At 40.8% G+C, this 72,089-nt stretch overlaps 1 protein-coding gene across 1 annotated transcript; it reads left to right on the top strand.

Moving 5' to 3' along the window:
• The first annotated feature begins 40,702 nt into the window (after window positions 1-40,702).
• Window positions 40,703-42,843, top strand: LOC132828488 (relaxin-3-like). The gene is made up of 2 exons (XM_060845650.1): window positions 40,703-40,988; window positions 42,466-42,843. The coding sequence occupies exons 1-2, from the start codon at window positions 40,838-40,840 to the stop codon at window positions 42,810-42,812; spliced, it is 498 nt and encodes a 165-aa protein (XP_060701633.1). The 5' UTR covers window positions 40,703-40,837; the 3' UTR covers window positions 42,813-42,843.
• The last annotated feature ends 29,246 nt before the right edge of the window (window positions 42,844-72,089 follow it).

Here is a 72,089-nt window from a genome sequence, read left to right as displayed (position 1 = left end):
GACTAGAGCTGTACATTTGTTAAATGTCCTCTGTGGGTGCTATTAAAATGAATTGAGTTGTGTTGATGTCAAAGATTTGTAGTAACATAACACTGGTAAAAATTTTAAAAACATCAATGGATTTGTATTGGTTCATTTCATGAAGTCATACTTACAAAATGTCTCTTTCATGAAAAATGACATATCACATTCAGTTTTTCTTTCAACAGTGTGTATTTTCACCATTTAGTGAACCATCTCAGGAGAAATTAATTCAAAATTCAGATCATTTTCTTTTGACTTAGCTGCCATCTTGCCTTCAACATGGCATCTGGTCTGATTTTCGTGGTTCAAGTTCCGGATGCCATTTTGATCAAGTGAACAGGAAATATTCACCAGAAATATGCAGGTCATAATGTTAATGGATACAGCAGCATTAGAGCAGGAGATGACCATTCAGCCCATTGCTCCTTATTCATCTTGCAGTGTAATCATGGCTAATCATCCAATTCAATAGCTTTATCCACATTATGACTTCAAAATCCCAACAATTTATCTTTATTTCTGTCTTTAATTGCTTCTTCCTTCTTATGAAATTATATCCTCCGAGTTGTAATCTCCCCAACTTGAGGAAACATCTTACTGACATTTATCTTGCGATCGCTTTCAGTATTTTGTAGGTTTCGTCGAGGTAACTTCTCAATATTTGGAACATCAGAGAATACATAGCCTATTTTCTCAATCTCTCCTCATTGGACTCTTCCACCATCCTCAGCAGGGATCTGGTGAATATTTGTCTCCCCCAGTGACAGTAACATTGAGCTGGGGTAAAGGGATCAAAACTGCACAAAGTTCAACCATAGTTATGTACAACTGAGCATGACTTTGCCGCTCTTCTACTCAATTCCTCTAGCAACAAAATTAAATACAATGACGTTTCCTAATACCACTAGCCTTCCACACCTTCATGTTAGTCTTCAGTGATTTATTGCAAAGTAGATTCAGGTCCCTTCGTACATCTACATTGTCTAATGTCTGAGTATTTTTGAAATACTCGACACATCTTTACCTTTTGCCAAATTAGATTAACTAAATTTGTGCTTATTTTTTTTTATTTTCCATGTTCCCACTCCTCAGCCTGTGCAAATCCATTGAAGCTGCTTTGAATTTTCTCACACCCAACATCTCACCAAGTTGTTTGTCTTCCTCAAATTTGAAAAAATTACATTTGGTGTCCATCGTGGAATCATTGATACATGTTGTTAACAACTGGGGCACATTGTTAACCCCAATGGTATCCCATTAATCACAGCTTGCCAATGTGACTCATTTATTCTAACACTTTATTTTCAGCATGTTAGTCATTAATCTATGCCAGCATTTTAATTTTGTCACATGTGCTTGGTAATTAACCTCCTGCAGTAGACTTTTCCAAAGGTCTGATGGATATCCCAATCATACAGCATCCACTGATGTCCCTTTATCAGAAAAGAGTACTTTCTTTCATCCTGGAACTCCCTATTGAGCACATTAATACGAAAATGCCACATGTTCCCACATATGTCCTTGAATTGTATCTTCGTCTTCTGACATCACCCCCTGAGTCTCAACTTACAGCTCTGTGATAGATATCTTACTGAACTGTCCCTGCGATAACCTCAGGGTGGATGTGACCGTAGATGAACCTGTCCCACAATATCCCATGTCCTCTATTGCGCTTTCATCTCATCCCTGTAAAAGGGGAGTTTCCACCCCTTCACAATTGTTATACCTTATACATTCAAGCATCCTGCTCCCTATTCTGCGATTTCCCAGCGCAGCTGTGGCCCTGATAATCCCCTTGGCATTCAATGATCTAACCCCTAGGAGTAACCATGGTCACACTATCACCCTTTTCCTCTACGCCTTCACAAAGTGCTGGGTGGAGAATTCTGACTGATGCGTGTCAGGGTCCCTTGCTTGATTTCTGTGCAGGTCCATGATCAATCCTCTGCAAATCCCCGGACTCGTTACTCTACAACTGCAGGCCTATTCACTGGAATGGGCAAATTATACAGACCACGTGACTGCCCTAAGCACTAAATGATTGACCATGTTTTAGAAGTGTAGAAACATAAAAACTGAGATCCTGCTCTACCATTCAACATGATCATGGCTGATCCTTTATCTCAATGCCAGCCTCAAGTCCCTTCGCTGTGCTGCCACTGCAGAACCCTGTCGCCATTTTCGGAGTCATCTTGTCTCGACGCCACTGACATGAAACTCTGCTGGGCTGATCTTAGCAACGCAAGCCCCACTGAAGCTGCTAAGTCCTGCTGTGGGCAATGGGCCAAAACCTGCCTCCTTCCACACCATTAGAAACACAACTTCACCTCCTTCTGCTGCCAGGAACAAACCTTGTCTCCGACATGCTGGATGCTATGATGCCATCCGAGCTGGGTGTTGATATATCGATTCCCACAGTGCAGCATTTCGAAGGTGGAATCCTGAAAAGTGGGGGCTAGTGAGCAAAACCAAAACCACTTGAAAGCTGGCAGTGCATCAAGTGACTCAGAATATTGAGAAAGACCAGAGATTCTTCAGTTTTCCCAAGTACTGAAGAGCTTGTTCTTTGTATCAGTCTAAAATCCCATTGCTGTACTCTATCCATGCCCTTGACATAACTGCGAAAGTATAGTGTGGAAAACTGAACACAATGTTTCAGTCCAGGACTAACCAATGATCTATACAGTTTTCACAGTCGTTCCCCAACATGCCCCCCCACCCATCCCACACACACACACACTCACAATTTGGATGACTAACATCTTCTTTGCTCGTTACTTTTTTGTGCCTTTTATCTTCAGCAAACTCTGTCATACTGACTTTTGGATTCAAGCTCAGTTTTCATGTAAGCCAAAAAGAGTAGAGTGGAGTAAGGCAAATTTGAATGATAAGTGACCTGAAATTTCAAAAGTTGACTGTTCCCAGGCAAAAGGGTGTCTGACAAGTGGGAGGCTTTCCAAAGTATGATGAAAAGAAATCAGAGTCATTATGTTCCTGTTAGAGTGAAGAGTAATACTGTCAAGATTATGGTACAATGGATGAGTAAAGATATTAAGTTTCTACTCAAGACTAAAAAGAGAATCTTACTTTAGAGATAGACAACTTGGTTTAATTGAATATCTTAATAAATATAAAGAACGTATGTGCATTCTTAAGAGAAAAATCAGGAAGGCAAAGAGGTATTATAAGATAGCATTGTCATATAAGTTTATGGAGAATCCAAAGAGATTCTACAAGTACATTAAGAGTAAGAGGATGTCTGGAGAGAGGGTTGGGACCCTTAAAGATCAAGGAGGTCGTTTTTGTCTTGAACCTCAAGCAATGGAGAAATCCAAAATGCATATTTTGCATCAGTTTTTAGTGTGGAGAAAGAAATGGATATGCATGAATGCAGAGAAATAAATTTTGATGTTTTAAAAACAGATTGGATGAGTTTCTGGAGGTCATGGAGCATATAAAGATAAATAAATCTCTGCAACCTGATCTCATGTATTCAAGAATATTGTGGGAAATAAAGGAGGAAATTGCAGAAATATCTGCACCATCTACAACTTTGTGTGAGGTGCCTGATGACTGGAGGCTGGATAATGTTGTACCTTTGTTTAAGAAAGGTTGTAAGGCGAAATTGGGTAACAACAGACCTGCATGTCTCACTTCAGTTGTGGGTAAATTGTTGGAGGTGATTTTTAAAGGTTGGATTCATGGACATTTAGAGAGGCAAAAATTGGTTAAGTATAGTCAGCATGGTCTTGTGTGAGAAAAATTATGTCTCAAACTTAATTGAGTTTTTTGAGAAAGTCACCAAAAGGCTTGATGAAGGCAGAGCAGTAGATGTTGTTTACTTCAATTTTAGTAAAGCTTTTAATAGGGGTTCACATCATAAATCAATTAGTAAAGTAAGGTCACATGGAATACAGGGTGAGCTTGCCAATTGGATATATAATTGGCTTGACAGCAGGAGACAGAGAGTGATGGTAGAAGGTTGTTTTTCAGACTGGAGGACGGTAACCAACGATATTTCACAGGAATCGGTTCCGGGTTCCCTTTGTTTGACATTTATGTTAATGATTTCGATGAGAGTATAGAAGGCATGGTTAGTAAGTTTGCGGATGATCCCAAAATTGGTGGCCTAGTAGACAGAGAAGAAGCTTTTCTAAGTTAACAAAGGGGTCTTGCTCATATAGATCAATGCACTGAAAAATGGCAGATGGAGTTCAAACTGGATAAAAGCAAGGCATTGCATTTTGGTCGAACAAATAGGGATAGGACTTATACAAGAAAGAAAGAGCCTTGATTAGTGCTGTAGAACGGAGGGACCTAGGGTTCATAATTCTCTGAAGTTTGCATCGCATTTGGACAATGTGGTTAATAACTGGAGAATAGGACATTGAGAGGTGACCCTAGAGAAGTTTATAAAATCATGACGGGTATTGTTAGCTAGGCTGCTGCACAGAGAGAAACAGGAGGACAAGTTGGCGACTACTTCTGAAAATAAGATGTTAGCCAGGAGCCTGCAGGGACACAGAAGTACCATCCACTGACAGGGACTTGGAATGCTCAGTATACCAAAAACTGTTCACACACAAGGGAGAACAGCTGGTGAACTGAGAAGGTTCAGAGTCCAGGTACTGCTTGGTACCAACCATATTCTTCAGAAAGAAGTAAGAAAGATGAGGGAATGCAGAGGCCTTATTTGGGTGAGGGGCAATGAGGTCATGCTACCTCACTCCTTGTTCTGGAGCCAATAAGGTAATGACATGCAATTAACAGATGAATGTGAACCAACAGGAAACAGACACCACAACTCGAGAAAGATAAGGAAAGAGAATAAAAGTAGACCCTTGTGGTACACAGGCAGCGATAACTCTGGAGACTCACCATTACAAATCAGACCCTATGTCAGGCACGTGGAGACGTGGGGAGAGACACAGAAAGAGACAGCAGCATGTGACCAACATCAGCCCTCCTTAGCAGAGCAGAACAGTTATCCAGATCCTTCTGTGACTACGCAGGGAGTGTCAGGGGACTGGAGTGGGTGAAAATAGGTTTTTAATTCAGTTTGTGGGAAAATGCATAAGCTCTTGTTTGTAAGAGAATGCATAAGAGATAAGTGTATCATTTAATGTATTAATAAAGTAACTTGTGAAGTTATAAGAACTGCCTCTTCTCGTCTCTGCACACACCAGCAGCTGAAGTCGGCACCTGCTGGATTCAGACAGCAGCTGGCTGTGGCCAGACTCAAACAGGCATCAACCGTATCAATAGGGTTAATGGTGGTGCCTTTTCTCTACGATGGGAGATTTCAAGACTAGGGAGGTACAATTTTAAGGTGAGAGGAGAGAGATTTAAAAAAGAATTAAGGGACATATTTTCTACCATGATTGTAGTTCGTGTGTGGAATGAACGTCCTGAGGAAGTGGTGGACATGGGGACAATTACAATGTTTAAAAATATTTGTATTGATCCATGAATAGGAAATGCTTGGAGGGATATGGGCCAGGGGCAAGCAGTTGGGTCTAGTTTAGCTTGGGGTTATGTTTGGCATGAACTGATTGGACTGACAGGACTGTTTCCTTTCTGTATGATTCTATGATTCTTTGAACTCCATGTTGAATACAATAACGTTTCATGATATTAAAAGTAAAATACTGCAGATGCTGGAAATCTGAAGCAAACACAGAAAATGTTGGAGATACTCTGCAGGTCTGTCATCTGTGGAGAGAAAAATAGAGTTAATGTTTTCACTCCAGCATGACATTTCTTTGGAAACTGGCTAAAATGACTCTTTATCCCTGAGTCAAATATGTTCTCAAGTCTCTTTTTCTTCTAAATTTTGTTAAAAAGTAGCTTGTGTACCATGATGGTTTTCGATTGCTCAGCGTTAATACTGTCTGAAATAAAAGAAGGGGAGGGACACATGATCTCTTTTTATCTACTATTCTGCTCTGATTAGGTCCAGGAGGAAGTCCAGCAAGATCGCAGAATCGATACGTTCAATGTCACTGACTAAAGTATTCTATATACACGCCGTACTTTGTCCTGATGTTATTGTGGGGCGTTTGGGTAAATGTGGCACCCACCACAGGAAAACACACTTAGGTTCCGAACCAGATTGACTTTCATACTTTCCTCGATTTTAAAAGTAACTGCTTTCCTTTTGTATATTTCATTTAGTTCCACCTACCACAGCCTTGCCCGCCACTGTGGGTGGAAGTACATCTATTCGTTGCAGATGCCTATTGTGAATACCTGTTGCCACGTGGTAAAACAATATCCCCCAATAGTCACGGATGCAATAGCTGTTGGCTCTTTTGTTGCCACTTTGCTGTCATTATATGATTTGTGGGACACTAAATCTGCATCTTGCTTCTTCTCTGACATATAGCAGAAAATGGACATATGACTTCGATCTGATCTCCCTCCAAGTTGCTGCAAGCTCGGGTATCCTCTATCCCCACAATATACCCTGTATATGATGATATTTTATATAATGATTTCCTCTAACTACTTCCATATTTTCAACTGATATGACAGGTACCAACAAGTCAATCCCTACTGTCATATAATTATCTACAATACATTCAGCAAGAATTCTATACACACTTGATACATCCCTAAGCTGGGAATCAGTTAGATCAGGGTTTTGTCATTAAAGTTTAAAGAGGTGTGCATTTGTTATCCATTGAGGAACCATACGCTTATAAATTTGTCTCAAATTTTCCTGTATTTGTTTCAGTATCCATGATCCATAGGTATAGCAAACACTATCCTTCTTTGCTCTCCTGCATTGTGCTTACACAATTTAGTCAATTACACCAATTAGCAGATTAAGGTTGAGGATGAAAGGTCACTATGACAAGATGAGATAACACAGTTAGTAAAGTTAGCCTCACCTGCTAAGTCTCATTATGGCAGGATTGGGACTATAAATATTTGGGGCATGATATTAAATATCTAATCAATACTTAGTAGAGTAAGCCTGCTTGACACTATTGACAATAAATATCTAATCATGACATTAGGAAAATATGAAGTCGTGTCTGGAATGAAAGACCATTGTTGCAAAAGCTGACACTAAATATCTAATCGTAACATTAGAATAACATTATGTAGCATGTAGGAAAAGCTATAGTGGGACAACTAAAGAGATAATGAGAACTAACATCAGTGGTCTATTATGTAGCTGGAGTGAGGTACTTTGATTAATACAGTTGGACATGATGATAAGCTAACAGAAACATGACAAAAAAAACTATAAAAAACCACGGACCCTGAGGTTCAGGGACATTTTAGGATTGGTATTCTTAGTGTCGAGGTTTTTTATTTGCAAATAAAAGACCTACTTCTTGAAGATCTCTCTGCATCTCCTGGTGATTCTCTACATTTTCTCCATGACAACCCACATGACTCTATGATGCAATAGTCAGGCTCCAAATTACTCATGACATTCCTCGATCTGTGATTAATTAGGGACCTTGAATCCCTTGCCCCTTTCTTCAAACTTAGCTGTGACCCTTGGGTTCAGACCTTTGGGTACATATTGGCTAAATAAATGGAATTAACTATTGATATATCCATATTGAAAAATTCTCATTTCATCATTGTATCAGGCCATGCTTTGGACTGTCCCCTCTCTGAGTCAATGTCTGTGTTCTGTTATTCTGCTGAGCTGTTTCCACCACTAACTGACCCACTAAGGTTGTACAGAGTGCAAGTAGGAGTCATACACCTTCAGCACAATGGTAGATCAGACAGGTTTATGACAAAGGTATAAGCTCGCGATATACATTTTCAAAGAAAATCTTAACATCATTGATTAACCCAAGTCAATTTTCCAGTAATTTAAAATGTACACTAGATTAATTAAGTTTGGGAGCTAAACAGATCACTCAATCTCATCAAAGGATCTTGATAAATCATCCATATTTGTCAAATCTTTGATTACTTGCTTTCATCCTGTTTTGTTCCGATTCAATGTTGAGTGTTCAACTCCACATTGCTATTGGTTTTGTATAGTCCAACACATGGTGTGGGTATGTATTGGGTGGCTCTCCATGTCCCTCCTTCTGCGTACACCGATTCTATATGTATTGGCGTGAAAAATAATATTCTGTGAATTACACAAGTAACTATTCTGGTTGTCACCAGTCAATTAGATTGGTTCAAAATGATCAATTAATTTGTAAAATGCTTCAACAGTGACCAGTGCTTCCAGTGCCCTTTTCCTTTATATCTATGTAAGCACACGTATCACTGGCCATAGTTACCACATACAATCCCAACCACCCAGCTGCAAACCCTTTCTCCCACACTGGGAATCTTAAACTATTCTGCTTCACCTCTGCCTCAATATCACAGAGAGATGTCTGATCTCTAACTTCCTTTTACAGCTCTTCACAAACATATAATTTCTTTCTTTCTCTCCACCTCATTCTCTTACACACACACACACAAACACACACACACACATATACACACACACACACACAAACACACACACACACACACACAACTTCCGCACTCTAATTGATAAACTAAATGCATCAGTGTGACCACACACAGATGGCAGTGATCAGTGTGCTGATGTATTTGTGAGTGCATGACGGAGAGATTCCACACAAGTGACCTCTCACTCCTTGGAAGGTACCAGTCACATCGAGATTCCAGGTGCTGTCAGTTTTGCAGCCACTGGGAGAGGATAACCTCCCTCTCCAGCAGACCTCAGGTCCCATTCCTGCATCCAGCAGAGTTCCTTCTCAACATCCTAGGACATACAGAGCATGTGTCAGCACTGTTTTCACACACACCCAGAAAATGACATCAGGGCCAGTAAACACTGGGCCTCCTGTGCAACCCACAGAGTCTGCCTAAGATGGATACTTCTGGTCCTTCATGTCGGCCTGTTGCTGCTCCTGGGCTTGCCATCATCCCTGAAATTCTTGTGTCCATTTTCACTTTTTTTGGAAGGCAATCAAAGTGTCCTGATTCCCACCAGCAGCTGGGCACAACACTCTTGCTGGAAATGACCTCTGTTAGGAACATAAAGAGCAGAAATGTTCTTTGTTCTCAGAAGAGTCAGTGATGGCACACACTGTGAAAGAGGGCTGCACACTCTCCTCCACAAAGTGAACCATGCAGCAGATCCTCCAGACTTTGAGACAGCTTCCATTCGCACCCTCCTGAAAAATCAGCAGCTGAACTGTTCTGTTCAGCTGGAACAGAGCAGGACTGCTTTTGCCTGGTGTCCAGAACAAACTTGCGAAGCAGAACATAGATATGACTGATCTGACCTTGACTGCAGTCTTTGTGAGACCCCAGATAACAAAACACGATTCCCCTGACTGCTTGTTCTGGAGCTATAGCACTGGCTGTTGTCCACTCTCCGACTTTGGTTGGATATATCTCCTGACCGTAAGAGATCCAAGTGGATAGTGAGATTGGCCAAACCCTTCAACTGTGTGTGGCCATTTCTCCATAACTGCCAGTATTGGAACCCCCTGACAGATAAATGTTGCGGTCTCGGTGTGCAATTCATAAAGAGACCTTGGAGTGCAGATTCATAGTTCCTTGAAAATGGAGTCACAGGTAGACAGGATAATGAAGAAGGCACTTGGTATGTTTGCCTATATTAGTCAGTGCATTGAGTATAGGAATTGGAAAGTCACGTTGTAGCTGTACAGGACATTGCTAAGGCCACTTTTGGGATACTGCATTCAATTCTGGTCTCCCTTCTATAGGAGAGATGGTGTGAAACTTGAAAAGGTCCAGAAAAGATTCACAAGGATTTTGCCAGGGTTGGAGGTTTCAGCTGTAGGAAGAGGTTGAATAGGCTCGGGTTATTTTCCCTGGAGCATCAAAGGCTGAGATGTGATCTACTAGAAGTTTATAAAATCTTGAGTTGGAATGGATAAGGTAAACAGCCAAAGTCCTTTCCTCAGGTAGTGGAGTCCAAAACAAGAGGGTATAGGTTTAGGTTGAGAGGGGAAAGATTTAAAAGGAACCTAAGTGGCAACTTTTCACACAGAGAGTGGAGTGCACAAATGGAACAAGTTGCCCAAGGAAGTGTTGGAGGCTGATAAAATTGCAACATTTAAAAGGCATCTGGATGGTTACATGAACCAAAAGTATTTGAAGGAATATGGGCCTAACACTGAGAAATGGGACTGGATTAATTTAGAATATCTGGTTTGACATTGATAAGTTGAACTGAAGGGTCTGTTTCCATACAGTACAACTCTATCATTCTATGACTTTATGTCACCTCCTCACTACCCCACCTCCTGGATTAATCTTTAATGATAAGGTGTGTCCTTTGTCTTTGCAAAAAAAACATGATGGCTTCAGGCCCTGACTGGAGTGCCAACATGCAAACAGACTGGCACAGCAAGGCATAGCAAGGATGCTGTGAATATTGGGTAGATGCTAAGTGACTATGAAGAGAGCAAGTGAGTAGCGCTGAGATGCAGCCTTTTCCAACCTGTGAGCTGGGTGCCTGTTAGTGAGCACAAAGTATCCGCACTGCAACCTTTCAATGCTAGTTGCAAATGCACCCTGTAGTGCAAGTCTGGATTCCACAGCACCCTGCCAGTGTATCAGAGAAGTGCCATGATGGTCATGGTGGGTTGGCAAATGTCAGATGCCAATATCTGTGGATGTGAGGTGTGTGCAGCTGGTGTCCATGGATTGTGCCAACATGGAAACTCCTCACAGTTTGCAAAGGTCACCAGGAATCCAATCTAATTTCCATGTTGAGATTAATTGATGTCGAGCTTATTTGGCACATTCGGTAAGGTAGGAAGCTAAATGTTAACAAGGGGATTTTTAGTGTTAGTAAGCTGGAATCATGCTTCATTGGCAACTCACCACTGCCTAGTAAGAAACTTTACCACCCCCTAATGGAGGGTGGTAAAGTGAGTTGTGAGTTGTTCCTGATGTTATGATAGTCCTTACGAGATTTCCTGATTTTTTTAATACAAATCCAAAACATAGCACACTTTGCCTAGGGACTTAGAAGATTCTATTCCAGATGTTGTTTGTATTCATCTCACTGAAATTCTAACAGGTATTGTGGTAGAATTTGAACTTGCCCTCAGGACATTAGTCTGGAGCCTCTAAATTTCTCATCCATTGGCTGTAGCATGATACCACCAGAGAACAAAGAAAGGTACAGCACTGGAACAGGTCCTTCGGCTCACCAAAATTGTGCAGACACATGATGCATTTCTGAACTATAAGACCTTTCCTCTTTATGGTCCATATCCCTCAATTCCCACCCAGTGCATATGTATGTCAAGATGTCTCGTCGACTTTGCTATTTTATACAGCTCCACCACTACCTCTGGCAGCACATTTGAGGCACTTACCACCCTCTGTGTTAAACTCATTCCTCTCACAACTCCTTTAAACTCGTTCCCCTTTAACCTTAACCTATGTACCCAGTCATTGATATTTCTACTCTCAGAAAAAAGGCTCTGAGTATCCATGCCTCATAATTGGTAAGACTTCAATCAGTTCATTACTCATCCTTGGGTATTCACATTAAATCAAATCACAGTTTTTTTCCAATCTCTCCTCACAGCTAATGCCCTCCATACAAGGTAACATTTGCCAAACCGTTTCTGTAACTTCTCCAAAGTCTCCACGTCCTTCTTGTCGTGTGGCGACCAGAACTGTGCACAATATTCCAAACATGCCTGAACTAAAGTTCGTTAGAGCTGCAAAACGACTTCCAATTTTTACTGTCTGCCCCAGTCAATGAAGGGAAGCAAACTATAGACTTTCTCGACCATTGTACCCAATTGTGTTGCCACTTTCAGGGAACAGTGGACCAGTACGCTTAGATCTCTCTGTACATTGATTCCTCTGAGAGTTCTGCCATTTACTGCATACTTCCATCCTGCATTAGATCTTCCAAAACGCATCACGATACATTTGTCCAGATTTAACTCCATCTCCTATTTCTCCACGCAAGTCTCCAGCCAAACTATATCCCACTGTATCCTCTGGCAATCTTTCTCACTTTCTTATTCCACAAACTTTGTGTCATTCATACCATCTCCCTAAAAAAAGATAAACAATGGATTGTCAACTAATTTTGCCTGGCTCAAGTTGTATTTAGAGTTATATAGTCATGGAGTTTTAAACTATAGAAATAGACACTTTGGTCCAACTTGTCCAGATATCCTAAATTAATCTAGTCCCATTTGCCAGCATTTGGGCCATATCTCTCAACCCATTCCATTCATATACCTATCCTGATGTCTTTTAAATTTTGTAATTCTATCAGACCCCACCACTTCCTCTGGCAGCTCATTCCATACAAGCACCACCCTCTGCATGAAGAAGTTGTCTGTAAGTTCTCTTTTAAACCATTCTGCCCCTCACCTTAAAGCTAAACCTTTTAGTTTTGAATGCCCTAAACGTGGGGAAAAGGCTTTGGCTTTTCACTCTAGCTGTGCACCTTATTATTTTAAAATCTTCTATATGGTTACCCATGAGCCTCCAATGCTCCAGAGAAAATAGCTCCAGCCAATTCAGCCTCTCCCTATAGCTCAAACCCTTCAACCTTGGCAACAACCTTGCAAATCTTTTCTGAAGCTTTTCAAGTTTCACAAGGTTCATCCTATAGCAGGGAGACCAGAACTGAATGCAGTGTTCCAAAAGTGGCCTAACCAATGTCCTGTACAGCCACACATGACTTCCAACTATGTACTCAATGCACTAATCAATAAAGGCAAGCATACTTCTTTGCTGATTTCAACTGATTGTTCAATTCAAGAGACTTACATCGTTTCTGATTACTTCATTTTGGTTTCCATTTCTCAGCAGTGGCAGTAGAACATATTAGAGCAATATCCAGTAATCTGGACCTTTCAATATGACCAATCATTGAGGTATAGGGTTAACTGTACCAATAGTCCAGAAAAAATATCTACTGAGCATGTGCACAAGGTGCTGGGCCATGACGCTTCACCCAGAGGTTGATTGGTATCTGAAACACACTGTCAAAATGGTTGATGGAGGCAGGAAGCCTTCAAATATTGACATGAACACTTAAAATGCCATAAAATACAGGGTCAAGAGCTAAGTCGGAAAACTGGATTGGAATAGATGGCTGACATGGACATAACAGGACAAAGGCCCTTTCTTCCATTTGTGAAAACTCTACGGTGCACTATTTCTATGTTCACATGGTTCTGAAGCCTGGGTGGAAGGAGGGACCAGTGAAATCTTGCTTTCTCCATTTGTAGGCAAGCAACTTAGGCATGTGAGAAAGTTTCTATATTTTTAGCATCCCATAAAGGATTGAAACTGACCACAAACCACTAACAATTTTATTCAATGCCTTTACTGTCTGGTCAAATTTTATCTGAACTCCATGGACAAGTTCGCTGATGGAGTCACCCTTATGGACTGCATATTAAACAATGATGAAACAAAATACAGGAAAGAGATAGAGTGCTTGGTGGCATGGTATTAAGATAACAATTTCTACCTCAATGTCAGCAAAACTGAAGATCCAATCATCGACTTCAGAAAGCAAGGAGGAGGGCACGCTCCTCAATGGAGCTGAGGTGGAGATGGTCGACAGCATCAAGTTCCAAGGATTTACAATCACCAACAATCTATCCTGGACTACACACATTGATTCCATAACCAAGAAGGCATAGCGGCATAATGAAATTCACATGTCCATGCCTTTCATTAAGTTTTACAGATACACCACAGAAAACACTCCATCTGGGTGCATCATGGCTTGGAATGGCAACAGCTCTATCCAGAACCATCAGAAACTCCAGAGAATTGTGAATAAAGCCCAGTCCATCATGCAAGCCAACCGTTCAATCTTTGAATGCATTTACACTTCCCAATGCCTTGAAAGACAACCAACATCATCAAAGTACCCCATTTATAATCTCTTTTGAACTCATTCATCAGGCACAAGATACAAAACCTTAAACAGGCTTACCAACTGATTCAAGAACAGCTTCTTTCCTACTGTTATCACACTTCTGAATGGACTTCTCAAATTTCAAAGCTAATGTCAATCTTGCTTTTTGTGTACCTTCTTTCCAGCCATAGCTTTGTATTCCTCACCCTGTTCAATCACTCCATGGTATTTATATGTGCTGAACCGTCTGTATTTCATGCAGGCGTTTTCACTACACGCAGGGACATGTGGCAATGATAAATCAAATGAAATCAAACTATTTACTATGTCAATTCAAATAAATAGCTCAACACCTCTGTTTGAAAACTCTCTTCAAAAACAAACCAGAACAAAATACACCTCACAAAGCCACAGTATCATCATTCCTGCTCTGTTAAAAAAAGAACCATCAATGCACAAAGATTTTGTTTCATTTTTATAAACCTCTGATAGGACACCACATACATATACAATATGTTGACTCTAAGCATGCAAACATTCACCACTACAGTTTAGTTCAGTCCAGGTTTTCCCCATCTCCATCTTCCTTCATCAAAGCTGTGACATCAGCAAATACACTCACTCATCCTGCCACGTGTATAAATTTCAAATTGAATGGCTGCAATAATAAGGTCTCTGCAAACAGTCTGGAATTTGTTTCCTTAAATATCTCCAAAAACATTAAAGGGTTATGATCAGTATATACAATTGTTTCAACCATATTACTTGAATTATAAATGTTGAATTCTTGCAACGCCAACACCAAGCTCAAAGTCTCTTTCTCAATCATGAAATATTTCTGTTGTGGTTCTGTTCGCCGAGCTGGATGTTTTTGTTGCAAACGTTTCGTCCCCTGGCTAGGAGACATCATCAGTGCTCTGGAGCCTCCTGCGAAGCGCTTCTTTGATGTTTCTTCCGGTATTTATAGTGGAATATCCACTATAAATACCAGAAGAAACATCAAAGAAGCGCTTTGCAGGAGGCTCCAGAGCACTGATGATGTCTCCTAGCCCGAGGACGAAACGTTTGCAACAAAAACATCCAGCTCGGCGAACAGAACCACAACAACGAGCACCCGAGCTACAAATCTTCGCACAAACCTTGAATGAAATATTTCTGTAATTTTCTGAAAAAAACCAGCCAATAGATCTTTCTACCTTCTTATCATTTTTTTTTGAAGAGTACAACACTGGCACCCACATCACTCACATCTATAACAATCTGAAGTGGCTTTGCATAATTAGGTGTTGCTAACACAGCTTTCAGTCAAATGTCTTCTGACACTCTGTCATCTATTCATGTTTTCTGCACTTCTTCAACAAGTCAGTCAGTGGAGCAACGATATTGCTACAATTTGATATAAACTTCCCATAAAAACCACTCACTCTCAAGAATCATAGTATTTCCCTATTTATCGATGCCATGCAACACTCCCCAATAAGACTTGTTTTCATATCCTCTGGGGCCATGTGTCCACGTTCAATAACATGGCCATGAACCTGACTTGGACTTTTGTGAACTCATTTTACCCATTGAATAATTCTGACAGATGGTCTAAAAGTACTTTCCGTGTGTGACTAAAACTCATCAGGTTGCCAATATACACCACAAAATTGGGGAATTCTGAAATTACTTCATCGGTTCGTCTTTGAAATGGGACTGATGCAATTTTCATACCAAATGACTGGGCTTTCAACTGGTACAATCCAGCAGGTGTCAGGAAAGCTGAAATTTCCTTCGCTCTTTCGGATAAATGTACCTGCCAGTATCCTCTGAGTAAGTCCAATGCTGAAATGTGAATTACTTTTCCCACCTTCTCAATGCATTCTTACACATACGGAGTAGGATATGAATCAGATTTGGTAACTGCAAAGACTTTGCAATAGTCCACAAATAATCATCGGGTACTTCCTGGTTTTGGCAGCATTGCTCTGGAGGAGTTTCATTCGCTGCAACTCACTTTGATTGTATTGTCTTTGAGCAGGCATTCAATCTCTTTTTGAACCTATGACAACTTTGAAAGGTGAGGTCTGTGAGGGTGATACCGAATTGAAACCACATTTCCTACGTCTACACCATGCGTAATTAGATTAGTACTTCCCAGCTTATTCCCACATATCTCCCCACACGATTGCAAGAACTCATTCAGGTCATTTTGATTTTCCTTTAGAAGGTAACTCAATAATTTATCCCAATTTATAAGAACCTCCTTATTGTCCAATTTAATTTGAGGAAAGTCCAATTCAGAATCCTCTTAACTTAGTTCTTCACTCAGTGTCGTTAACAGTAACACACTCCCCTTTTACTTTCCTTCCTTATCAAAGTACCTTTTGAGCATGAGTTGCTGGAAAAACACAGCAGGTCAGGCAGCATCCGAGTCAGCCTGGCTCTCAGCTTCATTCCTGATGAAGGGTTCTGGCTGTACACTTTGATTTTCCTGCTCCTCGGATATTGCCTGACCTGCTGTGTTTTTCCCACAACACACTCTCAACTCTGACCTCCAACATTTGCAGACCTCACTGTTTCCTAGTAACTTTTCTGCATATTCATGTGACACATTGTGTGAAATATATTTCTGTCTGATAATCTCATTAAATAGCTCAACTCATTCAATTTCTTTTTGATTGGACAAGGCCCATAATCCTGGGTTTTCATGGTTCACCTTCTACTAAAAGTGATACTGAGAGTTAATCTGTACGTGTTAAGCGAATATGTACATTTTTGGTTTGTTTGCTTCCTGTTTCATCATTAGATGTGCTACTTTTAAATGCTGTCTCACCAACTCATCCGCTCTATTTAATCTTGCCCTAAACTTTGACACAAATTCTAAAAGTGTGGGCTCTCAATCTGACTCACCAATTTCTCCTGAATTGGTTTCAATGGTTCTCTCACCTCATGTTCGAAAACTAATTCAAATGGACTGTATTTTGTTGATTCATTAGGTGTACCTAAGGCTGTTTCTTGGACATTAAACTCACCTTCCAAGTGTCTGCACATCGTACTATCTGCTCCATTCATTGGCTCTGCTTAATCAATTATGGCTCCATCAGACAGCTCTGATGACACAGAGGTAATGTGCCTACTTCTGAACTTAGAGGACAGGGTTGAAATTGCACCTTCTCCTGAGGTATGTAATGATACCTCTGAACAGGTTGATTAGAAAACATTAACACTGATTTATTTCCTAATTACTCATGTCTATCTTCTACTTAACATGTGGAAACTGTCATTTGGATTCCAAAGAATATATACTGGATGAAAAAGAGATTTAAAGCAATTCTGGATGTCAAAGTCAATCAAGCTGGAATCAAATTGCTCGGCCTGAAGATGACAGAAGATTATTCACCAATTACAACATTAAACCTCCAATACCAATGCACAGTCACCGAAGCATATACCACCAGCATGCTCCAAAAAACACAGCCAATATCATGTGGAAGAACAAGGGGAACCTGGAAAGAACCATCACCTGCAAGTTGCCTTTCATTCTGCAGAGCATCCTGACTGGGAACCATATCATGCTTCCATCATGTATTTATCAAAATTCTGAAACGTGCGTACCAACAATATTCTGAATGATTATGTAAGTTGCAGTGACTCATGAAGGTGGTTCTGCACCCTCAACTCAAAGGTAATTAAGGATGGTCAGAAATGCATCATCAATAAAGAAAAGGCTGAAGTCAGTGCGAAATTGAACTCAATATGCAATTGACCTCAAGAACCTTGGAAAAATGATTCCTCTTAAAGAGTCACATTTTTCCAGGTCTGAGAAATCAAAAGTCACTGAAATAAAACAAAACATTACACAGACTGAAAGTTAAAACCTGGAGAAACTCAGCAAGTTCAGCTGCATTTTTGGATAGACAGCCGAGTTGACTTTTCTTCAGCACAAGGATCACATCGACTTGAAACATTTACTGTTTTCCATCCACAGATGCTGCCAGAACTGCTGAGTTTCTTCAGCAATTTCTGTTTTTGTGTAAACTAAAAGACACCCTTCCTAAACTGGAAAAGGTGGACTTAATCACAACTTTCCATACAGCGGGCAGGGCTACTCCCTTGGTATTAAAACCTGCCCAATGTTTCACTTTTCCATGTTGCATAGAATTACTCACAAAATACAGCACAGAAACAGGCTCTGGGGACAATGGGGAAGGATAACGTTGATCTTGAGTGCCCCACTACCTGCACTGGGAGAGTTTAATAAAACTCACAATGCTATCAAGAGTAGGATTGTCCCAACAGCAGGGGAAGAGGGACAGAGACTGATGTCTTCACAGCAGGGTGAGTGAGGAACATGAGAGGGAGATAAGGTCAGTACAAGCTCCTCTTCTCCATTGTCTTCAAAGGACAGTCCTGGGAAATTGTAGGAATTGGGTGGATGCAGAGATTCTGATCATATGCTCATTTGAGACATGCACAAGCTCACATTCAACAGGATTCACTGGACAATATCTTGGAGCAGAAACTTATTAATTTACCCTCATTTTGACAAGGTTCCTTAGGCCAATTGTGGATCAATTTCAACTTAGCTCTTGTTTTCTTTCATTCAAAGATGTATGTTTGACAGGGTGAGTGTGTGGAGAGGGAATGTGGGCTGTAACTGCCCCAATCATTATATAATTCTGTTTAAGCAGTAATGGGAAGCGTCTGTTGCCTGAAATGTCCCTTGAGAACCGATTTACTTCAGTGATGTCTGCAGTGTGTCTGACACAAATAGCAAGTTTTAATTTAAAATATATCAGGGCATTACAAAATGAACAGCCATTAACTGGAAGCTATGACTGGGCACGAGTTCTGAGTCAGCTCTACGAGGTCGGAATTCTCCATCTCCTCAAGTGTGCTTGCCCGTTGGGGCGCAGGATTGGTTCATTCATCCTGCAGGTTAGAAAAACAGAAACTCTCAGATGTTTTATAAACTATATTGGTGATTGGCTGAAGCTGGGTAAAAGGCTTTAGCAGTTGTAAAAATGGGCAAACTCTCTGGATGCATTTAGAAGTGGTTGGAGTGCATTATTTTCTCCAACAACGTCATTTTGATTTAACACTCTCCCTTTCCCTCTACCATTTCCTTTTGACATTTTTGATTTGCCTCTGGTGTGTAGTGCTTGTTAAATGTCTGATTTGTGACGTGGATGATTTGATCGATGTTGATACGAATGTTCCAGTCTCACATAATGACATTAAATTGAAACTGCAAATATCTGACTGAGACAGTTATGTGCGGCTTGCAATGGAAGACAGGTTATTGGTTTCTTAACTCAACGCATTCAAATGGTTTACTGGAGATGTGAAGTGTTCTGTCTGAGCAGCTGCATGTTTAGTGTTAGGATCACAACACCCTATTTTCTGATATAGGGAGCGAGAGAGTGCAGCTCTGACAGAGGGATAAAAGAACATGGTCAACCTCAACCATACTCAGTGTCCACAGGTCGAGTTGTATCTCTGTTTAAGATCTTACATGATCAGGCAATGAATATGACTACATCAGCAAGATGGATATGGGAAGGCTCAAAGAACATTGGAGAACTTTGGGATTCAGCGGTTTTAGTTGGATCACAAACAAGAACCTATTGACAATGGCTCCAGCCACTATGATCAATTAGCTGATGCTTTTAACGAGTTTGTCTCTGAGACTGAGAATAACGACACAAAGCCATTTTCTCTTCTAAGTGGTTTAATTCTCAAAATTCGAAGAGGGTCTCCACTTGCTGTTGTTCCAGCAGCTGTGCTGCAGCAGAGATGTTTTCAAAATGTCAATAATAAAATTATGTAGATTACATCTTTGAGCCGATATATTGTTCTACACACATGGAATGAGAGACTCTGATTTCAAGGCAAAAATGTAGATTTTATGATTTCAGACTCATGATAAGAACCTTCACCTTGAAGCAGCTAATTTTCAGAATCAGGACTGAGAGGTCAGCAGATCGCCTGGGATTTTCCAACTCATGATGACTGAGAATCTCTGCAGTTTATTCTTCTGGTTCTCAAATTGCTACAGTGAGCATTGATTCTGAGAACAACTTCTTAAACTGGTGACAATAGTAAATAATTTTTGTAGTGTCCATGTTGAGGGCATCTAAAAAGCAATGATAAAAGTAATTTAAAAACATCCTTTTACACAGAGGATGGTTTATGTGTGGAATGACCTTCCAGAGGAAGTGGTGTATGGGGGTACAGTTACAGAGTTTAAGAGAAATTTGGATAAGTACATGAAAAAGAAAAATTTGGAGGGACAAAGGACCAAGCACAGACAAGTGGGGTTAGTTTATTGTCGGGATTATGGTCGACAAGGGCTGGTGAAACAGATGAGTCTGCTTCTGTGCTGTATGTTTCTGTGACTCAAAAAAAGTCTCGGGAATTTAGATACATTTCTTTTTTCCTTATTTTAGTGATTTATGTATTGCCTTGTCTGCAAACTGGCTTGTGTGACTGATCTGCCCAACTCAAGATCTGGATGCATCTGGTGAGGTTGTCAGTGAACAGGAAATTTCCATCAGAAATATACAGATCATAACATCAAGGAATATTGCAAAATTAGCACAGGAATTCGTTATTCATTCCATTGGGTATGTATACTTCACTAATCAGTACAATCATAGACAATTTAACACCTTTCACTCATACTATCCTCAAACTCCATATAATTTCACCTAATCTCAATTTAAAACTGTTCCTTCCTTATTCAGTTTTGAATGTCAGCCTCTGTCAGATGGGGGTAGTATTGAAGGAACTGAGTTTAAAGAGTGTGGTAAGATTTTCCACTGTGTTTGCCCTGTGTTGTCCCTGAATTGTTTAATGGGGACAGTGTTGAGGGAACCTTACTTTACGTTCAAAAGAGATTTATTTTGTCCGTTCAGAGTGAACACATGAATAAAACTACCTCTCGATTTAGACTCAGGAAAGCTTGCTGCTGGTTATTTTCACATCTCTCCCATTCAGATACATAACAGAATTGCATTTGAGATCTTGAACAATTAGGCTGAAACAAGCTGAATCAGACCCGAGATGAATGAATTGGAAGCAAAAGGGGAGAGTTTGACAGCTGTAAATCTTTTTTTTAAATAAAGCAACTACATCGGCAGACTTTCCATATACTGAAATGAGAATATTGAATGGTCTGAAATAGTTAATGGAACAAGAACGATTTAACTCAGCATAACTTCAGGATGGTCTTCTGCTGAATCAGAGGGGTACCAATATCCTGGGGGGGAGGGGGGAGGTGGGGGGTGGAATTTGCTAATCCGCTTCAGGTGGGTTCAAACTAATTCAGTTGTGGGGGTGGGAACCTAAATTGTAGTTCCAGTGTCCAGGACATAAAGAGTAGTGAGGTCAGAAATAAGGTTTCATGGTCACAAGAGTGCACCAGCAAGCAGGAATTTGTTTTGAAGTGTGGTTACTTCAATGGCAGGAGCATCCGGAATAAAGTGGATGAACTTCCTGTACCTGGGATTTCAATGTTGTAGCTATTTCAGAGACGTGGGTAGAGCAGGGACAGGAATGGTTGCTGCAGGTTCGGGATTTAGATGTTTCAGTAAGAACAGAGAAGATGGTAAAAGGCTAGTGGAGGTGGGGGTGCGAGGGTGTTAGTCATGGACAGTATTACTGTTGCAGAAAGAATGTTTGAGGACTTGTTTACTGAGGCAGTATGGGCTATGGTTAGAAACAGGAAAGGAGAAGTCACCCTGTTGGGAGTTTTCTATAGGGCTCCAAGTAGTTCCAGAGATGTAGTGGAAACGATAGCAAAGTTGATTCTTGGTAGGAGCGAGCATGACAAGGTAGTTGTTATGGGGGACTTTAACTTCCCAAATATTGACTGGAAATACTATAACAGAAAGCATATCAAACGCCTTCTTCACTATCTTATCTACTTGCGACTCCACTTTCAATGAACTATGAACTTGCACTACAAAATCTCTGGTCAGCAATACTCCATAGGATCTTACCATTAAGTGTATAAGTCCTGCTAAGATTTGCTTTCCCAAAATGCAGTGCCTTGCATTTATCTAAATTAAACTCCATGTGCCACTTCTCAGCCCTTTGGCCCATCTGGTCAAGATCCTGTTGTAATCTGTGGTAATCCTCTTCGCCGTCCACTATACCTCCAATTTTGCTGTCATCTGCAAACTTACTAACTGTACCTCTTATGCTCGCATCCAAATCATTGATGTAAATGGCAAAACGTCGATGACCCAGCACCTATCCTTGTGTGGTCACAGACCTCCAGTCTGAAAAACAACCCTCCACTACCACCCTCTATCTTCAACCTTTGAGCCAGTTCTATATCCGAATGGCTAGTATAGGAGAGAGGGGAAGTGGTAAATGAATATTTTTTGTCAGTTTTGACACTAGAAAAAGCAAGGTTGTCGAGGAGAATACTGAAATACAGGCTACCAGACTACATGGGATTGAGGTTCAAAAGGAGAAGGTGTTAGCAATTCTGGAAAGTGTGAAATAGGTAAATCCCCTGGGCCTGATGGGATTTATCCTGGGATTCTCTGGGAAGCCAGGAAGGAGATTGCTAGAGCCTTTGGCTTTGATCTTTATGTCCGCAGAATAGTGCCAGAAGACTGGAGGATAGCAAGTATTGTTCCCTTGTTCACAAAGGGGAGTAGAGACAACCCTGGTAATTATAGACCAGTGAGCCTTACTTCATTTGCAGGTAAAGTGTTGGAAAATATAAGAGATAAGATTTATTATCCTCTAGAAAAGTTGATTGGGGATAGTCAACGCAATTTTGTGAAAGGTGTGCCTCACAACTTTATTGAGTTCTTTGAAAAGGTAACCAACCAGGTGAATGAGAGTAAAGCGGTCAATGTGATGTATACGGATTTCAGTAAGGTGTTTGATTAGGTTCCCCATGGTAGGCTATTGCACAAAATATGGAGGCATGGGATTGAGGGTGATTTAGCGGTTTGCATCAGACATTGGCTAGCTGAAAGTAGACAGAAGGTAATGGTTGATGGGAGATGTTCATCCTGGAGCTCAGTTACTAGTTGTGTACCAGGAGGATCTGATTTGGATCCACTGTTGTTTGGCATTTTTATAAATGACTTGGATGAGTGTGTGGAAGGATGGTTCAGTAAATTTGTGGATGGCACGAAGGTCGGTAGAGTTGTCGGTAGTGACGAAGGATGTTGCAGGTTACAAAGGGACATAGATTAGCTGCAGAGCTGGACTGAGAGGTGGCAATAGAGGTTAATGTAGAAAAGTGTGAGGTGATTCACTTTAGAAGGAGTAACAGGAATGCAGAGTACTGGGCTCATGATAAGAATCTTGGTAGTGTAGATGAGCAGAGACATCTCAGTGTCCATGTACATAGATTCCTGAAAGTTGCATCCTAGGTTGATGGAATTTTTAAGAAGGCATACAGTGTGTTAGATTTTATTAGTGGAGGGTTTAAGTTTCAGAACCATGAGGACATGCTGCATCTGCATAAAACTCTGATGCGGCCACCTTTGGAGTATTGTGTACAGTTCTGGTCACCGCATTATAGGACAGATCTGGAAAGGTACAGAGGAGATTTATTAGGATGTTGCCTGGAATGGAAGGAAGGTCTTACAAGGAAAAGCTGAGGGACTTGAGGCTGTTTTTGTTAAAGAGAAGAAGGTTGAAATGTGACCTAATTGAGACATATAAGATAAACACTGGGTTAGGTAAGGTGGACAGTGAGAGCCTTTATTCCTCAGATGGTGACAGCTAGCATGAGGGGACACAGCTTTAAATTGAGGGGTGATAGATTTAGGACAGATGTCAGAGATAATTTCTTTACTCAGAGAGTAGTAGGGGAATGGAATGCACTGCCTGCAATCGTAGTAAACTTGCCAACTTTAAGGGCATTTAAATGGTTATTGGATAGACATATGGACAAAAATGGAATAGTGCAGGTTAGATGGGTTCAGATTGGTTCCATAGGTCTGCACAACATTGAGGACCGAAAGGCCTGCACTGCACTGTAATGTCCTATGTTCTATAAATTAGGAGCCTTAACCTTTGTATCACTCAAAGCAGTCGGATATCGAGTGAAATTTAACATGAAGTGAAACATCAGAAGATCTGAACTAATAAACCTGCAGCCCAAGCAATTATCCCTCACCCAAGAATTGGAAGAAGCAGAAGATGGCATAGTAATAACGTTACAGATCTAGTAATCCAAAGGCGGAAGCTATGGATTGAGAACACAGACTCAAATTCCACCATGGCAGCGGCTGGAATTTAAATGAATTACTAACGTCTCACATTGAAAGCAGTCTCTGCAATGGTAACTGTGAATGTATCCTTTATGGTTATGCAAACCCATCTGGTTGTCAAACATTCATTAGGGAAGGCAATCTGCTATCCTTACACAGCCTGGCCCCAGGTGACTTGAAACCCACAGAAATGTGCTTGACTCTTAACTCTCCAGCTACCCATTTCGTTTAAAGGCAATTGTACATGGACTACAAATGCTGGCCTTATCAGTGATCTCTACATCCCATAAAATAATAAATAAAGCTATGGGATGTGAAACAGACCAAGCAAGCCGAAGAAAAAGATACTTTGAAGACCAAAGATTACATTTTGAGTTTCAGGAAAGCGGGTAGAATTGGGAAAGGCAGTAAAATGAAAGAATCCCAAGAAAGAGAGAGCATTCAGTGTGTTAGATTTTATGAGGGATTGAGTTTCAGAACCATGAGGTCATGCTGCAATTGTACAAAATTCTGGTGCAGCCACATTTGGAGTATTGCGTACAGTTCTGGTCACCGCATTATAGGATGGATGTGGAAGGGTGCAGAGGAGATTTACTAGGATGTTGCCTGGTATGGAAGGAAGGTCTGACGAGGAAAAGCTACAGGAATAATAATTATGAGTGCAAACATTGAGTGAAATGAGAACACTTGAATTGACTGGAGTGTCAGACCCACTGGGGGAAGGTGCTGGAAATTACCCCCCCTATTCATGGAGACATTGCAAAAGTTAAAGATTGTAAAATAAGTACACAAAGATTACCCAATTTACCTGGTTTTCAGACGAGATTGATAGAAAGCACCGATTATGTTTTTGTAGATCACTGCTTCTTACAATCAGACTCCAACTACAAAGAAACAGTATTAATGTTTATGATCCTATAAATGAAAACTCTGATCCCCTTATAAACTCCCCCATATATATACATATATATGTGTATATATATATATATATATATATATATACACACACACACATACACGCACATATTCTCTCACACCCCCACACACACTTTCCCATTCATTCACACAAGGAAACACACACTCTCTCATGCGCATTCATACTCACACTCACATGCACATACTCACATGCATATACACTCTCTCTCATGCACACATACACACATATATGTCTATGGGGTGAATTTGTCTTTGCAGAATTATATTTGCAGATACATTCTATTTTGCTCAAAAATGTACAATCTGCAGGCAGTCAATCCATGTAATATTTTGTAAAATCCACTTTGGGAAGAGAATAGGCTGGCCCAAGACTGGGATACTCACAGACCTCACACACCTTGAATGCATTGTCTGAGCTGAGATGTCACCTTTTGTTATAAAACCTTAAGTTATATCAAGAAGGTGATTTAAAAGAAATTCTGGGATTTACATATTAATGAACTGAAACCTGCAACCCATTCTAACAGATGAAAGACATAACAACAATCCAGATGTGTTTGGTGTATCATTTCAGTTGCATGACACAGTAATGTTTTGCTGTAAATTCTGTGTCTTATGGTCTTCACAACAACCTGATGAAGGAGCGGCGCTACAAATGCTAGTGCTTCCAAATGAACCTGTTGGACTATAACCTGGTGTTGTGTGATTTTTAACTCTGTCCACCCCAGTCCAACACCAGCTCCTCCACATCAATGTTAAAAGATATTCAACAAGTACATACTATTTGGGGCAACTGTTGGTGTTCTGTAAACTATTCAGACCCGAGAGATGGTCGTTTAGGGCTGATTAATATTATAACCTTTCCATTGTTTCGGGTAGGTCATTGAGACATGACAGTGTGAAGGTATTGTTCAGAATAGGTTTGCAAACTTAGATACTTTTTCAGAAATAAATAGGCCTAAATATTGCTTGTAGCAAGGGCTGCTAAGAATTGAAGGTGTGAAAAAGCATGAATGGTTGAAAGAGTTATCTAAATTTGGCCTATATTATAATAGTAAATAGTAAAATAGCACAAAACGTGGTTTTATGAATGAATGAATGAAACCGTGTTATAGGAAACAAGGGGGTTAGTAAACAGTTATAAACGAATGAACGGGAACCCAGTATTACTGAATATAGAGAGCCTATAAACCAGTATCTCACACAATTCAATAATTTTTGTTGATAAGATCTGTGATGTGGGTTTTTGATGAGCAGAAGGTTTCTTCTCAGCTTTCGTTTTCTGAATACTTCCCTTGATTTGCAGGAGGGATAGTGGGTTGTTCACTTAGAAAATGTCTCTGACTGAAGAATTAAAAAGTCACAACTGACAGATATTGAGAAGGTATAACAATGGGCTTAACTAAACAATAGTCATTAAAGGGTTATAGTTATGTTTGATTCAGACATTATGCAAAATGACGTGTCAGTAAGGTTCAGAAGTTTCCAGAAAAAAGGACAGATGTTAATGCCTGATAATGATAAGTTACTGTAAGGGAGCAAAGTCACTATAACAAGGGAGAAGATGCAAGTTGGAACAAAGTGAGAGACTGAGAAGGTTTGGAAATCATTCTGCTGAAACAATACAGAGGCTGGTTTAATTTGATTTTACAACAGAAAAAGAAATTGAGATCTGCCATTGAATGCAGATTTGATTTGTGCAGTAGAATCATTCGAAATTGATCAGAGTATTTTGTTCTAGGTTCCTGGACAGAGTAGAAGAAGCTGAAGCTGATCACTTGTGAGCTGAGATGAAGTGTCTGGTGGTCATCATTGCAGTCGGACTGCTGCTACCCTCTATTGAGCCTGGCCTCTCTCCGTATGATCATGTGTTCAGAAATCTCTGTGGTCGTGACTTTGTCAGAGAGCTAATCGAAGTCTGCCGGGGTAGCTGTTACATCGATGAGTATTACATTACATGCTATTAGCCCAGATGCAGTAATAATTATTGAACTCGTAACATTGTCATATTCTACAAAACAAAAAAATGAATTTTTAAAATTTTCAGCCAAGCTGTTAGTTAAACTCAGTGAATTAGAGAGACACAATTGGCCTTTGCAAACTTCAATTGGAAAAGGAAGGGAAATAAATCAGTAGGTTTCTGTTCCTGACTGTTATTCAGTGACTCTAATTGATAGTGAGCCTGTGTGTGTCTCACATGAGGGCAGAATTTTCCTTTCACATTGAACACAATTTAGTCCATTTCCCATGGTTGTCTTGTGAAGACACTGAGGTCCACAATAAAGGAGTGGGCACTGAACATCTTTCCCTCAATGGAGCTGTTACTCAGCCTCCTGTGAAGAAGTTAGTCTCTGTCACCTCATCCCCCGCTGCATTGACAGGCCCACTGTGATGATATTGGGATTTTGCAACTATCCTCTTGCAGTTGAGGAAGGCGGCATGCTCAACTTAAACATTAGCCTCACCAACGGGCAGCTTTACTTACTGAACGTTTCTGTGCTGTACCTTCTGTACTTCTATGCAGCACAGAGAAGTGAAGCATTGTCTCGTATTTAATGCCATGATAGTGGTCCTGCCCACTGAATAGAATGCTGAGATTAAATCCAGCTCTGCTAAGTTGTGAAGGTTCGCTGTCTATTTAACTGGTCTGAAAAATGTAACTGCAATCAGGAGGAATCTGGTCTCATGCTCTGGGATTACAGAGAATGTGTGTTGGCTGTTACTCTCTAAGTTATTATAAATCAAATATTCTGTTCCAAAGGGACTAAAAACTCCACTATACAGCATTTTCTTCAAAGACGTTTTCACTCCCATGGTGTGCAGGGTGAATATTACACAATCAACAAGTTTTAAATTAAAGTACATTAGGTGAGTTGCCATGAGCAAGTGAGGGGTAAGTGCAGAGGTAATGCAGGATTAAAGGTGTTGAGGTGGGTGAGAGTGAGAGAGAGAAGATATTGCAAGCAATGGTGAAGATCATAGAACAAAAACTTTGATGAATGGTGTGTGCAGAGGCAGAGATAGAAAAATAGAGGTACAGTGAGAAGATTTGTATCTTAGCCTGGATGAGCAGAGAAAGTCATTGACCTTCTTCCTATACTGTCAGGCATAACTTGAGACAACTGAGTCAACATTGACATGGTGGGAAGGGGGCATCCTCAGACCAAATGGCAGGATCTGGTGTCATGGCCTTCACTGTCAAATTCGGAGAAGAGTATTACCTTCCTCTGCATCACCCCACCCACCAGGACCCCCAGTTTCCTGTCCTCAAAGCTAATTTTCCACCTCTTCCACTTCTGGGGCAAATATTAGTGACCATGCAGTGCAGCTCCAGGCTGATGGTTGCTGTTCAGATGTAAATGGCTTTTTAAGGATAACATTGGTGCCAGGGATGATGGTGCATTATGGCATATCCAAATAGTGGCAAGTAACTCTGGGTCCAGCAAGTGGTAGAATTGGCTTAATGTCAGGCAATGGGGTCACTACTGCGGGCAGAGTATATGATTAATGAATTACATTTTGGCCATATTTGACATTTATCCAAAGTAGGACAAGTTTCAGCTCAGAGAGTCAGTATTGGAAATAGTTGACAGATTTTTTGCACATTTTGTTGCTGTTTGCAGAAGATTGTGCCATAGTTTTCTGCATTGAATTGAACATTCAAATTGTTTTTTGGAGATGTGAAGTCTTATATCTGAACAGTCACAAGTATCACACAATATCCCATTATCGGGTATAAATAGTGCAGTAGTGATAGAGGGAGGAAAGAAACCACGATCAATCCCAATAATCCTCAGTGTACACAGATGGAGTTCTCTCTCTCTGCTTCAGGTTGGTTAATGGATTTCAAAGATGATATCCCATTCCTGGAGAAGTAGATAAAGAAGTCTCAAAGGATGTTGATGAATGCTGGAATGGACAGTTCTTCCTCAAATTCTCAACAGCATGAGCAGTTAGTTGATGGTACCAACCAGTTTGTCTCTGAGATTGAGAGAGACAACACAATGCCAGCTGGTCTTCCAATATCCAAGACAAAAAGACAACTCCTTTCTCAATGCTGTACAAGCAGCTGTACTGTGAGAGAAATATTTGATACTTACTGTTGATAAATAAAATGATGTTGACTGAATCGTTATGTTTGTAGAATATTCTCCACACATGGAATCAGATTCAATCTCTTTTTAAAGTAAAACATTACATTTTATGAATTTGGATTTCTGACTAGAACTTTCACCTTGCAGCAGATAATTTTGGGAATCAGGGCTCAGAGGTCAACAGACCGTTTGAGATTTTCCAATCCACAGGTAAATGAAAAATCCATCACAATTTAATGATCTTGTCCTCAAATTCCCACAATGGGTGCTGACTAGAGCTGTACATTTGTAAAATGTCCTCTGTTGATGCTATTAAAATGAATTGAGTAGTGTTGAAGTCAAAAACTTGTAGTAACATAGCAATGGTAAAAATAAAAAAGTCAAATGGATTTGTATTAGTTCATTTCATAAAGTCATACTTACAAAAAGTCTTTTTCATGAAAAATCACATATCACATTCAGTTTTTCGTTTAACAGTGTTTTGTGGCTTTGTTCGCCCAGCTGGGAATTTGTGTTTCATCCCTTGTCTAGGTGACATCCTCAGTGATTGGGAGCCGCCTGTGAAGCCCTTCTGTGATGTTTCCTCCGGCATTTATAGTGATTCGTATCTGCCATTTCCGGTTGTCAGTTCCAGCTGTCCGCTGCAGTGGCCAGTATATTGGGTTCAGGTCGATGTGCTTGTTGATTGAATCAATGGATGAGTGCCATGCCTCTAGAAATTCCCTGGCTGTTTTCTGTTTGGTCTGTCCTATAATAGTAGTGTTGTCCCAGTCGAACTCATGTTGCTTGTCATCTGAGTGTGTGGCTACTAAGGATAGCTGGTCCTGTCATTTCGTGGCTAGTTGGTGTTCATTGATGCGGATCGTTAGCTGTCATCCTGTTTGTCCTATGTAGTGTTTTGTGCAGTCCTTGCATGGGAGTTTGTACACTAAATTGGTTTTGCTCATGCTGGGTATTGGGTCCTTCGTCTTGGTGAGTTGTTGTCTGAGAGTGGCTGTTGGTTTGTGTGCTGTTATGAGTCCTAGTGGTCGCAGTAGTCTGGCTGTTAGTTCAGAAATGTTTTTGATGTATGGTAGTGTGGCTAGTCCTTTGGGTTGTGGCATGTCCTCATTCCGTTGGCTTTCCCTTAGGCATCTGTTGATGAAATTGCGGGGGTATCCGTTTTTGGAGAATTCGTTGTGTAGTGTTCATCTTCCTCTTTTTGCAGTTCTAGTGTGCTGCAGTGTGTTGTGGCCCTTTTGAACAGTGTCTTGATGCAACTTCTTTTGTGTGTGTTGGGGTGCTTGCTTTCAAAGTTTACGGCTTGCTCTGTGTGTGTGGATTTCCTGCATACCTTTGTGGTGAATTCTCCGTTCGGTGTTCTCTGTACCATCACGTCTAGGAATGGGAGTTGGTTGTCCTTTTCTTCCTCTCTAGTGAATCGGATTCCTATGAGTGTGGCGTTGATGATCCGGTGTATGTTAATCCTGTGTGGTTGCAAGATCCCAAGACGGAAGATGAGACGTTCTTCCTCTAGTCGTCGGGGTGGTTAGGGTTTGGTGATGGAGGAGGCCCAGAACGTGCATGTCCTTGGTGGAATGGGAGGGGGAAATTAAGTGTTCAGCCATTGGGTGGTGGGGTTGGTGTCCCAGAGATATGAGAGTCATAGAGTCATAGAGATGTACAGCATGGAAACAGACCCTTCAGTCCAACCTGTCCATGCTGACCAGATATCCCAACGCAATCTAGACCCACCTGCCAGCACCCAGCCCATATCCCTCCAAACCCTTCCTATTCATATACCCACCCAAATGCCTCTTAAATGTTGCAATTGTACCAGCCTCCACCACATCCTCTGGCAGATCATTCCATACATGTACCACCCTCTTTGTGAAAAAGTTGCCCCTTAGGTCTCTTTTATATCTTTTTCCTCTCACAATAAACCTATGCCCTCTCGTTCTGGACTCCCCGACCCCAAGACTTTGTCTATTTATCCTATCCATGCTCCTCATAAGTTTGTAAACCTCTATAAGGTCACCCCTCAGCCTCCGACACTCCAGGGAATACAGCCCCAGCCTGTTCAGCCTCTCCCTATAGTTCAAATCCTCCAACCCTCGCAACATCATTTCTGAACCCTTTCAAGTTTTACAACATTTTTCCAATAGGAAGGAGACCAGAATTGCACACAATATTCCAATAGTGCCCTTGTCAATGTCTTGTACAGTCACAACATGACCTCCCAACTCCTGACCAAAAAAGGAAAACATACCAAACGCCTTCTTCACTATCCTTTCTACTGCGACTCCACTTTCAAGGACCTATGAACCTGCACTCCAAGATCTCTTGTTCAGCAACACTCCCTAGGACCTTACCATGAAGTGTATAAGTCCTGCTAAGATTTGCTTTCCCAAAATGCAGCACCTCGCATTAATGTGCATTAACTCCATCTGCCACTCGGCCCATTGGCCAATTGGCCCAGCTGGTCCAGATTCTGTTGTAATCTGAGGTAACCGTCTTCGCTGTCCACCACACCTCCAATTTTGGTGTCATCTGCAAACTTACTAACTCTACCTCTTAAGCTCATATCCAAATCATTTATGTAAATGACAAAAAGTCGAGGACCCAGCACGGATCCTTGTGGCACTCCACTGGTTACAGGCTCCCAGTCTGAAAAACAACCCTCCACCACCACCATCTGTCTTCTACCTTTGAGCCAGTTCTGTATCTGAATGGATAGTTCTTCCTGTATTCCGTGAGATCTAACCTTGCTAATCAGTCTCCCATGGGGAACCTTGTCAAACGCCTTACTGAAGTCCATATAGATCACATCTACTGCTCTGCCCTCATCAATCTTCTTTGTTACTTCTTCAAAAAACTCAATCAAATTTGTGAAACATGATTTCTCACGCACAACGGCATGTTGACTATTCCTAATCAATCCTTGCCTTTCCAAATACATGTACATCCTGTCCCTCAGGATTCCCTCAAACAACTTGTCTTCCAGTGAGGTCAGGCTCACTGGTCTATAGTTCCCCTGCTTGTCTCTACCACCCTTAAACAGTGGCACCAAGTTTGCCAATCTCCAGTCTTCCGGCACCTCACCTGTGACTATCGATGATACAAATATCTCAGCAAGAGGCCCAGCAATCACTTCTCTAGCTTCCCACAGAGTTCTTCAGTACACCTGATCAAGTCCGAGGGATTTATCCACCTTTAACTGTTTCAAGACATCCAGCACTTCCTCCTCTGTAATCTGGACATTTTGCAAGATGCCACCATCTATTTCCCTACATTCTATATCTTCCATTTCCTTTTCCAAAGTAAATACTGATGCAAAATAATCATTTGGTATCTCCCCCATTTTCTGTGGCTCCACGCAAAGGCCGCCTTGCTGATCTTTGAGGGGCCATATTCTCTCCCTAGTTACCCTTTTATCCTTAATATATTTGCAAAAACCCTTTGGAATCTCGTTAATTTGATTTGCCAAAACTATCTCATGTCCCCTTTTTGCCCTCCTGATTTTCCTCTTAAATATACTTCTTCGTCCTTTGTACTCTTCTAAGGATTCACTCGATCTATCCTATCTATACCGGACATATACTTCCTTCTTTTTCTTAACCAAACCCTCAAATTCTTCAGTCATCCACCATTCCCTATACCTACCAGCCTTCCCTTTCACCCTGACAGGAATATACTTTCTCTAGATTCTTGTTATCTCATTTCTGAAGGCTTCCCATTTTCAAGCCATCCCTTTACCTGTGAACGTCTGCCTCCAATCAACTTTCAAAAGTTCTTGCCTAATACCACCAAAATTGATCTTTCTCCAAATTAGAATTTCAACTTTTAGATATGGTCTATCCTTTTCCATCACAATTTTAAAATGAATAGAATTATGGTCGCTGGCCACAAAGTGCACCTCCCCCCCACCCCCCCCCCCCCCCCTCACCCACTGACACCTCAGTCACCTGCCCTGCCTTATTTCCCAAGAGTAGTCAAGTTTTGCACCTTCTCTAGTAGGTACATCCACATACTGAATCAGAAAATTGTCTTGTACGCACTTCAGAAATTCCTTCCATCTAAACCCTTAACACAATGGCAGTCCCAGTTGATGTTTAGAAAGCTAAAATCCCCGACCATAACTATCCTATTATTCTCACAGATAGCTGAGATCTCCTTACAAGTTTGTTTCTCAATTTTCCTCTGACTATTGGGGGCTCTATAATATAATCCTAAATTGGTGATCATCGCTTTCTTATTTCTCAGTTCCACGCAAATATATTCCCTGGATGTATTTCCAGGAATATCCTCCCTCAGCACAGCTGTAATGCTATTCTTTATCAAGAATGCCACTCCCCGTCCTCTCTTACCTCCCTTTCTATTCTTCCGGTAGCATTTGTATCCTGGAACATTAAGCTGCCAGCCCTGCCCATCCTTGAGCCATGTTTCTGTAATTGCTTTGATATCCAAGTCTCATATTCCTAACAATGCCCTGAGTTCATCTGCCTTCCCTGTTAGGCCCCTTGCATTGAATTAAATGCAGTTTAATTTATCAGTTCTACCATGTTCTCTGCTTTGTCCCTGTCTGCCCTGACTGTTTGACTCACTTCTGTTCTCAACTGTATCAGTCTCAGATTGATCTCTTTCCTCACTATCTCTCTGGGGTCCCACCCTCCCACCAAACTAGTTTAAATCCTCCCAAGCAGTTCTGGCAAATTTCTCTGCCAGCATATTAGTCCCCTTCCAATTTAGGAGCAAACCGTCCTTCTTGTACAGGTCACTTCTACCCCAAAAGAGATTCCAATGATCCATACACCAGCTCCTCAGCCTTGCATTTATCTGCTCTATCCTCCTATTCCTTCCCTCACTAGCTCCTAGCACTGGGATTAATACTCTTGAGGACCTCGTTTTTAAACCCTGCATAACTTTCTGTAATCTCCCTTCAGAATCTCAACCTTTTCCCTTCCAATGTTGTTGGTTCCAATGTGGACAATGACCTCCTGCTGGCCCCTCTCCCCCATGAGAACATTCTGCACCCTCTCTGAGACATCCTTGATCCTGGTACCAGAGAAACAAGACAGCATTCTGCTTTTTCTCTGCTGGCCACAGAAACGTCTGTCTGTACCTTGGACTATAGAATCCCCTAACACAATTGATCTCTTGGGAGCCGACATACCCCTCGTTGCATTAGAGCCAGTCTCAATACCAGAAACTTGGCTGTTTGGGCTCCGTTCCCCTGAGAAACCATCACCCCCTACATTTTCCAAAACAGCATACCTGTTTGAAATGGGTATATCCACAAAAGACTCCTGCCCTATGTGCCTACCTCTCTTACCCTTCCTGGAGTTAACCCATCTATGTGACTTTATCTGAGACTTTCCCGCTTTCCTATAACTGCCATCCATCACGTACTGTTGCTGTTGCAAATTCCTAATCGCTTCTACCTGTCTCTCCAACTAATCCACTCGATTTGATAAGACTCGCATCCAACAGCATTTATGGCAGATATTACCTGCAGTAACCCTTAAACTCTCTTTAAACTCCCACATCTGACAAGAAGTACATATCACTGCAAAGGCCATTTTTGTACCTTCACAATCTACAGACCCAGAAAATAACACCGTCTTTTTTCCTCTACAAAACAGTGCGCCAGTTTAAGTTAATAGCTATGGCTTATACTTTCAGTTTAATCAAAAGACTTATCTACAAAAACATATAATCAAGAAAGAACTCACTGTACCCACTAATACAGCCTTTCTCTTGGACAGACTTAAAACAACAATTAACTTATCTGTTTCTGTGCTGTGAACTTCGCCCAAACCGGTTCCTCCAAGATTAGTTGTGAAATTCACTGTTTGTTAATTTTCCCAGGTGCACTCCAATGTCCAGCGACACATGAATTCAAAACAGCAAAGGCAGTAACTGCGCAAGTTCTCTCTCTCTCTCTCTCTCTCTCTCCTGTACTGTCCTCACTATGTGCTTCCTTTGTCTGCTCTTCTCCGTTTTAAAACTGCTGTTGCTTTGAGTTTTTTTTTCCCAGAGTTCCAAAACAATGCAACAGCATATAAAACAGTAATTGCTGCTCCTGGAATTCGAGGAAATCATCTCCAGCACCGACAATGCTTCAAAAAAAGGAGCAGCTCTTACAGCCAGAAATGTTTCCCGTCCTCCATCTTGGATTACCCAGAATTCTCTGAAATGATCTGCAAGTTGGCATCCTGTCTCCCCGATGTACAGGAGACCACATCAGGCGCAACAGATACAGGAGTAAATTTCAGTTGGATGTGGAGGATCCTTTGTGACCTTGGATGGAGGTGAGCCGGGAGGTGTGAGTGCACGTTTTGCAACTCTTGAAGTGGCAGGGGAACATACTAGGAGTGTAATGCTGCCTGACTTGCTGTGGTTTTCCAGCACTGCCCTCTTGACACTGATTACCTGCTGCACCTATGATTTAGCTTTCTGTATTTCTAGACCAGTATTCCTGAGTCCTATTGTGTTACAGCTTTCTGCAGCGTTTCTCCATTTAAATAAAACTTTGTTCTTTCCATCTCCCTTCCAAAATGAACAGCTTCACATTTTCGTACATTACCAAACTTTGTGTACTTGCATAACTTATCAATATCCCTCTACAAAATTTTTCTTTCCCCTGTCTGTTTTTGCATCATCTACAAATTTACCAACAGTGCATTCATTTCCTTCCTCCAAGTCACTAATGTATAGTAAACAGTTGTATTCCCATCATTGATCCCTGTGAAATTTCACTGGTTATAGGTTCCAAACACAAAACAGAATCTTTATCCCATTCACTGTTTCCTGCCCGATAGCCAATTCTCTATTCACACTAATAGGTAAAAATAATGACTGCAGATGCTGGAAACCAGATTCTGGATCAATGGTGCTGGAAGAGAATGGCAGTTCAGGCAGCATCCAACCTAATATACTATCTCTAGCACTATTGGCTCTGTGACTTTGCTTTTTCTTGGCAAACACCTTTTGGAAGTCCAAATGCAACACATCTACTGGTTCCCCTGTAACCATTCTGGTTGAGATTTACTCGAAAATGCTAATAAATTCGACACAATTTCACTTTCGTGAGGTCATGTTGACTTTGCTTGATTAGATCATGATTGTCCAAATGTGCTGCTATTATTTGCAAGAATTGATTTCAATATTTTTTCAAAAGTAGATGTTAAGCTAATCAGCCTTTGACAACCTGCTTTTTGCCACACTCCTCTTTTTGAATATGGGTGTCACATTTGCTGTTTTCCAATCCCCTGGTTCTTCTTCAGAATCCAAAAAGAATTGTTAGAAAATTATAAATAATGTATTATAAATAAAATTATAAATAATATATCTCTGTGGATACGTCTTTTAGGATTCTCGGACAAAAGCCACGGAGCTATAGACCGGTGGGACTGACCGGTCGGAAAGTTGTTGGAGGGAATCCTGAGGGACAGGCTTTACATGTATTTCGGAAGGCAAGGACTGATTGGGATAGTCAAGATGGCTTTGTACATGGGAGGTCATGTCTCACAAACTTGATTGAATGTTTTGAAGAAATAACGAGTAGGATTGATGAGGGCAGAGTAGTAGACACAATGTATATTCACTTCAGTAAGGCGTTCGATAAGGTTCCTCATGGAAGTCAGGTTAGAAAGTTTAGATCTCATGGAATACAGAGAGAACTAGCCTGTATTGAACACAGAACTGGCTAGAATATAGAATGTAGGTGGTGGTGGAGGGTTGTTTTTCAGACTGGAGGCAGTCTCAAAAGGATTAGTGCTAGTCAATTGTTCTTCATCATTTATATAAATGATTTGGATGTGAACATAGGAGGTATAGTTAGTAAGTTTGCAGATGACACCAAAATTGGAGATGTAGTGGACAACAAAGAAGGTTACCTCAGAGTACAATGTGATCTTGATCAGATGGGCCAAAGTGCTGAGAAGTGGCAGATGGAGTTTAATTCAGTTAAATGTGAGGTGTTACATTTTGGAAAAGCAAATTAGAGCAGGACTTACACACTCGTAAGATCCTCGGGAGTGTTGCTGAATGTAGAGACCTTGGAGTGCAGAGCTCCTTGGAAGTAGAATCACAGGTAGATAGGACAGTGAAGAAGGCATTTGGTATGCTTTCTTTCATTGGTTAGAGCATCAAGTATAGGAGTTAGGAGGTCATATTGTGGCTGTACAAGATATTGGCTAGGTCACCTTTGGAACATTATGTGCAATTCTGGTCTCCTTCCTACCGGAAAAATGTTGTGAAACTTGAAAGGGTTCGAAAAGATTTACAAGGATGTTGCCAGGGTTGGAGGATTTGAGCTATAGGGAGAGATTGAATAGGCTGGGGCAGTTCTCCCTGGAACGTCGGAGGCTGAGGGGTGACCTTATCAAGGTTTAGAAAATCATAACGGGGATGGATAGGATAAGTAGACAAGGTCAGGGAGTCCAGAACTTGAGAATATAGGTTCAGGGTGAGAGGGAAAGATGTAAAAGAGACCTAACAAGTAACTTTTTCATGCAGAGAGTGGTGCATATATGGAATGAGCAGCCATAGGAAGTGGTAGAGGCTGATACAATTGCAGCATTTAAAAGGCACCTGACTGCGTATATGAATGGGAAGGGTTTTAGGTGGATATGGTTCAAGTGCTAGCAGATGGGACAGGATTAGGTTAGGATATCTGGGTGGCATGGACGAGATGGACCAAATGATCTGTTTCCATGCTGTACACCTGTATAACTTATCTGCCATTAGCCCCATTAGTTTCTCTAAAACTGCTTGTCTAGTGATGGTAATGGCACTTAAATCCCCACTGTTATTAGGCATGTTCAAAGTAGCTTCCACCTTAAAGACTGACAATATAATTCCTCTACCAATTCCTTGTTCCCCATAACCATCACCCCAGGTTCATCTTCTGAAGATACTGCATTCATTTGCTCTTCCTTTTTATATATTGAAAGAAGATCTTATTGTCAGTTTTTTTTTATATTCCTTGCTAGTTTGCCCTTGTTGTTTATTTTACCTTTGCTTATTATCTTTATGGTGCCATTTTGCTGGATTCTGAATTGATTCCAGCCTTGGGATTTTCTTCTTATATATTTTTCTTACAACTTTATACTCTCCTTAACTTCCTTTGATAACTTCCTGGATTGGTTTATATCTCTGTTATTATTTTTCCTCTTTTCTGGGATGTATTTTTGTTGAGAGTCATGAGCTATGTCCTTAAATGTCTGCCACTACTTGCTTACTGTCTTTCCTGCTAATCTATCTGCCCAATCCACTTTATCTAACTAACTTCTCATTTCATTGTGATTCCCTTCATTCCCTTCAAATTTCTCACTATCATACTTAATATCAAATTCCATCATGTTATGATAACTACAAATTGAAGTGTACTATGAGAGGAAACTGCAGAATGGTTGGCAAACCAATTCTGATTGGGATAGGCATTGCCATGGAGAATACCCCAGTTAATGACGATTGCCAGTTCACATTTGTAGTGGAACAATCAAATAATTTCCCTTCCCAAATATCCTACTGGAGAAATCATCTGGTGGTGAGAGAGGGAGTTCTTTACTTCTGTCTGCCACAAACATACTATACAGCAACAGGCACAGTGTTCTCCATGAAACTGATACTGTGACCAAGCCAATACATGCTTCTTTCTGTCACACAATGAGATACATCAAATGGATTTCAACAAGAGAGCAATGCCAGTTATATAGACTAGGAAACCTAAAGACTGGTGGAACATATTAAGCAGAATATACCTTCAGCTGCATACAACAAGGAAGTACTGACCATACTAATTAGCCCACACTTGCAAAACACACAGCACAGCCTTTGAAACTAGATGTGATTAATGGTTTGACAACATTTGTTAGATAATCCTGAGTGTATGAAGAATTATTATAACCACCAAATTATAATTTTAAGTCAGATACAGAATGTGTCTGTATACAGTGTGTACAGAATGTGCACAGAATAAGTCAGTATGCACAATATGTGTATACTGGATAGTAAATATATCATTACACAAGATCCTGGTTATTGTAAACATGTACACAAGTCCATTCCTCGGGGTAAAGTCGTGATCATCAGAGATAACCTTCCTGGTCTAAAATTTAAACAAAGCTTGGCATTTATTTATCAGTCATCATTAATTTATGCATACAACTTGGCAATGATTCAACTGATCTTACTTCACCTGCCAATCCATCAGCATTTACACAGAATAAATATTATTTTTCTTTTATGTCGGTATCTCTTGCAATTGTCATAATGACAGCAAGACAGAAAACTTAAAATGTACTTTTCACCAATACATGGAGTTTATTAATAGAAATATTAACTAGAAAAATAAATGTATAATTGACAATAAATATATGCAAGCAATGTTCATACACTGCAGAGTACAATATAGAGTTGTTTTAATGACTCTTACAAAAAGGAGGATAAGATCACAGGGAATACACAATGTAGATTTTCTAGAATAAGAATACAAACAACTATGAGCAGTTTTTGATTAAGGGAGTAAAAAAGTGCAAGATTTACTTAACTTCTGTGTTAAACAGAAGTGTGCATTTACTTGATAGGGGAACCAGTAATAGACACAAAAATATAAAATGGTCACTGAGTGCAAGGAGATAGGATAGAAACCATGATCATTTATGAGGAAAAGGTGCAGCATATTTGAACAGGGATTAGGTACAGGGTCACTGGGAGGTGTGCACTAGGATTTAATTGGTACTGTGCCAGCAGTGAGCTGAAACCATCTTGTGACAATGGTAGAACAGGATCCAAATCATGTTTTTACTATTTCTGATATGATGTGGGCAGACAATGTGTCAAATAACATTAAGAAGGATTAATAGCATAACATCAATAAATGGATCAAAGATTGTCATCATCAACAGCTACCAACGCTCACACGTTAAAAACATACCAAGCAGGAGAGCATCAACATGAGGAACTCCATATGGAGAAGTTCAGATGTGTGACTTAGACAAATTCACATTCAGGATGGAGGATAAGGTGTAGGTTTATGTAGAAATAGTGGAAACACTAGAGTAATTTCTGAAAAACAAGTTAACGAGCGATATTAATAAATGAGAGAGCAAGGAGGAGACACGATTGGGATAAAGGGAATTTTAATTTGAGAGATGGCGGAAGCTGTACATGAAATGAAAGATGACAGCAGCAAGAAGACAAGAGCTGCATTATCGATAAAACTGGTAAAACAAGAGAAAGTGAGAAGAATCGAAAGGTTAAACTATTAGGAAAACTGGAAACTTAAAAGGCGGGTTCGAAGGATAACCAAGTGTTTGAGGGACAGGAGAAGATAAAGGCATTGCTGATCGACGCAGTTTCCGATCAGTCCCTCAATTCTAAATGTGACAGTGAGCCAAAGGGAGTGTATCTGCCAATCTGCCAAGAACATCCCGAAGACGTCAGAGGGAGAGAGGGAGGGATAAATGCTTTAAAAAAAAGGCGGTGGGTCAGAGGGAAGGAGGAAAAACAGCTATATAAAGGGCAGCGGATCGGACATGTAGAAGGCAGTGACAAGAGGGAGAGAGTCACTACAATATTGACATCTTTCTGCCAACAGTCCGAGCATCCGCGAGAGAAACACACCCCAGAGCTACGATTCCTGAGAAGCCCACGCTCAACACTTGTGAGCTGAGATGAAGTGCCTGGTGTGTGTTCTGATCATCAACCTGTTGCTGACCTCCTTTCCCGTTTCTGGAATCAAGCTGTGCGGCCAAGAGTTAATCCGAGCGATCGTTTATGCCTGTGGGGCTTCTCGCTGGGCGAGGCTTCTGGATGACCAGAACGGTGAGCATTCAATGAAAAAAAATCTTAATTGCTGCGTCCTTATCTAAAAAGCGAGTGTTTTAAACAATATTGCATTGGAGAGGTATTTGCGGAGGCTCTGCAAAAGTCGGGAATCTGAGTGGTACCTGTATACTGTTAAAACTGAAATAGTCATTTATGAAATGCCGCACTCCAAAATGTCACCTTGAGTGGAAATGATAAAACGTTGATTCCAATTTTACTTGCGAGAGATTGCCCCTCTTGTAGATTTGTAATCACAGCGTTGTGAGAAATGTATGAGTTTTCCTGGGCAGATCAATCACCAAATATCCTGATCACATTTTCATGGAAGTTGTTAGTGCTTTAAATTAACAGTGGGATCTTTCAATAAAGCCTGAACTATGATGACCGTATTACTAACCGGGGCAAAGTCAGGGAGGAAAGCCATTGATATTGAGATTTCAATTTAATATGGTACATATTTCCACTGATTTGCAAACCGGAACCTTATTCTATGAGCATTCTGCATGAGGCACTGGGAGTAGGAATGGGAAAGACCAAGAGAGCAGCTCTAATTGGTCAGCAGGTGGAAGACTAGCTGACTGTATGCAGGAGGAAGGTAAGAAAGAGAATATTGCACCTGAACTTGGAAGATGATAATGACCATGCAACCCTTGGCCCATAGTGTGTACAATATAGTTAATTTACAAACGGTAATTATCAGTAGTCCACTTCCATCAACTAATACTGAGATGCCATCAGTTTGGTAAGTTACTTTCTGCTTATCTTCTTTCCAGAATTGGGGATAGAAAAGGATGGTGAGAGATATTTGAAGGGTTTGGCTGAGAAAAGACAACAAATTGGATTGGAGACACTATTGGAAGGGAAAAAAGCTCTGATGTAGCCTGAATGCCAGGAGTCATGACTGACTCCCATTCAACAGGTAGCTAGCTATCAGATACAGTTAAACAGTGACTTATGTAATAAAAGAGCAGAATTGTCAACCATCAAGCAGGGAATAGAAACTTTCAAATCAAAACTACAAATATGAACTTCCCATTGGCAGGAATGGGTGTGGCACTAGAAGAGGAAGGAGAAAAAAAAGACTATATTTCAAGTTCTAGAAAATATTTACCTACTATCAACCAACGATGTTTACCTCAACATGTTAGAATCAGTAACATCTCTTATGCAGTCACTCCTCTTCAGATTGGAGATTTATTCACTCGAGGTTTAATTATAATTTCTTTCACTTTCTTTGCAATGTCGGTCAAGTAGTGATTATCAAATTTGGGATCGTTATTAATTATTTCTCTGACCATATGTGCAATATATAATGAACAAAATATGTTTGAAGTCAAAATACAATGGTACACATGAAAGTAGAATGCTTTTGTGAGTCCATGGACTCGAACATTTCTCTCAAACAAAAGAGAACAGGAATTAGCTGCATATGATACAAATACATATGTTATTAAACATATTATTTTTGTTCTAGATCCTTTCCAGATCTCAGCTGATAAAGATTACTCCAAGGAGATGGACAGCATGAGAAATCTTCAAAGAATCTTTGGCAGTGACAGAAACCAGGAAACCGAGCCATCTTATGCTAATCAAGTGTTTGACAAGTACAACAACCAGTATGATCAGGCACCAGGGGATTTCCGTGAGTACATTCGCCAGATTGATGGAGGCAGCAATAAAGACCACGCTTTTGCATCAACACTGGTGCAGCATCAACCGTGGGCCAGATTCATCAGGAAGAAAAGGGATGCATCAACAGACTTGGCAACCAAATGCTGCACTGAAGGCTGCACCAATCAAGAGATCAGCACATTCTGCTGAAAACTGTACATTTCTATTTATAGAATATTCATACACATGAACTCTGTATCAGTGAGATTTCAAATCATGTAATCTATTAAATATCTCACAAATGTGGTATAAAGGAATCGTAACATACATGTAATTTCCAGTATGGTCTATGTGACAAGCTTGTGTGAGTGATTCTGAAACACTTAAAACTGTAAAGTTTCAACTCTTGATTTCTTATAACCACTTTTTAAAATAATTTCATTTATTCACAGCATTGAAACATATTTCCCAATGAATTCCATGTGTTATCACTAACATTCATGCACAAATTCTAAAGTTGAGATTCAAAACTATCCGATCCAGGATTTGCTATGAAGCAAATTTAACATAATCAAGACAATAGTAGCTGGAAATGCTACAGTGTTATTTGTTATGATTTGATCCTGTTGGCAATATTCAACATTGCAGAATTTTCAAAATGTAATTCTAGTGTTCCTCTTTTATCAGCCCAACAATAACTTCAATTTCTGTTCCTCCTTTCATGAAATCAAAAACATTATCAAATAACATGTTAAATGGGTTTACTTGTTACTTAACCACTAAAGCTTTCCTCTGTGTGAAGAATCACTCAATAAGTAAATCGAAACATTGTCATAAACTTCCAATGCATCCAAAATTGCTGAACCAGATGATAGTACAACAATTATGAGATAGCCTTTCTTAAAGCGAGATAAATTATGCCAAGTCTGATCACAAAAGCTTAGTCCATGAGCAAACATCAAAGTTTAGTGGCAGCATGTTTGACTATGTGATAGGTCAATAAAGGTATTTTATTTGTCCTTAGTAAAACATACTCAGCAAGTATAAAAAAAAGATCTGAACAACTTGGACTATGTTCATCATCACAGGGTGGATATGATTTGATTTGGGTGCTTAATATTATTAAGCATTCAGAGAACCAAAACAAAGGAGTGTATCAAGGAACAGCTTGAGCACAGGTAATAGGAAGTTTAGCAAGTTCTGAGGCTGTGACATGCACTACCAAAGTAACCAAGCTCAACCTTAGCTCCACCTCTTATTTATCCTTCAAGCTGAAGACGGACTATGATCATCAATTAGTTTATAAGTTGATAAGGCAGAGGGACAGAATTAGACCATTTGGCCCACTGAATCTGCTCTGCTATTTGATTATGGATGATAGGCTCCTCACCCCCATTTTCCTGCCTTCTCCACATAGCCCTTCAAACTATTATCAATGAAGAATCTCTCTAACTCTTCAAATTTACTCACTGTCGCAGCACCCACTGCACTTTGGAGTAACAAATTCCACAGGTTCACAACACTTTGGGAGAAGTAGTTTCTCCTCAACTCTTTTTTATTGCTACCCCTTATCCTAAGATTACAATCTCTCATCCGAGAATGCTCCACAACAGCAAGCATCCATTCCACATCGATTTCATTCAAACCTTTAAGCATCTTGAAAACTTCAATTTTATCTCCCCTCATCCTTCCAAATTCCAGACAGTATAGGCCTAAACTGTTAAATTTCTCTTTATACAACAAACCCGTCATTTCTGGGATCAATTTGGTGAACCTCCTCTGAACTGCATCTATTGCCATTACATCTTTCCTCAAAAAATGGGACCAAATCTGTGCACAATTCTCAGCTGATGTCTCACCGATGCCTTGTGTAGTTACAACAGTACTTCCTTACATTTATATTCTCATCCTTTACCTATAAGGGCCATCATTCTATTCACTTTCTTTATTATTTGCTGTACATGCATGCTAGTTTTCTATGACTCATGAACAAGGACAACCAGATCCCTCTGCACTGGAGCACCATGAAGTCTCTCCTCATTTAGATAATATGTCGCCATCCCTTTTTTTGACCAAAATGCAAGACCTCACACTTATCCTTGTTAAACTCCAAATGCCATATTTTGGCCCACTCTCCTAACCTATCTATATCTATTTGTAAGGTTCTTATTTCCTCATTGCAGTTTGCTGTTCCACCCATTTTTGTGTCATTCACAATTTGGCTATAGAGCTTTTATCCCTGTATCCAAGTCATTAATAAAGCTTGTAAATAGCTGGGGTCCAAGGACTAAACCCTGTGGCACTGCACTAGTTACTTTTGCCATCCAGAAAAAAAAATATCCTGACTCTCTGTCTTATGTCCAAAGGCCAGTCACTTTACCAAGTTAATAAATTGCCCCTAACCCCATTTGATCCAACCTTGTGAATTCAACTTTTGTGCGGCACCTTATCAAATGCCTTCCGGGAAGTCCAGATATATTATATCTAGAGGATTTCCATTTTCCACTTTGCTTGTTACACCTTCAAAGGACTCTAAGCTGCCAGAGGAAGTGGTGGAGGCAGGTACAGTTATAACATTTAAAAGGCATCTGGATGGGTATATGAATAGGAAGGGTTTGGAGGGATATGGGCCGTGTGCTGGCAAGTGGGTCTAGTTTGGGTTTGGATATCTGGTTGGCATGGATGAGATGGACCGAAGGGCCTGTTTTCATACTGTACATCTCTATGATTCTATAAATTAGTCAAACACGATTTGAGGCCATAAGACCATCAGACATAGGAGTGGAAGTAAGGCCATTCGGCCCATCGAGTCCACTCCGCCATTCAATCATGGCTCATGGGCATTTCAACTCCACTTACCCGCATTCTCCCCGTAGCCCTTAATTCTGTGTGACATCAAGAATTTATCAATCTGTGCCTTGAAGACATTTAGCGTCCCGGCCTCCACTGCACTCTGTGGCAATGAATTCCAAAGGCCTTCCACTCTCTGGCTGAAGAAATGTCTCCGCATTTCTGTTCTGAATTTACCCCCTCTAATTCTAAGGCTGTATCCACGGGTCCTAGTCTCCTCGCCTAACGGAAACAATTTCCTAGCGTCGACCCTTTCAAAGCCATGTATTATCTTGTAAGTTTCTATTAGATTTCCCCATAATCTTCTAAACTCCAATGAATACAATCCCAGGATCCTCAGCCGTTCCTCATATGTTAGACCTACCATTCCAGGGATCATCCGTGTGAATCTCTGCTGGACATGCTCCAGTGCCAGAATGTCCTTCCTGAGGTGTGGGGACCAAAACTGGACACAGTACTCCAAATGGGGCCTAACCAGAGCTTTATAAAGTCTCAGTAGCACAACGGTGCTTTTGTATTTCTAATTCATGGATTCAACCTGGATGGTTACCTTTAGAGAATCCTCGACTAGCACTCCCAGATCCCTTTGTACTTTTGCTTTATGAATTTTCTCACCATTTAGAAAGTAGTCCATGCTTGTATTCATTTTTTCCAAAGTGCAAGACCTCGCATTTGTTCACATTGGATTTCATCAGCCATTTCCTGGACCACTCTCCCAAACTGTCTATTTCTTTCTGCAGACTCCCCACTTCCTCAGTACTATCTGCCTGTCCACCTAACTTCGTATCAATAGATAATAGACAATAGGTGCAGGAGTAGGCCATTCAGCCATTCGAGTCTGCACCGCCATTCAATATGATCATAGCTGATCATTCCTAATTATTATCCTCTTCCTGCCTTATCTCCATAACCCTTGATTCCACTATCTTTGAGAACTCTATCCAACTCTTTCTTAAATGAATCCTGAGACTGGGCCTCCACTGCCCTCTGGGGCAGAGCATTCCACACAGCCACCACTCTTTGGGTGAAGACGTTTCTCCTCATCTCTGTACTAAATGGTCTACCCCATATCTTTAAGCTGTGTCCTCTGGTTCGGCACTCACCCATCAGCGGAAACATGTTTCCTGCTGCCAGACTGTCCAATCCTTTCATAATCTTATATGTCTCAATCAGATCCCCTTTCAGTCTTCTCAACTCCAGGGTATACAAGCCCAGTCGCTTCAGTCTTTCAGTGTAAGGTAATCCCGCCATTCCAGGAATTGACCTCGTGAACCTACACTGCACTCCCTCAATAGCCAGAATGTCTTTCCTCAAATTTGGAGACAGTACTCCAGGTGTGGTATCACCAGAGGCCTGTACAGCTTCAGAAGCACCTCTTTGCTTCTATATTAAATTCGTCTTGTTATGATGGCCAGCATGCTATTAGCCTTCTTCACTACCTGCATGCTTGCATTCATTGACTGGTGTACAAGAATACCCAGATCTCTCTGTACTGCCCCTTTACCTAAATTGATTCCATTGAGGTAGTAATCTGCCTTCCTGTTCTTGCCACCAAAGTGGATAACCATACATTTATCCACATTAAACTGCATCTGCCATGCATCTGCCCACTCACCTAACTTGTCCAGGTCACCCTGTAATCTCCTAATATCCTCATCACATTTCACCCTGCCACCCACCTTTGTATCATCAGCAAATTTGCTAATGTTATTGCTGATACCATCTTCTATATCATTAACATATATTGTAAAAAGCTGCGGTCCCAGCACGGATCCCTGCGGTACCCCACTGGTCACTGCCTGCCATTCCGAAATGGAGCCGTTTATCACTACCCTTCGTTTCCTATCAGCCAACCAATTTTCACTTCAATCTAGTACTTTGCCCCCAATACCATGCGCCCTAATTTTACTCACTAACCTCCTGTGTGGGACTTTATCAAAAGCTTTCTGAAAGTCCAGGTACACTACATCTACTGGATCTCCCTCGTCCATCTTCAGATTTACATCCTCAAAAAATTCAAGAAGATTAGTCAAGCATGATTTCCCCTTCATAAATCCATGCTGACTCTGTCCTGTCCTGTTACTACTATCCAGATGTGCCGCAATTTCATCCTTTATAATAGACTCCAGCATCTTTCCCACCACTGAGGTCAGACTAACTGGACTATAATTTCCTGCTTTCTCTCTCCCACCTTTCTTAAAAAGTGGGAAAACATTAGCCGTCTTCCAATCCTCAGGAACCGACCACGACTCTATCATCAGCATCATTGCTAGGATTCCCCCAGTCCCTTCATCCAGATCATTAATATATAACAGCGGCGCCAACACTGAATCCTGCAGGACACCGCTCGTCACCGGCTGCATTCCGAAAAAGAACCTTTTATCCCAACTCTCTGCCTTCTGTCAGACAGCCAATCCTCAATCCATACCAGTAGCTCACCTCGGACACCAGGGGCTCTCACCTTGCACAGCAGCCTCCTGTGTGGCACCTTATCAAAGGCCTTTTGGAAGTCTAGATAGACCACATCCACTGGGTTTCCCTGGTCTAACCTACTTGTCACCTCTTCAAAGAATTCCAACAGGTTTGACAGGCACGACCTCATCTTACTAAATCCATGTTGTTTTGGTGTAATCCGACCCTGCTCTTTCAAGAATTTAGAAACATCATCCTTAATGATGGATTCTAGAATTTTACCAACAACCGAGGTTAGGCTAATTGGCCTATAATTTCCCATTTTTGTCTTGATCCTTTCTTGAACAAGAGGGTTACAACAGCGATCTTCCAATCATCCGGGACTTTCCCTGACTCCTGTGACTTTTGAAAGATCTCAAACAATGCCTCCGCTATTTCCTCAGCCACCTCCTGCAGAACTCTAGGCTGTAGCCCATCGGGGCCAGGAGATTTATCAATTTTAAGACCTTTTAGCTTAACTAGCACTTTTTCTGTTGTAATGGCAACCATACTCAACTCAGCCCCCTGACTCCCTTTAATTGTTGGGATATTACTCATGTCTTCCACTGTGAAGACTGACGCAAAGTACTTGTTAAGTTCTCCAGCTATTTCCTTATCTCCCATCATTAGGCTTCCAGCATCAGTTTGAAGTGGCCCAATGTCTACTTTTGCCTGTCATTTGTTTCTTATGTATTGCAAGAAACTTTTACTATCATTTCTAATATTACTGGCTAGCCTACCTTCATATTTGATCCTCTCCCTCCTTATTTCTCTCTTTGTTATCCTCTGTTAGTATTTTAGCCTACCCAATCTTCTGATTTCCCAGTGCTCTTGGCCACTTTATAGGATCTCTCTTTTTCTTTAATACATTTCCTGACTTCCTTTGTCAGCCATGGCTGTCTAATCCCTTCCTGGATAACCTTTCTTTTCTTGGGGATGAACCTCGGTACAGTGTCCTCAAATATACCCACAAACTCCTGCCATTTTTGCTCTACTGTCTTCCCCACTGGGCTCTGCTTCCAGTCTATTTTCGTCAGCTCCTCTCTCATGCCCTCATAATTACCTTTATTTAACTATGACACCATTACAGCTGATTTTGCCTTCTCTCTTTCAAACTGCAGACTGAACTCTACCATATTATGATTGCTGCTTCCTAAGTGTTCCCTTACTTGAAGATTTTTGATAAAGTCTGGTTCATTACATAGCACAAGGTCCAGAATAGCCTGCTCCCTTGTGGGCTCCATGACAAGCTGTTCCAAAAAGCCATCCTGAAAGCATTCCATGAATTCCTTTTCCTTGGATCCACTGGCAACATTATTTACCCAGTCCACCTGCATATTGAAGTCTCCCGTGATATCTGTGACCTTGCCTTTCTGACATGCCTTCTCTATTTCCCGGAACATGTTGCGCCCCTGGTCCTGACCACCGTTAGGAGGTCTGTACAAAACTCCCATTATGGTTTTTTTGCCTTTGTGGTTCCTCAATTCCACTCACACAGACTCCACATCATCCAACGTTATGTCATTCAGTACCATAGATTTAATTTTGTTCTGCACTAACAAGGCAACCCCACCCTATCTGCCCGCCTGCCTGTCTTTTCGATAAGTTGAAAATCCTTGGATATTTAACTGCCAGTCCTGACCCTCCTGCAACCACGTCTCTGTGATGCCTACCACATCATAATCATTCACGATGATCTGTGCCATTCGTTCATCTGCTTTGTTGCGAATGCTACGAGCATTCAGGTAAAGTGCCTTAATGCCAACTTTCTTATCATTATCATTTGCACTTCATAAAACCATGCTGACTGATTGATAGATTTTGACATTCCAAATGTCCTGATATTGCTTCTTTGATAATTGATTCTAACACTTTCCCAATAATGGATGATAAACTAACTGGTCTGTAATTTCCCACATATTGCCTTCTTCCCGTTTTGAATAATGACATTACATTAGAATTTTTCCAATCCACTGGAACCTTTCCTGTGTCGAGGGAATTTTGGAATATTGTAACCAAAGAATCCATTATCTCCACCACCACTTCCTTAATACCCTAGGATTGAGGCTATTAGGCCTGAGGTCTTGTCTGTCATCAATCCTGATAGCTTGCTGAGTGCCTTTCCCCAATCGTTGTTGATTGTTCTAAGTTCTACCCTTTCTGTTGCCTCTGACTTGCCCATTCTAATTGCAATGGTACTCAACCACGAAAACTGAGGCAAACTACTGATTTAGCATCACTGTTATTTCAGTGCTCCCCACTATTCACGCTCCAGTTTCATCTTCCAAGGGTTCAATTTTCACCTTAGCAATTCTCTTCCCTTTTACATACCTATAGAAGCTTTTGCTATCCTTTAGGATATTTCGTTCCAGTTTACTTTCATAATTTTTATTAATTTTTAGTATCCGTTTGTTTATATGTGAAAGTTTCACAATCTTCCATCTGACCACTGGCCTTTGCAATATGGTATCCCTTAGTTTTTGACTTTTTATTGTCCTTGACCTCCTAGTGCAGCCATGGAAGTTTTTTACATGCGTTGCCATCGTTCTTGCTCACTGGGATATATTTAGTTGTGAGGAAATGAGTAGCTCCTTAACCAATTGCCACTGCTTATCTGTTGTTTTACCTTTTAGCAATCCTGCCCAATTCACTTGTGCAAAATCTGTTCTCATTCCTATGTATAATTCCAGAATATTACTGTGGGACTCCACTTCCTCACCCCAAACTGAACTTTGAATTCTATCATACAATGGTCACTACTCGCTAGAGGATCCTTAACTTTGATGTCATCAATTAATCTTCCCATGTTACATAATATTAAATCCAGAGTAGCCTGCTCCCTGGTTGGTTCCACAACATAATGTTCTAAGAAATCATCTCTTAACACATTCAATGAATTCAGTCTCCAGGTGACTGTTGCCAATTTGATTCTTCTAATCTATGTGCATTGGTGAAGTATTTGGGAAGGTTCTGATGGCAACATAGGTAAATGTTAAAACTGATCTTCACTAATGAGGTTCTGTTGTAAATGGCATCTGTAAGGAAATGGTCAAACAATAAGAGACAAGACAAGCTAAGTCATTGCATTCCATGGTACTGGGAAAGTTAAGGTGCAATTTTGCCATGAAATTGAATGGAATAGGTAGAGTTTGTTGGAAGAAGAGTTCCCTGCTAGTAGGGAAGTCTGAGACTAGGGCTATGATCAAAATTAAGCTGAACCATTGAAATAGGAATTTACAATGGCACAAATTAAGGTAGCTGATATGATTTTGTAGCCAGTAAGGAGACATGATTACAGGGATATCTGAAACTTTTCTTTCAGGAATATTTGACCTGTTGGAAAGACATGAGAATGAAACAGTGGTGGAATAGCACTGTTAATAAGAGATGAATGGGTTCAGTTTAGCGATGGTTAAGGCTGAGATGATATAGAGTCAATTTGGATGCATGTAAATAATAGAAAGGACAAGAAGAAGCTGGTAGGTGAAATGTATAGAACCCTAAAGAGTGTTCAAACAATAAGAAAAGGTATAACAAAATATGAATAAAAGTATTATAAAATAACTGAAAAAGTATTTAGGTGATTTAAATCATTACCTTAATTGTGTCAATCAAGCTGAAACGGACAGCGATGACAATTATTTCATAGAGTGGATTAAGACGAGTTTCCCAGAGCAACATGTCATTTAGTCATCCTCAATCTGGTAATATTTAATGAGGTGCATTCAATAAAATACAATGTGGAGGTGCTCATGTTGGACGAGGGTGGACAAGTTAAAAATCATATAACATCAGGTTATGGTTGAACAGGTTTATTTGAAAGTACAAGCTGTTGGAGTGCTGTTCCTTCATCAGGTAGCTAGTGGGACAGGAACATAGGACGCAGAATTTATAGTAAAAGATGAAAGTGTTATAAAGCTGATGCAATGTATTAAACAAACCTAGATTGCTGTTATGTCTTTCATCATTTAGAATGGGGATGCAAGTTTTGATTCATTAATATGTAAATCCCAGAACTTCTTTCAAGTCATATTTCAGAGATAACTTAAGGTCAGCTCAGACAATGCATTAAAGGAGTGAGGTTGGAATCTGTCTGTACCCCAGCCTTGAATCAGACTGGTTCCATTTCCAAAGTAGGAATTTATAAAATGTCACATTGACTAACTGCCTACAGATTGTGTGCTTTTTGAACAAAATAGAATGTATCTGCAAAAACAAATCTGCAAATGGGAAATATTCTCCATTTGCCTTGTTATGGAACAGGCCAGACCCCTCAAAACATTTCAAGAAGGTAGCTTAAACCCTAACTTTGCTAGATGTTTTCAGCAGGTGTAAGTGGATATTCCAGGTCAAATGTCACTGGGCAAACCACTTAGTTTTAAACAAAACAGAATTTATATATACGGTTACTGAACAATATTGAATAATTTAATCTCTCTGAAAACCCAACAGATTATATCAACTTAATGATGCTGTTCCAGATACTTGCAACAATCAAACACAGGTTCTTACAGGACAGAAGTCATACAGAGGACCAGCCTGGACCTGCTTCGTTGGGTCCAGCCTTATTCCACATTCCTGCTAAAACCAAATCAAACCAAACCAAACCAATGCTGAACTCGGAGAAATGGCCACTCTGCTTTCATTGTGTGTGTATGCATATTATATATATATATATCTTTAAACCTGACAGCCTTCTCTCTGAGACAGTATCTGTTAGTTATAAACAAATTGGCCCTAAAACCCTTCAACCCTAGACTTTTCAGAGTGTGTGTCATTATCACCTCTCTGAAAAAAAACAAGGACAGCAAAGGTTTGTTAAAGGAGTGGCTTCGTCACAGCCTGGATGGGTGCATCCCCAACAACACCCAAGAAGTTTGACACCATCAACAACAAAGCAGCCCACTTGATTGGTATCCACATCCCACTCTCTCCACCACCTTCGCAACGTCCACTATCCGCAAGCTGCACTGTTAACATTCATCAAAGATCTTGAGATGGCATTCTCCAAACCTGTGATGATTTCCAATTAAAAGGACAAGGGCAGCTGATAGTTGGGAACACCACCATCTGCAAATTCTGCTCCAAGAACCTCAACATCCTGACTTGAAAATACATCGCTGTTCCTTCATTGTTGCTGGGTCAAAATCTTGGAATTCCCTCCCTTATGGCATTGCGGATCAACCTATAGCATGTGGAATGCAGTTGTTCACCCCTATCTTCTCATAGGTAACTAGGGACAGACAATAAAACTGCTGCCAGTCCGTGATGTCCATATCCCACAAGTGAGGAACAAAAAAGTGAAAGTCAGTGAAAACCTGGAAGATTGGTACAAAATCAGAACTCTATCAATCCATATCTGAAACACAATCAAAGACTGAGCTTCTACAGCCCTCTGTGATAGAGAATTCGAAAGATTCACAACTCACTGAGTAAAATAATTTCTTCTTTTTCCAAACCCTTAATTGGCTTTGTCCTGTTTTTAAATTTTCTCCCCAACTCTAGCTTTTCAGCCAGTGGAAGCATATTACCTGCTTCTATCCGGTCTCTTCTTTTCAGTGTTTGGTAGGTTTCAATGAAATCAAAACCCAAAATTCAAGAGAATACAGATAAATTTTGCAACATCTCTTTTCATTGGACAGTCATGATCTGGTGGTGCTGGTGTTGGACTGGGATGTTCAAAGTTAAAAACTAAGTTATCGTCCAACAAGTTTATTTGCAAGCGCTAGCTTTCAGACTGCTGCTCCTTCATCGGGTGGTTTTGGATTATAAGATTGTAAGACACAGATTTTATAGCAAAGGTTTACAAAGAACAAAGAAAATTTGCAGCCAGGGAACAAACCCTTCAGCCCTCCAAACCTGAGTCAATCCAAATCCACTGTCTAACTGATCACCCAATTCCTAAGCATCTATATGCCTCTGCTCCCCAGTTATACTTACATCTGTCCAGACGAACCTTAAATGAACCTACTGTGCCTGCCTCTACTACGTCTGCTGAAAAAGCATTACAGGCACCTACCACCCTCTGTGTAAATTACTTTCCACCTCTCACCTTGAACACATGACCTCTCGTTATTGAATCCCTCACCCTCGGAAAATGCTTATCTCTATCCACCCTGTCTATAACAACCATGATTTTGAAGACCTCAATCAGGTCCACCCACAATCCTCCTTTTCCTAATGAAAACAGTCCTAACCTGCTAAAATTCTCTTCATAGCAACCACCTTCCATACGAGGCAACATCCTTATAAACCTTCTCTGCACCCTCTCCAAAGCATTCACATGCTTTTGGTAATGTATCATTTATGTATATCACAAACAACAGTGACCCCAGCACTGATCCCTGTGGAACACCACTGGTCACCTTTCTCCATTTTGAGAAACTGCCTTCAACTACTACTCTCTGTCTCCTGTTGCTCAACCAGTTCTTTATCCACCTAGCTAGAACACCCTGCACACCATGTGACTTCACTTTCTCCAATTACCATGGAGAATCTCATCAAATATTTTACTAAAGTCTATGTATATGACATCTACAGACTTTCCTTCATCTGTCAACTTGGTCACTTGCTCAAAGAACTGTATTAATTTGATAGCACTCAATCTACCAATCCCCCCCACCCCCACCCTACACACACAAAACCATGTTGCCTATTACTGATAAGCCCATTCATTCCCAAATATAAATAGATTTTATCCCTCCATACCTTCTCCAGCAACATTCCCACCAGGCTCACTGGTCAGTAGTTACCTGGAATATCCTTACTACACTTCTTGTACAGGGGGACAACATGAGCAGCGCTCCAGTCCACTGGCATTTCACCTGTGTTTAATGATGCAACAAAGATATCTGTCAGGCCTTCAGCTATTTCCGCTCTCACCTCCCTAAGCAACCTGGGATAGATCCCATTCGGTCCTCCGGATTTGTCCACGTTAATAATCTTTAGCCTACCCAGCACATCTTCCCTACTAATGTCAACATGATGCAGAGTAATCAAACTTCTATCTCTCATCTAAGCATTCATCATGTCCCTCTCCTCAGTGAACACTGATGTAAAGTAATCATTCAGAATCCCAACTTATTCTCAATTTCGACAGACAGCCTTCCTTCCTTATCCTTTAGTGGACCAATCTTTTCTCTTGTTACCCTCTTGCTTCTTATAAGTGAATAAAAGGACTTCAGATACTCCCAAATAACGCTAATGTTATTTCATGACCTCTTTTATCTTGCTTGATTCCTCATTCAAGATTGGTCCTACCCTCCTGATATTCCTCTCAGTCCCATTTTTTTCTTAGCTGCCTGGACCTTATGCACGCTTCCCGTTTCCTCTTGGCTAGTTGCACGATTTCTCCTGGCTTCCACGAATCTTGCCTTTCCTGTCCCATGTTTACAAAGGGACATGCCTATCCTGCACTATCTTCAACCTACCTTTGAAAGTCTCCCACATATCAAATGCAGACTTCCCTTCAAATAGTTGTGTCCAATCCACATTTCCCAGCTCCTGTTAAATTTTTGTATAATTGGACTTGGCCCAGTTGAGCACTCTTCCCTATAGACCACTCTTATCTTTGTTTACAAGTATTCTGAAACTTACCAAATTTTGGTCACTATTACCAAAGAAATCCTCCATTGCAACTTCTACCACCTGGTCTGGCTCATTCCCCAACACCAGGTCCAATATGGTCCCTTCCTATGGTCAGAATATTGACATACTACTCTAGAAAACTTTCCTGGATGCTCCTTATATATTCTGCCTCATCCAGACCTCTGGCACGAAATGTATCCCAGTCAATGTTGGGAAAATTTAATCTCCCATCACCACCATACTCTTGCCTTGATACCTTTCCATATCTGTTTACCTATTTGTTCTTCTACCTCACACTCACTGTTGGGAGTCCTGTAATACAGCTCCAACAAAGTAATTGCACCCTTGTTATTTTTCAGCTCTACCCATAATGCCTCACTGCTCAAGCCTCCATAGTGTTCTCCTTTAGCACAGCTATAATATTGTCCCGGACCAGCAATGCAACTCCTCCCCCTCTTTTACTTCCCTCCTTGTCCAGTCTGAAGCATCTATATCCTGGAACATTTAGTTGCCCATCATGCCGATCCTTCAACCAAGTCTCTGTGATTGCAATAAAGTCATACTCCCCGGCATCAATCCATGCCCCCAGTTCATCTGCCTTACCCACTGTACTCCTTGCATTAAAGTATATGAACTTCAGACCGCCAGTTCTTTTGCGATCATTCACTCTCTGCCTACTATTCCCCTTGGTAATGTTCACTTCATGATCCTTACAGTCTCTCGTTTCCACCTCACTGTCTACTTGTCTTCTCTTCTGGTTACCAGCCCCCTGCCACATTAGTTTAAAACCTCGTCAACAGCAGTAGCAAACACTCCCCCAAAGAAATTACTTCCAGTCTGGTAGACCATCCAATTTGTAATAATCCCACCTTCCTCAGACCTGGTCCCAATATCCTCCAAATCTGAACCCCTCCCTCCTCCACCATCCCTCAAGCCACGTGTTCATCCTGCCAATTTTTCATTTCTACCCTGGCTAGCACGTGGCACTGGTAGCAATCCTGAGATCACTATCTTTGAAGTCCTCTTCTTCAACGGCTCTCCAAACTTCCTGAATTCTGCTTTCAGGACCTCATCTCATTTTGTACTTACATCGTTGGTACCTATATGCGCCATGACAACTGGCTGTTCACTCTCCCGTTTCAGAATGCTCTGCAGCCAATCGGTGACATCTCTGACTCGAGCACTTGGGACGCAACATACGATCCGGCAGTCTCTTTTTCAGACACAGAACCACCTATTTGCTCCCTTTATGTTAGATTCCCCTGTGACTATGGCCCTATGAGTCTTTTTCTCACCCATCTGAACTGCAGTGCCCACCACGGTGCCATGATCCTGGCAACTGCTCTCCTCCTCTGATGAGCCATCTCACCCAGCAGTATCCAAAATGTAACTGAGATCATATATTGAAATTATGTATTCAATTACATATTAAATGGATAATTTCAGTTACATCACACTGTAAACCTTTGCTCTAAAATCTGTGTCTTATGATCTTCCACTCAACAACCACCTTATGAAGGAGCAGCACTCCAAAAGCTCGTGCTTCCAAATTAATCTGTTGGACTATAACCTGATGTTGTGTGATTTTTAACTTCATTGGGCAGCTCCACCATACTGGGATCACGTCTGGTGCCCTTACATCGCACCAATATTTAGTGAATTATGGAGATCAGAACTGCACACCATACTCCAGGCACTGCCTAACCAAGGTACTATACAATTGAAACAAGACTACAATAATCCTGTATACTGCTCTTCTTTCAGTGAAACTTAATTGAACATTGACTTTTACTGAAAGAGGAGCGCAGCACAGGATTCATTAACTTCCATTAAAGTTTCATTCACTTTCCGAGAGCTTTTTGCATTTGCATATTATCTTTCAGTGACTGATGATCAGGAATACCTGGATCCTTTCTTACTGTTACAATTTCTAGCTGCTTACCATTTGGAAAATATTCTGTTGATTTGGTTCTCCTCCCAAACTAGGTAACCACAAATGTTTGTGGAGAATGTGCAAACACAGTCAGTCACCTGAGGCGGCAATTGAACCCGGGTCTCTGGCGCTGTGAAGTAAGAGTAATAACCACTGTGCCACCGTGCTGCCTATAGTATTGTGAACACCTGGAGCCCAAGTGCTAATCGCAGCCTGACCCTTTTATTCCTATTGCTTGTTTTCTATCTTTTAAAGGATCATTAATCCATGCCAGTACATTCTTTCCTATCCCTTGTGCTGAAATTATTATTGTGGGAGATTTCTTCAAAAGACTTCTCAAAATCTATATGTGCTCTAATCATTGACTCTCCTTAATCAATTATGGCTCCATCAGCCATCTCTTTTGACACAGGAGTAATGTGCCTACTTGTGAACTAAGAAGATAGTGTTGAATTTGTACCTTCTCCTGAGGTTTGTAATGATATCTCTAAATAGGTTGTTCAGAAAACATTGACAGCAATCAAATTTACTTCCAAATTACTCATGTCTATCTTGTACTTAAATATGTGGAAAATGTCTAAAAGCAAAGACATTTGGATCCCAAAGAATATATACTGGACAAAAAAATAGATTTATGCAATTCTGGATGGCAAAGTCAGTCAATCTGGATTCAAATTGTTCGGCCTGAAGATTACAGAAGATTATTCACCACTTTCAACATTAAACCTCCAATACCAATGCACGGTCAGAGCAGCGTTTACCACCAGCAAGTCAACAATGACAGCATGTTCCAAATAACACAGCCAATATCATGTGGAGGAACAGGGGATCCTGGAAAAAACCATCACCTGCAAGTTGCCTTTCATTCTGCAGAGCATCATGACTTGGGATCCATATCATTGTTCCGTCATGCATTTGTCAAAATTCTGAAACGTGCATAACAACAGTATTCTGAATGATTATGTAAGTTACAGTGACTCACGAAGGTGGCTCTGCACCCTCAACTCAAAGGTAATTAAGGATATATTGTTCTACACACATAGAATGAGACTCTGATTTCAGCAGATCGCCTGGGATTTTCCAACTCATGATGACTGATAATCTCTGCAGTTTAATCTTTTGGTTCTCAAATTGCTTAGAGTGAGCATTGATTCTGAGAACAACTTCTTAAACTTTTGACAATCATAAATAAATTTTGTAGTGTCCATCTTGAGGGCATCTAAAAAGCAATGATAAAAGTAATTTTAAAATATTCTTTTATACACAGGATAGTTTATGTTTGGAATGAACTTCCAGAGGAAGTGGTGAATGTGGGTACAGTTACAGCATCTAAAATAAATTTGGATAAGTACATGATAAAGAAATGTTTGAAGGGACAAAGAACCAAGCACAGACAAGTGGGGACTAGTTTATTGTCAGGATTATATACGCCATGGACTGGTGAAACAGAAGGGTCTGTTTCTGTGCTGTATGACTCTACGTACAGAAAGGGGATTAAACGTTTGCAACAAAAACTCCCAGCTCGGCGAACAGAACCACAACAACGAGCACCCGAGCTACAAATCTTCTCACAATCTATGAATCAAAAATTCTTGGGAACTTAGATATGTTTCTTTTTACCTTATTTTGGTGATTTATGTATTGCCTTGTCTGCAAACTGGCATGTGTGACTGATCTGCCCAAGTCAAGGTCTGGTTGCATCTTGGTGAGGTTGTCAATGAACAATAAAATTTGGACCAGAAATATACATATCATAACATCAAGAGACATTGCAAAATTAGCATCGGAATTCGCCATTCATTCCATTGGGTAAGTTTCACTACCCAGTACAATCAGAGCCAATCATAACACCTTTCAATAATACTATCCTTAAACTCCATGTAATTTCACCCAATCTCAGTATAAAACTGTTTCTTCCTTATTCAATTACCAATGTGAGTCTCTCACAGATGGGAGCTGATTTTGTTTATCATGTGGTTATGATGCTGTCAGTTTCATGGGCCACGATAGTACTGTGTCGTGAAACAGCTTTAGCAAGCAGAATTAAGGAAAATCCCAAAGCATTTTATTCTTATTTCAGGAGCAAGTGAGTAACTAGAGGAAGGATTGGTCCACCAAACGATAATGAAGGAATTAAAGCGTGCCAAACCTGAGAGAATGAGTGAGATTCTGAATGATTACTTTGGATCAGTGTTCACTGAGGAGATGAACATGATGACTCTTGAGATTAAAGATCAAAGTTTGATTCGTCTGGATCACGTTGGCATAAGTAAGGAAGATGTGTTGGGTATGCTAGAGGTTATTAAGGTGGACAAATCCCCAGACCCGGATGGGATCTATCCCAGGTTGCTTAGGGAGGTGAGAGATGAAATAGCTGGGGTCCTGACAGATATCTTTGTGGCACCCTGAAATACAGATGATGAGCTGGAGGACTGGAAGGTTGCTCATGTTGTCCCTTTGTACAACAAGGATAGATATTCCAGGTAACTACAGACCTGTGAGCCTGATGTCAGTGGTGGGGAAGTTGCTGGAGAGGGTACTGAGAGATAGGATCTATTTATATTTAGAAAAGAATGAGCTTATCAGTGATATGCAACATGGTTTTGTGCGGGGAAGATCGTGCCTTACCAACTTAAAAGAGTTCTTCGAGGAAGTGACCAAGTTGTTAGATGAAGGAAGGGCTGTTGATATCATTTTCATGGATTTTACTAAGGCATTTGATAAGGTTCCTCATTGCAGACTAATGGAGAAAGTGATGTCACATGGTGTGCAGAGTGTTCTCGCTAGGTGGATAAAGAACTGGTTGAGCAACAGGAGACAGACAGTAGTCATTGAAGGGAGTTTCTCGAAATGGAGAAAGGTGACCAGTGGTGTTCCACAGGGGTCAATATTAGGGCCACTGTTGTTTGTAATATACATAAATGATCTAGAAGAGGGCACTGTTGGTATGATCAGCAAGTTTGCAGATGACACAAAGATTGGTGGAGTGGCAGAAAGCATAGGGGACTGTCAGAGAATGCAGGAGGACATAGCTAGCCTGGACAGTTGGGCAGAAAAGTGGCAGATGGCTTTCAATCCAGACAAATGTGAGGTGATGCATTTAGGCAGGTCTAATTCTAGAGTGAAATATAAAATGAATGGAAGAGCCTTGGGTAAAGTTGATGGGCAGAGAGATCTGGGAGTGCAGGTCTATTGTACCCTAAAGGTTGCTGCACAGATGGATAGAGTGGTCAAGAAGGCATATAGTATGCTTGCCTTCATTGGACAGGGTATTGAGTATAAGAGCTGGCAAGTCATGTTAAAATTGTACAAGACATTGGTTGGGCCGCATTTAGAAAACTGTGTGCAGTTCTGGTCGCCACATTACCAAAAGGATGTGGATGCTTTGGAGATAGTGCAGTGAAGGTTTACGAGAATGTTGCCTGGTATGGAAGGTGCGAGCTACGAAGAGAGATTGAGTAGATTAGGTTTTTTTTCACTAGAAAAAAGGAGATTGAGGGGGGACCTGATTGAGGTTTACAAAATCATGAAGGGTATAGACAGGGTGGATAGAGACAAGCTTTTTCCGAGGATGAGGGATTCAATAACGAGAGGTCATGCACCAAGGTGAGAGGTGGAATGTTTAAGGGGGATACATGTGGCAAGTACTTCACACAGAGGGTGGTGGGCGTTTGGAACGTGTTGCCAGTAGAGGTGGTAGAGGCAGATACGGTAGATTCATTTAAGATACGTCTGGACAGATGCATGAGTAGGTGAGGAGCAGAGGGATACTAATGCTTAGAAATTGACCGACAGGTTTAGACAGTACATTTGGATTGGCTCAGGCTTGAAGAGCCGAAGGGCTGTTCCTGGGTTGTAAATTTTCTTTGTTCTTTGTTCTTTGAATCAACTTATCCTTGGCAACAAGCCAGGAGGATCAATCAAAATAATCTGATTAGTATATAGAAAGAATGAGTTATTTCCTGCACTGTGCAAAGCTCAATTGCATCATCTACTCACTGCAAACTAACAGTCATAGTGGCATCACTCAGTACAAATCGGTCAATGCAGTGATAAGGGTTAGTAAACAATTATGAACGAATGAACGGGAACCCAGTATTACTGATTATAGCGAGCTGGTACGACGGAATATAGCGAGGCTACAAACCAATATCTCACACAGTTCAATCATTTCTGTTCATAAGATCTGTGAAGTGAGTTTTTGATGAGCAGAAGGCTTTTTCTCAGAATTCCTTTTTAGAATGCTTCCCATGATTTGCAGGAGGGATAGCGGGTTGTTCACTTACAAAATGTCTCTGACTGAAGAATTAACAAGTCACAACCGATAGATATCTAGAATATTTAACAATGGGCTTAACTAAACATTAATCATTAAAGGGTTAAGTTATGCTTGATTCAGACATTATGCAAAATGACTTGTAAGTAAGGTTCCAGAAGTTTCCAGAAAAAAGGACAGAAGTTAATTTCTGATAATGATAAGTTACTGTGAGGGAGCAAGGTCACTCGAAAAAGGGAGAGGATGCAAGTTAGAATGAAGTGAGAGACTGAGAAGGTTTGGAAATTATTCTGCTGAAACAATACAGAGACCAGTTTAATTAGAGTTTGAAACAGGAAAAGAAATTGAGATCTGCCATTGAATGCAGATCCGATTTGTGCAGTAGAATCATTCGAAATTGATCAGAGTATTTTGTTCTAGGTTCCTGAACAGAGTAGAAGAAGCTGAAGCTGATCACTTGTGAGCTGCGATGACGTGTCTGGTGGTCATCATTGCAGTCAGACTGCTGCTACCCTCTGTTGAGCCTGGCCCCTATCCGCCTGATCATGTGTTCACAAATCTCTGTGGTCGTGAATTAATGAGAGAGATACTCAAAGTCTGTGCGGGTACTCATTTTTCACGTAGCTTTGAGCTTGTTGAGTGTTGCATTCCATGCTATTAGCCCAGATGCAGTAATAATTATTGAACTCTGAACATTGTCTGAGCCTACAATGCCAAAAAATGATTTTTTTACATTTTCAGTCAAAGCTGTTAGTTAAACTCTGTCAGTAAGTGGAACATTAATTGGCCTCAGCAACCTTCAATTGGAAAAGGAAGGAAAATAAATCAGTAGGTTTCTGTTCCTGACTGTTATTCAGTGACTCTAGTTGATAATGAGCCTGTCTCACATGAGGGCAGAATTTTCCTTTCACATTGACCACAATCTTGTCCATTTCCCATGGTTGTCTTGTGAAGACACTGAGGTCCACAATAAAGGAGTGGGCACTGAACACCTTTCCCTCAATGGAGCTGTCACTCAGCCTCCTGTGAAGGATTAAGTCTCTGTCACCTCATCTCCTGCTGTGTTGACCGGCCCAGTGTGATGATATTGGGACTTTGCAACTATCCTCTTGCAGTCGAGTAAGGCAGCATGCTCATCTTAAACATTAGCCTCACCAATGGGCAGCTTTACTAACTAACCGTTTCTGTGCTGTACCTTCTGTACTTCTATGCAGCATAGAGAAGTGAAGCATTGTTTCGTATTTAATGCTATGATAGTGGTCCTGCCCACTGAATAGAATGCTGAGATTAAATCCAGCTCTGCTAAGTTGTGAAGATTCGCTGTCTATTTAGCTGATCTGATAAAATGAAACTGCACCTCAGGAGGAAACTGGCCCCATACTCTAGGATTGCAGAGAGAGTGTGTGGGCTGTTACTCCTCAAGTTATTACATATTAAACATTCTGTTTGAAAGGGACTAAAAGCCTCCACTTAACAGCATTTCCTTCAAATTTTTTTCACTCCCATGGTGTGAGGGGTGAATTTTACACATTCAAAAAGTTTTAATTTAAAGTTCATTAGGACATTGCAGAATGAACAGCAATTAACTACAAGCCATGACAGGAGCATTACTTGATGAATCAGCTCCAGCATGTTGGAACTCTGTATCCATCCCTCAAGTGAGCTCCCGGTTGTGGCACAAGATCAGATCATTGCCCTGCAGGTTTGGAAAACAGAAAGATTAAGAATATCTTAAATTATATTAGCCATTGACCAGAATTGAAATTCAGAATGTGTAATCAGTTGTAAGACTGGATAAACACTATCTGATGTGAATGTTCCAGTCAAACACAATGATATTGGGAGATTTTCATATGTGCCTGAATGACATGGGCTATGATGGGGAATCTGGGATATTCGATGAAGCTTTGCTCAACATTAAGGCATCTGGCTAAGTTGTGCATATGAAGATAAGGTTCTCGCTAAGCAGTGGTGAGAGGTTGAGTAACCAGGATTATTACATTATTAATAGTCTCATTCACACTGAATTTCATTTCAGTAATTCACAGCTCACTACCCAATATGAGGAAACTAGACATTGGCTATTCCCAATGAGAAACTATGAGTGGATTCTTGGTAACTCCAGCTTACTCCACACTCCTCTGGGCAGCCATCTTGAACACTTGGCAATACCGTCTCAGCACATGCTCCAGGGCACCATCCACACGCAACCTCATCCACAGATACTTGCATCCAACAGCTGCCACCCTAAGAGAACTCTCATGGCATCATTAATCCACTTGTTGGATGATTCATGGTTCACTAAGGCATCTCAGGGAACACTGGAAACTAACTATGCAGTGTTGCTGTTAGGCCACCTGTGCGCAGGGACAGGCTTCCAGCTCACGGTGTGGATCATGCTGGATGCTTTTACTCCCTATCTTGCCTTGCCTTACCTTTTTGCATTTTGTGTCTTGAGCTAGAGTTCCCAAGCATCCAAGATTTCTGTCTTGCCTTGCTGTTTGGTGCAAACTCAAAGCCAGGAAATGTGTAATGGTTGTTAGGAGGACTCAGACAAGGGGAAGACCCTTCAGTCAGGGGTGGTGACACAGTAAGTCAAGCGCAGTGTCCAATACACATCGGGAGGATTAAATATGGTCAGCCAAGCATTTGAAATAATAAGGATCATGAATCCTTTCTTTAAGGGGTGAGGAGCCATATGTTGGGCAGCCCACAACCTGTCTTGGCTCATTCTGCCCTATTGTGAGCTCTTTTCCCCTGGATTGAGAGAAAATGGGGAAATTGACTGAGGTAAGAGTGGGTGGCATAGCTGTTAGTACTGGTGTATCTGGGGCAAAGGTGGTGAGTTGCTATGAGCAAGTGAGGGGTCAGTGCAGAGGTAATGCAGGAGTAAAGGTGTCGAGGTGGGTGAGAGTGAGTGAGAGAAGATATTGCAAGATATTGTTCTATGGTGAAGACCATAGAACGAAAACCTTGATGAATGGTGTGTGCAGAGGCAGAGATAGAAAAATAGAAGAACAGAGAGAAGATTTGTCTCTTAGCCTGGATGAGCTAAAACATTAACCTTCTTCCTATACTGCCAGGCATAACTTGAGACCATTGAGTCAACATTGACATGGTGGGAAGTGGGCAACCTCAGACCAATTGGCAGGATCTGGTGCCATGCCCTTTACTGTTAAACTGGGAGAAGAGTACTACCTTCCTCTGCATCACATCACCCACCAGGACCCCCAGTTCCCTGTCCTCAAAGCTAATTTCTCACCTCTTCCATTTCTGGGGCAAATGTGAGTGACCATGCAGGGCAGCTCCAGGATGATGGTTCCTGTTCAGATGTAAATGGCCTTCAAAGGATAACATTGGTACCAGGGATGATGGTGCAAAATGGAATATCCAAATAGTGGCAAGTAACTCTGGGTACAACAAGTGGTAGAATTGGCTTAATGTCAGGCCATGGGGTCACTTCTGGGGACAAAGCATATGTTGAATGAAGTACATTTTGGCCATATTTGAAATTTATCCAAAGTAGGACAAGTTTCAACTCAGAGGCTCAGTATTGCAAATAGTTGACAGATTTTTCACATTTTGTTGCTGTTTGTAGAAGATTGCGCCATTACTTTCTGCATTGAGTTCAACATTCAAATTGTTTTTTGGAGATGTGAAGTCTTATGTCTGAACAGTCACAAGTGCTGTAAAACAGACACAAAATCCCATTATCGGGTATAAAGAGTGCAGCAGTGACAGAGGGAGAAAAACGACGATCAATCCCAATAATCCTCAGTGTACACAGATGGAGTTCTCTCTCTGTTTCAGATTCTTTAATAGACTTCTAGATGATGTCCCATTCCTGGAGAAGGAGATGAAGAAGTCTCAAAGAATGTTGGTGAATGCTGAAATGGAGCCGTTTGACTCAGCTTCTCAACAGCTTGAGCAGTTAGGTAATGTTACTAACTGGTTTGTCTCTGAGATTGAGACAGACAACCCAATGCCACCTGTTCATCCAATATCCAAGACAAAAAGACAACTCCTTTCTCAATGTTGTACAAGCAGCTGTACTGTGAGAGAAATACTTGATACTTACTGTTGATAAATAAAATGATGTTGACTGAATTGTCATGTTTGTAGAATATTCTACACACATGGAATCAGATTCAATCTCTTTTTAAAGTAAAAAGTTACACTTTATGAATCTGGATTTCTGACAAACAGCTTCATCTTGCAGCAGCTAATTTTGGGAATCAGGGCACAGAGGACAACAGACCCTGTAGGATTTTCTAATACATAGTGAATGAAAAATCCATCCCAATTTAATGATCTCATCCTCAAATTCCCACAATGGGTGCTGACGAGAGCTGTACATTTGTAAAATGTCCTCTGTGGATGCTATTAAAATGAATTGAGTAGTGTTGATATCAATGACCTGTAGTAATATAACAATGGTAAAAATTTTAAAATCATCGATGTATTTGTATTGGTTCATTTCATAAAGTCATACTTACAAAACGTCTCTTGCATGAAAAATGACATATCACATTCAGTTTTTCTTTCAACAGTGTGTATTTTCACCATTTCGTGAACCATCTCAGGAGAAATTAATTCAAAATTCAGATCATTTTCTTTTGACTTAGCTGTCATCTTGCCTTCAACATGGCATCTAGTCTGATGTTCCCGGTTCAAGTTCTGGATGCCATTTTGATGGAGTTGTTCGTGAATAGGAAATATTCTCCAGAAATATGCAGGTCATGATGTTAATGGATACGGCAACATTAGAGCAGGAGATGGCCTTTCAGCCCATTGCTCCTTATTCATCTTGCAGTGTAATCATAGCTAATCATCCAATTCAATAGCTTTATCCACATTATGACTTAAAATCCCAACAATTTATCTTTATTTCTGTATTCAATTGCTTCTTCCTTCTTATGAAATTATTTTCTCCGAGTTGTAATCTCCCCAACCAGAGGAAACATCTTACTGACATTTATCTTGCTATCGCTTTAAGTATTTTGTAGGTTTCGTCGAGGTAACTTCTCAATATTTGGAACATCAGAGAATACATAGCCTATTTTCTCAGTCTCTCCTCATTGGTCTCTTCCACCATTCTCAGCAGGGATCTGGTGAATATTGGTCACTCTACCCCAGTGACAGTAACATTGAGCTAGGGTAAAGGGATCAAAACTGCACAAAGTTCAACCATGGTTATGTACAACTGAGCATGACTTTGCCGCTCTTCTACTCAATTCCTCTTGTAACAAAATTAAATACAATGACGTTTCCTAATATCACTAGCCTTCCACATCTTCATGTGATTTATTGCGAAGTAGATTCAGGTCCCTTTTGTACATCTACATTTTCTAATCTCTGACTATTTTTGAAATACTCTACACATCTTTACCTTTTGCCAAATTGTATAAACTCAATTTGTGCTTCTTATTTTTCATCTTCCATGTTCCCACTCCTAAGCCTGTGAAAATCCATTGAAGTTGCTTTGAATTTTCTCACACCCAACATCTCATCAAGTTGTTTGTCTTCCTCAAATTTGGAAAAATTACATTTGGTGTCTATCGTGGAATCATTGATACATGTTGTCAACAACTGGGGCACATTGCTGACCCTTATGGTATCCCATTAATCACAGCTTGCCAATGTGACTCATTTATTCAAACACTTTATTTTCAGCCTGCTCATCATTCACCTATGCCAGCATTTTAATTTTGTCCCATGTGCTTGGTAACTAATCTCCTGTAGTAGACTTTTCCGAAGGTATGATGAATATCCCAATCATACAGCATCCACTGATGTCCCTTTATCAGAAAAGAGTACTTTCTTTCATCCTGGAACTCCCGATTGAGCACATCAATACGAAAATGCCACAAGTTCCCACATATGTCCTTGAATTGTAACTTCATCTTCTGACATCACCCCCTGAGTCTCAACTTACAGCTCTGTGATAGATATCTTACTGAACTGTCCCTCCAATAACCTCAGGGTGGTTGTGACCGTAGATGAACCTGTCCCACAATATCCCATGTCCTCTATTGTGCTTCCCTCTCACCTCTGTAAAAGGGGAGTTTCCACCCCTTCACAATTGTTATACCTTATACATTTGAGCATCCTGCTCCCTATTCTGCGACTTCCCAGCGCAGCTGTGACCCTGACAATCCCCTTGGCATTCAATTATCTAACCCGGGAGTAATCAATGTCACACTATCACCCTTTCCCTCTACACCTTCACAAAGTGCTGGGTGGAGAATTCTGCCTGATGTGTGTCAGGGTCCCTTGCTTGATTTCTGTGCAGGTCCATGATCAATCCTCTGCAAATCCCCGGACTCGTTACTCTACAACTGCAGGCCTATTCACTGGAATGGGCAAATTATACAGACCACGTGACTGCCCTAAGCACTAAATGATTGACCATGTTTTAGAAACATAGAAAAATAAAAACTGAGATCCTGCTCTACCATTCAACATGATCATGGCTGATCCTTTATCTCAATGCCAGCCTCAAGTCCCTTCGCTGTGCTGCCACTGCAGAACCCTGTCGCCATTGTTCGGAGTCATCTTGTCTCGACGCCACTGACATGAAACTCTGCTGGGCAGATCTTAGCAACGCAAGCCCCACTGAAGCTGTTAGGTCCTGCTGTGGGCAATGGGCCCAAACTTGCCTCCTTCCACATCATTAGAAACACAACTTCGCCTCCTTCTGCTGCCAGGAACAAACTTTGTCTCTGATGTACTGGATGCCTTGATGTCATCTGAGCTGGGGGCTGATATATCGCTGCCCCAGTGCAGCATTTCGAGGGTGGAATCCTGAGTCTGGAGACTCACCATTACAAATCAGACCCTACGTCAGGCACGTGGAGATGTGGAGAGAGACCGAGAGAGAGACAGCAGCATGTGACCAACATCAGCCCTCCTTAACAGAGCAGAACAGTTATCCAGATCCTTCTGTGACTGCTCAGGGAGTGTCAGGGGACTCGAGTGGGTGAAAATAGGTTTTTAATTCAGTTTGTGGGAAAATATATAAGCTCTTGTTTGTAAGAGAATGTATAAGAGATAATTGCATCTTTTAATATATTAATAAAGTGTCTTGTGAAGTTATAAGAACTGACTCTTCTCTCTGCACACACCAGCAGCTGCAGTCGGCCCCTGCTGGATTCAGACAGCAGCTGGCTGTGGCCATACTCAAACAGGCGTCAACCGTATCAATAGGTGGTATCTTTTCTCTACGATGGGGGATTTCAAGACTAGGGTTGTACAATTTTAAGGTGAGAGGAGAGAGATTTTAAAAAAAAATAAGGGACATATTTTCTACCATGATTGTCGCTCTTGTGTGGAATGAACGTCCTGAGGAAGTGGTGGACATGGGGACAATTACAATGTTTAAAAATATTTGTATCGATCCATGAATAGGAAATGCTTGAAGGGATATGGGCCAGGGGCAAGCAGTTGGGACTAGTTTAGCTTGGGGTTATGTTTGGCATGAACTGATTGGACTGACAGGTCTGTTTCCTTGCTGTATGATTCTATGATTCTTTGAACTCCTTGTTGAATACAATAAAATGTCATGATATTAAAAGCAAAATACTGCAGATGCTGGAAATCTGAAGCAAACACAGAAAGTGTTGGAGATATTCTGCAGGTCTGTCATCTGTGGAGAGAGAAATAGAGTTAATGCTTTCACACCAGCATGAAACTGGCTGAAATGACTCTTTATCCCTGAGTCAAATATGTCCTCATGTCTCTTTTACTTCATTCATTTCTGTTTTTCTAACCTGCAGGATGAATGAACTAAGAATCTTGCTGTTTGTGTAAGACACACTGCACATATCACTGAAGTAAACCAGTTCTCAAGGGACATATCAGGCAACAGAAACTTTCCATCACTGCTCAAACAGAATTATATAATGATTGGGGCAGTTACAGCCCACATTCCCTCTTCACACACTCACCCTGTCAAACACACATCTTTGAATGAAAGAAAAGAAGTGCTAAGTTGAAATTGATCTACAATTGGCCTATGGAACCATGTCAAAATCAGGGTAGTAAATTAATTTTGATTTAACACTCTCCCTTACCCTCTACCATTTCCTTTTGATATTTTTCATTTGCCCCTGGTGGGAAGTGCTTGTTAAGTGTTCGATTTGTGACATGGGTGATTTAATGGCTGTTGAAATTAAAGAAAACTGGGTAAAATCTTATGGATATGAATGTTCCAGTCTCACATAATGACATGATTTTGAATAAGTTTCTGCTTCAAGATATTGTCCAGTGAATCCTGTTGAATGTGAGCGTGAGTATGTCTCAAATGTGCATATAATCAGATTCTCTGCATCCACCCAATTCCTACAATTTCCCAGGACTCTCTGTTAAAGACAATAGAGAAGAGGAGCTTGTACTGACCTTCTCTCCCTCTCATGTTCCTCACTCACCCTGCTGTGAAGACATCAGTCTCTGTCCCTCTTCCCCTGCTGTTGGGACAATCCTACTTTGATAGCATTGTGAGATTTATTAAACTCTCCCAGTGCAGGTAGAGGAGCACTCAAGTTCAATATTACCCATCCATATTGTCCTCAAAGCCTGTTGCTGTGCTGTATTTTCTGTGTAATTTTATGCAACATGGAAAAGTGAAACCTTGGCCAGGATTTAATACCAAGGGAGTAGCCCTGTCCGCTGTATGGAAAGTTGGGATTAAGTCCAACTTTTCCAGTTCAGGAAGGGTGGCTTTTAGTTTACACAAAAACACAAATTGCTGAATAAACTCAGCAGTTCTGGCAGCATCTGTGAATAGAAAACAGAGTTAATGTTTCAAGTCCAGTGATCTTTGTGCTGAAGAAAGGTCACTGGATTCTAAAAGTTAATTCGGCTGTCTTTCCAAAAATGCAGCTGAACTTGCTGAGTTTCTCCAGCAATTTCTGCTTTGGTTTCGACCTTCAGTCTGTGTAATTTTTTGTTTTATTTTAGTGACTTTTAATTTATCAGACTGGAAAAATATCACTCTTTAAGAGGAATCTCTTTGTCCAAGTTTCCTGAGGCCAATTGCATATTGAATTCAATTTCGCACTGACGTAAGCCTTTTCTTTATTTCTTGATGCATTTGTGACCATCCTTAATTACCTTTGAGTTGAGGGTGCAGAGCCACCTTCATGAGTCACTGCAAATTACATAATCATTCAGAATACTGTTACTATGCACGTTTCAGAATTTTGACAAATACGTGACGGAACCATGATATGGTTCCCAGTCAGGATGCTCTGCAGAATGAAAGGCAACTTGCAGGTGATGATCCTTTCCAGGATCCCCTGTTCCTCCACATAATATTGGCTGTGTTTTTTGGAACATGCTGTCATTGTTGACTTGCTGGTGGTAAACGCTGCTCTGACCGTGCATTGGTATTGGTGGTTTAATGTTGAAAGTGGTGAATAATCTTCTGTAATCTTCAAGCCGAGCAATTTGAATCCAGATTGACTGACTTTGCCATCCAGAATTGCATAAATCTTTTTTTTTGTCCAGTATATATTCTTTGGAATCCAAATGTCTTTGCTTTTAGACATTTTCCACATATTTAAGTACAAGATAGACATGAGTAATTTGGAAATAAATTTGATCGCTGTCAATGTTTTCTGATCAACCTGTTCAGAGGTATCATTATATACCTCAGGAGAAGGTGAAAATTCAACCCTATCGTCGAAGTTCAGAAGTAGGCACATTACCCCTGCGTCATTAGAGCTGGCTGATGGAGACATAATTGATTAAGGAGAGCCAATGATTCGAGCACATATACACTTTGAGAAGTCTTTTGAATAAATCTCCCACAATAATAATTTCAGCACAAGGGATAGGATAGAATGTACTGGCATGGATTAATGATCATTTAAAAGATAGAAAACAAGCAAAAGGAATAAAAGAGTCAGGCTGCGATTAGCACTTGGGCTTCAGGTGTTCACAATACTGTGGGTGGCACGGTGGCACAGTGGTTAGCACTGTTACTTCACAGCGCCAGAGACCTGGGTTCAATTGCCGCCTCAGGTGACTGACTGTTTGGAGTTTGTACATTCTCCACAAACATTTGTGGTTACCCAGTTTGGGAGGAGAACCAAATCAACAGAATATTTTCCAAATGGTAAGCAGCTAGAAATTGTAACTGTAAGAAAGGATCCAGGTATTCCTGATCATCAGTCACTGAAAGGTAATATGCAAATGCAGAAAGCGCTCAGAAAGCGAATGGAACTTTAATGAAAGTTAATGAATCCTGTGCTGCGCTCCTCTTTCAGTAAAAGTCAATGTTCAATTAAGTTTCACTGAAAGAAGAGCAGTGTACAGGATTATTGAAGTCTCATTTCAATTGTATAGTATCTTGGTTATGCAGTGCCTGGAGTATGGTGTGCAGTTCTGA

The sequence above is a fragment of the Hemiscyllium ocellatum genome, chromosome 2 (genome assembly GCF_020745735.1).
Source record: "Hemiscyllium ocellatum isolate sHemOce1 chromosome 2, sHemOce1.pat.X.cur, whole genome shotgun sequence".
NCBI classification, from domain to species: domain Eukaryota; kingdom Metazoa; phylum Chordata; class Chondrichthyes; order Orectolobiformes; family Hemiscylliidae; genus Hemiscyllium; species Hemiscyllium ocellatum.
The sequence above is the reverse complement of the archived record's forward strand: the minus strand, read 5'-3'. Positions and strand labels throughout refer to the sequence as shown.

Excerpts from the sequence above, each read along its gene's own strand:
- LOC132828488 (XM_060845650.1), top strand. The coding sequence starts at position 40,838 with ATGAAGTGCCTGGTGTGTGTTCTGATCATCAACCTGTTGCTGACCTCC. Across the intron at positions 40,989-42,465 it reads GCTTCTGGATGACCAGAACG|ATCCTTTCCAGATCTCAGCT; the intron begins GTGAGCATTCAA and ends TTTTTGTTCTAG.